Source organism: Chiloscyllium plagiosum, unplaced genomic scaffold (genome assembly GCF_037043375.1).
Source record: "Chiloscyllium plagiosum isolate Xiang-an unplaced genomic scaffold, Cpla_swu_hap1 HiC_scaffold_38, whole genome shotgun sequence".
In the NCBI taxonomy this organism is placed as follows: Eukaryota; Metazoa; Chordata; class Chondrichthyes; order Orectolobiformes; family Hemiscylliidae; genus Chiloscyllium; species Chiloscyllium plagiosum.
The window spans coordinates 40,096,914-40,169,002 of record NW_028270176.1 but is presented as its reverse complement, the minus strand read 5'-3'; the positions used below and the strand labels follow the sequence as shown (position 1 = coordinate 40,169,002).

Genomic DNA, 72,089 nt, shown 5'->3' with positions numbered 1-72,089 from the left:
AGATGGTCAGTCCTACAAACTAATTGGCAGTGGTGTAATGTAAAAAGTAACAGTGACTTAACTTTAGCCAACATTGTTCATTGTGAAGCATTTTAAACTGCTCAAAAACATAACAAGGTACTTCGTTTATGTAAGAGTATACTGTAGTGATTAAATAACTGGAACAGCAATCATGAGGACCAGACAATAGTCCAGTTTGAGAACTTGGATTCAGTTCCCAAAGTGATATCTGAATGAAGTTATTGTGAAGTTGTAAGATTTTCCCAGAAACAGAACTACTTCACTAGTGTCCTCCAAGGAATGAAATCTGTTTCTGACGGATCTGATCTTGATGTGTCTTTCCTTCTTAACTGCCCTTTTATGTCGGATAGCAAGTTGTTGCATGGAAATGGACCTTTAAGGGCAATTAGGGATGTTTAACACCAAGATCTGGTGAACGAGTAAAATAAAACTTCAGTAAGTTACATCTTCTGTTCAAATGCAATGTGTGAGCATTAAAAAAAAACACAAGGTGACCACATGTGGAATGAAAGTACAGCCGAGACATTAATTTGAGTTTGCGTGGGTTTCCTCCGGATGTTCCAGTTTCCACCCACAGTCCAAGGATGTGCAGGTCATGCTAAATTGCCCATAGAGTTAGGTGCATTAGTCAGGAGTAAATATGGGGAATGGGTTTGGGTGTGTTACTCTTCGGAGGGTCTGTGTGGACTAGTTTGGCCGAATGACCTGCTTCCACACTGTAGGGAATCTAATCTAATTTTATATTCTTTTGTGCCTCCTACTTATAACAGGAGCTTATTTATTCAATACTTAACTCGTGACAAAAGTCAATCCAGAAATAAAAGAGTTGTAGTTGTAGGATTGAAAATACTTTTGATGGTTCATGGAAATATTTCTCAACTATTCTTCGGGAGTGAAAATTGCCAACATTTCAAGGTTTCTTTTGTGAAAGGAAACACATCCAAATTTCCATGCCCATCTTTCTCAAAATATTTAAGATCCTCAATTAGATTTTCAGCACCTGTATAACACTGAAATAGTCCATAACAAAGAGTCATAGAGAGCATTATTTTACTTCAGTTCTGCTGTATTATCCAGCCCTTTCTAGTCCCATTACAGCCTTTGAGAATGCTCCAACATACCATCCTCTTCTCTGTTGTTGGGATGGTCACTTACTTATTCTTGGAACAGCAGGATAACTATAAAGATTAATATTTTGTTAAAATTCATAAAACAGTTGTCTGGCTATCCCACAAGATTATGTCTTCTCATACATGCCAACAACCTTGTCCTGTTTCGCATTCGGTGCATCCTCTTCCAGTTAAAGCTACTCATAAATGTGAGTATTTAATGTCCACATTGGCAGATTTAATTAATTCATATTGGAATGTATCTGCCAAATCTTTAGCAAAACTGAACCAGCAAACAGCTTCAAACTGTGCACACGCCCGACACGACATTGCTGCTCCTCATTGACTTTTCAAATGCACTGCTCCATTCCAAATAGCAGACCACCCTTTGCCATTCGTAGAAATTTGTTTCTGATGAATGTAAGTGGTTTTTCTGTACTTCCGTCATTTTTGGTGAACTCATATCAAGTTACACATTGGAATTTGACAGTCAGGCCAAGATTGTTTATCTTGATCCTAATCAATTTTGACCAGTTTTCCAGCCCTTCGTGTTCTTGAAAACTGGAATGGGACTGGGTTCTATCAGCCCTCTACAAGGTCAATAGGTGGATAAAAGGGTGGAAGATGACCAGGGAAGGAAGGAGCTTCAGTGCCTCTCATATTGCCACCTCCGTAATATTTTATTGATCCCAAATTAGGGAAAGGATGATCACTCAGGTGGTCAATGTAGAGTCTGTTCCCGCCAATGCTGGCAGCTTACTTGTAGCAAGTGGGTCTTCCATTGTGTGGGAGACCTCCTCTTGCATCCTAGAGGCACGCCTGCAGGATGCCCCTCCTAAAGAAGTACCTCATGGCTCACAACAGAGTAGCCCATCTGCATACTGGAACAGTCTCCTGTCCATGGTAGCGATCATTACAGGAACTGGAAATCAAAGTAAGTGAGTGAAAGATGCTGTGAGGCCTCGAGTGTACACAACATTCCCAGGACCAGGTTGGCAGGCCCTCCTGAGGCCATTAATGACTCAATAAAATCCCCCAATTGGTTCATGGACAACGGGTTACTCCTACTCCTAGTAAGAGTATTGTGATTACCGCTGTTTCAGTGCAATCAAGTAAAGAGTGAAGAGTGGCCATGTGATAAAATCATTTGCATTCAGTGCTGTACACTGTTGTGCCTTGTTTTGTGAACTACTTTATAATTCCTCTAAATGTTCTTAATGCACTATTTGTTTCATAGAATGGTGATTTTTTACATAGGATGACAGAGGAAATACAGAACAGAAACAGAGCATTTTGCGCAATCAGTTCATGCCAGTGGTTATGCTCCACTCAAGCTGTTTCACATCTTTTGTCATCGAAGTCGCCCATTGCAATTCTCTATTCCCATCCCTTCCAAGTGCTCACCTAGTTTCCTTGCAATACATCCCACAGTCCAAAGATGTGCAGGTCAGGTGAATTGACCATGTTAAATTGTCCATAGTGTTAGGTAATGGGTAAATGTAGGGGTATGGGTGGGTTGCGCTTCGGCGGGTCGATGTGGACTTGTTGGGCCGAAGGGCCTGTTTCCACACTGTAATGTAATGTAATCTAATCTAATCTAATCTAATTAATTTAAACTATTCCGTCTGGTCACATATTCCCCGTTCTCATCATTCATTCAGTGAAGAGGTTTCTTCTGAGGCACTGTCTTATATTTACAGTCTATAATTATGTTCTTCCTCATAGAGAAATGTTTTCTCGGTACCTTCCCTTTTCAAAATCTTTCATAATTTTAGAACTGTCAGCCTTCTATTCAAGAGAGAAGTGAACAGCACGACAATTATTCCCTGATATACACAGCCATAAACTTGTTTATCATCTTATAAATCTTCTCTTCACTCCCTCTCGTACTCTCTATAATGCGTCAACTGGAACTGCAGGCAAAACCCTTAATTGTAGTCAACCAATTTTTATAAGGACCCTCCTTTCAAATCTATCACTTTAGAGATAAAGCTTGAGCCTTGTTTGCATTTTTATGGTCTTCGGAACCTGTGGTGAAATTGTTAGTGACTGATATAATTGTCTGAGATCCCTTTGTTTGTATCACTCACTTCGACGTGCGTATTTGAACAAGATGTAACACCTTACGTTTATGAGTGTGTGGATATTCATTTGCTAATTACTTGGCCATACTAGAAATTAATTATTGACTGCTTGCAACTTCTTGTATTCCTCAGAGTTGACTACCTTTCAACATTCCTCTTCAAATTTGGTGACTTTGAAATGCTAAATATTTTTGTAATAATTATAGACAATATTTAATTTCCAGTTTTACTTAGTTTTGAACTTATGCTTACGTACTTAGAGAGGTGCAGTAATCCACACAGTAACTGTAACAACTAAACGAAGAATGACAGATAGATAAAAATTATTACCACACAGGGCTAATTAATAGTCTCCATTAACTGCAAGAACAAAACAGGGAATTATTTTTACACGAATGAAATGGTGAGATTATCCGTAGTGTAATTATTTTTTGACTATTTCTTTTAGTTACAGTTTATTTCCCCAGGTCTTTTTGTGCTACTGGTATCAAATTGAAAAGGCACCCACCCTCCGTTTTAAAGTAACTGATGGTAAAAAATAATTATATAAAATGCAACATGATTTATGAAGCCATCCCTCCAGGCTAATACACATCCACAGCCACCTAGAGTAATGCAGGGAGTGGCTGAATAGGCTGGGGCTGATTTCACTGGAACGTTGGAGGCTTAGGGTGACTTTATAAAGGTTTATCAAATCATGAGCGGCATGGACATGGTGAATAGAAAACGACTTTTCCCTGGGGTGGGTGGAGTCTCACTTTGAACCTATGCTCGTGAGTATAGGTTTAGAGTGAGAGGGGAAAACGTTGAAAGTACCTAAAGAGTGATTTGTTTCATGCAGAAGATGGTGCGTGTATGGAATGAACTGCCAGAGGAAGTGATGGAGGCTGGTGCAATTTCAACATTTAAAAAGCATCTGAATGTGTATATGAACAGGAAGAGTTAAGAGGGATATGGGTCAAGTACTGGCAAATGGGAATAGATTAGTTGAGGATATCTGGTCAACATGCGTGAGTGAGACCAAAAGTTTGTTTCCAAATTGTACATCTCTATGACTCTATGACTCTATTCCTTTGCTCTTAATGTACTTGGAGGATCTCTTTGGATTATGTTTAACATTATCTACTAAGTCCATCTCATTTTACTTTCTTCCCCTCCTCACCTCCCTGTTTAGAATGTCCCTGCATCTCTAGTACTCTTCGATATTCACTTGATCTCATTTATCTATGTCAATTATAAGATTCGTTCTTCTTCTTAATAAGAGCCTCAATAGCTTTATTCCTCCAGTGTTCCATCCTCTTACCAGTCTTACCTTGACTCTAACAGGAACATCAAGCCACTAAACTCTTATTATCTCACTTCTGAAAGCCTCGCTCTTGCTGGCCATTTCTTTAGCTGCAGAAAGTCTACTCCTAGCCCAATTAAGAACATTAACTTATATATAATGCCAATCCTTTCCATTGGCATTTTACAACTAATTGAATTAATGCTGATACCCCCAAACTGCTCCCCTACTAACCTTTCAGTCACTTGCCCTGCATTATACCACAAGAGTGGGACAGGTTTGCTCATTCTATGGTAGTTTCATCGGCATATTAATGAAGACAAATTCCTTCAACACTTAACGAATTCCTCACCATCCAAGCTCTTAATGCCATGGCTGTCCCATGTTTTTATGTTTGGAAGGTTAAAATTTGCTGTTATTACAATCCTAATATTCTTACGTATAAATGAGATCTGTAAACATATTGGCTACTCAATTTCACTCTGACTACCAGGGGGACTATTACAATAACATCAAAGTAATCATGCTTTTCTTATTTATGAATTTCATCCACATAGCTTTACTGGACCATCCCTCACAAATACGTTCTGTTAAAACAGCACTAATACTTCACAACAATTAAAATTGGCTCAAATCTCCTTCTAGCTCTTCTTACTTCTGCCGTACCTTTGATGGTGTGAGTTGCCCTTGAGGACTTTGAACATAAATTATTCAATTTACTGGTGATGGTTAGTAGCTGAAAATAAAGATACTATGGGTGACTTGGTGATGGGAAATAAAAATGTTACATTGTGTGGAAGGAAGGTTCTGAATATAAACAATATTTTTTTAAAAAACGAACTTCATTCTGTCTGCTCAGTTTTTGCGTACACCGCTTTAACTTCAGCGTATTTTCCTTATATTTTGATTAGTTCAAATTCATCTCATCCGCTGTTTTGTAATTGTCAGTCATTTGTTAACGGGTGTTTGCTGCCTCAGAATGTAGGTCGCCTTATCGTGTACGCTCTCGCAATTCAGTATTTGGAGTGCTTGTTGTTTCAACCTGTGCTTTGGTCTATAAGGAAAAATTACAAAAAAAATATTAATAGCAATATAAGGGAAAATGTTAGGATATTGGAAGAACAGCTAAGAACTTCAAAATTTGACAGAGGGTTTGTGGGAAAGGACATGGAAAGCAGTAGGGTTTCCAGTACTTCTGATCCCTGCCTTCACTGATCGAAATCAACCTGTGATTTATCATTTTTGAGGATTGTTGTTCATTAATATTGGTGCATCAGATAGATCTCAGTCTCGAGCGGGTGTGACATGCCTCTTTGTTTTGTCATGAACTCAGTGGAACATACAATATTAAGGGTGTAAACCGAAAGGGGTGAAGGAGCAGAGGATCCTCCGTTATATGTGCACAACTCAGAGAAGGTACTATGACATGTGGACAGAAGAACAAAAAACCCTACTTCAAGTACGCTGTACCGAACAAACGCGAAGCAATTATGTTAAACTGAAATAAAACAGTCACTTGTCTCACCTGGAATATCGCATCCAGTTTCAAAAGCCACATTTTTGAAAAAAGGCAAAGCTGTGAGACAGGCTGCGTGACTAATTCAAAACACTGTTCATGGGATGATGTACCTCACGGACTCTGAGAAATTGGGACTGTTCTCCTCTGCTGAACATGTGAATAATTGCGATGATTGGTTCTCAATTCCATATTGCGTCATATAGATAGCAACGGTTAAATTTTCCAGTACTTCTTGAGTTCTGCCTTGCCTGATCGACATCGACCTCTGATTTATTATTTTTGAGGGCTTCTTTGCAATGTTAGACAGACCTCAATCTCATTTCCTGGGATTTGACAGGTGTGGTGTTTTAAATAGATCCCGGAAATTGTTCTCCATGACATTTATATGTGAGTAAAACTTCAGTTCTGAGAATCCGCTCTTGGATTGTGCACGTGTTGTGTCTGAATACCTGACTGAACGGTGACATTTTTTGTCTGATGAATGTTTCGTTGGGTGTGTTAAGTAGTGATTTGTGCATCACTAACCCACGCTGTCGCAACATTGGGAGTACTTTTAATTTAGACAGTGTAGAGTAAACTTTCAATCTCCGTTGCCTGCCTTTTATAGGCTTCTGGTGGAGCAACGCTCCAAATTTGTATCATCATGTACATCAAGGCCGTGACCTTTTGTGCATAAGAGGAAATGTTCTCTAATCATTTTGTTTCCGGTGTGTTCCACGAAGCATATCGTGATAAGTGGGCCACATGGTGGCGGAGCATTAACCTAAATGACTGGATGAAACACAACCAAACGGAATAAGTGAAGGTATTTCTCTGGGAAAGGAGTGGGATGTATTATTACTGACTGACCTTGAAGAAAGTGTTAAACAAACTTAAGGTTAGTGCATATTCTTTCGAGATTTATTAACCATTTTAGAAGGCATTTTTATCCAAAAAGTTGATGTAAAAGTTAACAGAAGTGAATACAGTGGCTGGATGCCACATTGAGACGAGAATGCATGCGCTGTGAGCTGTGAACTTTCTGTGCATCTGTCACAGTCACCAGAAAGGGAATACAATGGCTCATCATAAAAGGAAGGCCACCATTTTGAATAATGAACAAATAAAAACAAAACAAATAGGCTTCAAACAAAAGGGAAGCTATAAATTCTTTCAACCACAATCATCACAACGATATCAAAGGATATAGTAGGAAAAGCCATCAATAATCGTCTCAGTTATACGCTGTTAAACTGAAGTGATCTCACTGTTAGAGTCAGCAACAGGACTGATTGTAGATTGGGAGTTCAGAGACCTTGATATGCAGATCAGAAAAACCTACGGGGTCGACAACTCATTCACTTTACCTGGAAAAGAGAGATAAAACAATGATGCAGATGTTTATGGTCAGGAGCATAATATTCAATTTTATTCAATGGCACACTTAGAGATTTCACAAAACTTATTGGGCTGCTTGGCGTGTGAAAGATCTCATTATTCTCACCTTCACCAGAGTGACAGCAGCGCTGTAAAAAATACTCAGGAAGAACAGGGTGATGAATGTGGAAGCAGTTGTACAGATGTTGCTGTTATCATCTTCATAATCTTCAATCCAAGTGTGATCTATGGAACTTACGAATATAAAGCCGAGAAAACGCATTTAAATTGTTTATTGATCCAGCCCGATCTATCTGCATCCAAGTTATGTAATTAGAGACCATTATATTTTCATGAAGCAGTCAGACGTTTATCAAATGTGACTCTCTGAGCTGTATCTATTAGAGCATTATTGACTCTCAGCAGGAACTTGCAAATGCTAACTGCACATGTTCTTTCTTCTCTGACTGTCAGAACACTTTAAATTACTTTTTCTTTTAATCTATTATTGAAGGATATTATTATTTGAGGAATGGATATTAGGAACGATTATCGTAATTATATCATTACATTTTAAATATAGGCTGATCCCCTCATAATACGTGTGAAGAATTTAGATCCATACTTGCAAAGGCAAGACACACAAGGCAATGGATCAAGTGCTGGCACATGAGACTGGAATAGTTAGGTGGCTGTTATTTATAGGTGTGGACTGGATGAACCAAAGAGCCTTTTCCTGTGCTGTATAAGGTGATTCTGTGAAAACTGTTACAAATAATGCCTTATTCATGTTAATCACAGATGTTCTGTTTATCTAACTTCCCACAACACTCACCCTGACATGGCATTTCTTTGCTTTTGTGCGACCCGCTGTATTGAACCAGTAGATTTTGCTGGGGCAATCTACTGCTGACCTGGGCAGGGTTAACTGGCTGCTCTGTGTGTAGGTTCCCTTGTTGTATATCACTGATGGGTAAGTCTTAAATCCAGTCGTGATCAGCTCCCCACCTTTCTTCAAGGTTACCTTGGTTATTTCAGGGAAATAGTCCATCGCCAAACAACCGAAGATCATAGAACCAGTGTTGTTCGTCCTGACAGGAGGAGACCAGGCCATAACGCGTGGGGGGAGACGGCGTCTCTCGGATAGAATGACCAATTGAGCACATTAGGTTCTGTTAATTTGTCCTTATCAGTTACTCAAATGTATCCTCAGCTGGAAACTTTTGCCAGTATGCTCCTGCTGAAGTCTACAGCATAACTGGAGTTTATTTTTGTTACTTGCCAGTTGTTGATCATGCTCTATTGGTTCCCTCTTCCGAAACAAGCCCTCTACCTTGACCATTACCATAAAATTTATGAGGAAGAACATCCTGGTCCAACGGCCAGTAACTATTTGAAAATCTCACCAACTGACACTTTCACTGGGTTGCAAATGAAGAGCGGAGAGGTTTCACAAAATACAAACCAAGGAAATCCGGATTCATTAAAATTCGACAGTGTGTGCAAACAGGCCATTTGACCCAACAAGTCCACAACCACCCTTTGAAAAATAACCCATTCAGACACATTTCACCCTGACTAATGGACCTAACCTCCCAATCCCGGAACACAGCATGACGAATTCACCCAGCTTGCACATGTTTGAACTTTGGGAGGAAACCCACACAGACATGGGGAGAAAGTGCAAACTCTACACAGACAATCAGCCGAGGCTGGAATCGAACAAGAGTCCCTATGACTGCGGGACAGCAATGCTAACCACAGAACCAACCTGCCACCGCACTAGGTACCGTGCTGCTGGAAATCAGAAACAAATTTGCTAGAAATTGCTTGAAAACCCCAAAAGCTGGCAGTATTTGGGCGGCACGGTGGCACAGTGGTTAGCACTGCTACCTCACAGCGCCAGAGACTCGGGTTCAATTCCCGCCTCAGGCGACTGACTGTGTGGAGTCTCCCCGTGTCTGCGTGGGTTTCCTCCGGGTGCTCCGGTTTCCTCCCACTGTCCAAAGATGTTAGGTCAGGTGAATTGGCCATGCGAAATTGCCCGTAGTGTTAGGTAAGGGGTAATGTAGGGGTATGGGTGGGTTACGCTTCGGCGGGTCGGTGTGGACTTGTTGGGCCGAAGGGCCTGTTTCCACACTGTAATGTAATCTAATCTAATCTATTTCTGCAGATAAATCCAAGTGAACGGTTCCGGTCCAGTATTCCTTCCTCACTTATCAATGCAAGGCAGAATGTCCTCTCTGGGAGGAAGGTCACTGCAGCAGCTGCACAGGCAGGAGCTGAGCACTGGGACTGGAGGATGTCTGTCACAGTTGACCACACGCCAATTGTCTGGAAGTTGAAACTTCTAATTTACAATTATCTGAATTCTGGAGGCCTCTGAAAAATGGAGGAACATAAAGGTTCAGAGACTTTAGAGCATTACAGCTAACTGAGCTGACTATGTACGTAAATATGATTTGAAAAATTAACAAGTTCTCTTTAACTTTAATAACTGTCAAACTGACATGCAGTTCACCACCAAGACTCTCATCTGTCACAGACAAACCACTGCTCTCCCTCTCTGTCTAGACATAAATTTCCATACATATTGACAAACCCTAACCCGTTACTCACCAATTCATGCCCGGAATACAGCACCCCTATCACAAGAAACACATCCAAGGCAATCCATATTGGTAGTGTAGATGAACAGAGATATCCTTTGTCCATGTACATAGATCCCTAAAAGTTGCCAGTCGCGTTGATAGGATTGTTAAGAAGGCATACTTTGAGTTGGCTTTCATTGGAAGAAGGACTGAGATTCAAAACCATGAGATCATGCTGCAGCTGTACAAAACTCTGGTGTGGCCGTACTTGGACTATTGTGCACAGTTCTGGTCACCACATTATAGGAAGAATGTGGGAGCTTTGGAAAGAGTTCAGTGGAGGTTTAACAGAATGTTGTCTGGTGTGGCAGGAGGGTTTGATGAGGGACTTGAGGCTGTTTTTGTTTGAGAGAACAAGGTTGAGAGGTGACTTAATTGAGACATATAAGACAATCAAAGGGTTCGATAGGGTGGACAGTGAGACTCTTTTTTCTTGGCTGGTGATGGCTAGCGGGAGAGGACAAAGCTCTAAATTGAAGGCTGAGCGATAGAGGACAGATGTCAGAGGTAGTTTGTTTATTCAGAGAGTACTATGGGCGTGGAACGCACTGCCTGCAACAATAGTATTCTTGCCAATTTTAAGGGCATTTAAAATGTCATTGGATCAGCATATGAATGAAAGTGGAATAGTGCATGATCGATTGGCTTCAGAGTGGTTCCACAGGTCAGTGCAACATCGAGGGTTGAAGGGCCTATACTGCACTATAACATTCTATGATCTATATTCCAGGTGGACATATTATTTCAATTCCTTTCACTCAATTCCACTGCTGCCACCCTGCACCTGGTCCATGTTGAATCTGGCCTTGTCTGGACCTGGCACTATCATTTGCATAACTTCTGACAGAACCCCACTCCCCCAGACATGACTTCAGCCCTTGGTCACTGACCTCTCATTTAACCCAAGTCAACCTGTGCACATTGTATCCTCGCTCCTTTTGCATCTGCCCTTTACCACCTGCCATTTTTCCAGACTCTCAGCTTTGCATTTTGACATCACGTCCACCTGCCACTTCATTACTGTGACCTTCTACCCCTGAAACAGCGTGGCTCACTGCCCACCTCTACACTATCCAGCCTGGCACCCTGCGCACCTCTCCACAAACCAGACTAGCACCTTGCCAACATCTCCACTAGCAAGCTTGGCAAAGAAAGACCTCAGGCATTTCAACTCAAACTATCCCTCACCTACCAAGCACAATTCGACCAAATTATTCTTGTGATCATTACCACTTGCCTGGATGCCACCTTGCAGATGGGGTGCATACAAGCTTAACCCGCAGCTAGCCAACACCTCCCAGCCTACCAGCCCAAACTCTCCCACATTCCCAATCTATCCCCTCACTTGCTCACCAGCTTCCAACTTTGAGTCTACTCCTTCATGAAGTCAAACAGTCATAACGTCATATAGCACAGAAACAGTTCCTTTGGACCAGCCCATCAATGCTGACCAGAGTTTCGAAATTACACTAATTTGTCTGCCTTTAGCACATATCCATCCACAACGATCCTGTTCCTGTACCTGTCCAAATGTCTTCTAAATGTTGTAAATTTCTCTGCATTTACCACTTCCTCTGGCAGTTCATTTCAATGTCTGGTACAGTTACAACATGAAGCCCCAACGCTACATGACCAATGTAGCCACATGTGCCAAACACCTTCAAAATGCTAGCTACTTGAGACAATGCTTTCAAGAATCTATGAGTCTGATTCCCCCTCTTCCCTTTGTTCAAGGTCACTACCCAGTGCCCTACCATTAATTCTGTAAGTTGTGACATGATTTATCTTCTCAAAAAGCAACACGTCGTATCCATTTAAATTAAACTCCATCTGTCACTCCTCAACCCATTGGCCCAGATGATCAAGATCTTTTTGTACATTCAGATAACTTTCACTGCCAATTATAGCACCAATTTCGGTGTCATGTGCAAACTTACAAACCCCATTCAATGTTTTCATGACTTTTAACCAATATTGTACCCTGCTTGCCTTTTTCCCACATACATGTAGCATTTTTTTTAAAGGATTGAAGGAATCTATCTTCTTCTTGAAATCACTTCATGTTTTACCTCAATTAATTTCTGTGGCGGAGAATTCCAAAGGTTCACCATTCTTTCGTTGAACAGTTAACAATCGTATTCAATTTTATCGGGTGTTGGAAAGGCTGGTGAGCAGCATGATTTATGATGATCCCATGAATGGAATACCATTCTAGAGGGGTTGAGGTGCCTTCTTCCGATTGTAATTTGCATGCTGACATGTCCCTTCGTCAGCATGTTCCAAAACTGTGATCTTTGAGGATAAGGGCGTGTACGCATGCAAATGCTTCACCTGAAAGCTTTCCTCCAAATTAGTCTCCATCTTACAGTCATAGAGATGTACAGCATGGAAACAGACCCTTTGGTCCAACACGTTCATGCCGACCAGATATCCCAACCCAATCTAATCCCACCTGCCAGCACCCAGCCCATATCCCTCCAAACATTTCCGATTCATATACCCATCCAAAACCCTCTTAAATGTTGCATTTGTAGCAGCATCCACCACTTCCTCTCACAGCTCATTTCATACCCGTACCACGCTCTGTGTGAAAAGGTTGCCCCTTTGGTCGCTTTTATATATTTACCCTCTCACCTTAAACCCTCTAATTCTGGACGCCCTGAGGCCAGGAAAAATTTTGCCTATTTACGCTATCCATGCCCCTCATAATTTTGTAAACCTCTATAAGGTCATCCCTCAGCCTCCGACACTCCAGGGAAAACAACTCCAGCCTGTTCAGCCTCTCCATATAACTCAAATCCTCCAACCCTGGCAACATCCTTGTAAATCTTTTCTGAAACTTTTCTCGTTTCACAACATATTTCCGATAGGAAGGAGACCAGAACTGCACGCAATATTCCAACAGTGACCGAACCAATGTCCTGTACAGCCGTAACATGACCTTGCAACTCCTGTACTCAATACTCTGACCAATAAAATAAAGCATACCAAACGCCTTGTTCACTATTCTACTCCACTTACAAGAAGCTATGAACCTGCATTCAATGTCTCTTTCTTAACTTAAAAAAGGGGTTCCTGGAAAAGCACAGCAGGTCAGGCAGCATCAAAGGAACAGGAGAATCAACGTTTCGGGCATAAGGCCTTCTTCAGGAATCATGCCCAAAACGTCGATTCTCCTGTTCCTTTGATGCTGCCTGACCTGATGCGCTTTTCCAGCAACACATTTTTAAGCTCTGATCTCTAGCATCTGCAGTCCTCACTTTCTCCTCCTCAATGTCTCGTTGTACAGCAACACTCGCTATGACCTTACCTTGAAGTATTTTCCCAAAATGCAGCATCTCACGTTTATCTGAATTAAACTCCATCTGCCACTTCACGGCCCATTGGCCCATCTGGTCAGGATCTCGCTGTAATCTGAGGAAACCCTCTTTGCTGTATCCTACCCATCCAAATTTGGTGTCATCTGCAAACTTACTAACTCTACCTATTATGCTCGCATCCAAATCATTTATGTAAATTGTAAAAAGTAAAGGGCTCAGCACCGATTCTTATGGCACTCCACTGGTCACAGGCCTCCGGTCTAAAAACAACCCTCCACCACCACCCTCTGTCTTCTACCTTTGAGCCAGTTCAATATCCAAATATCGAGTTCTCCCAGTATTTCGTGAGAGCTAACCTTGCTAATCAGTCTCTCATGGGGAACCTTGTCGAACGCCTTGATGAAGTCCATATAGCTCACATCTAATGCTCTGCCCTCATCAATCCTCTTTGTTATTTCTTCAAAAAAATAAATCAAGTTTGTGAGACATAATTTCCCCGCACAAATCCATGTTGACTATCCCTAATCAGTCCTTGCCTTTCCAAATATATGTAGGTCCTGTCCCTCAGGATTCCCTCCATCGAGTTGCCCACCACCGCCGACAGGCTTATTGGTCTATAGTTCCCTGGCTAGTCCTGACCACACGTCTGAAACAGTGACACCACGTTTCCCAACCTCCAGTCTTCCGGCACCTCACCTGTGACTATCAATGACACAAATATCTCAGAAAGAGGCCCAGCAATCACTTCTGTTGGTTCCCACAGAGTTCTCGGGTACACCTGATCAGGTCCTGGGGACATATCCACCTTTAACCGTTTGAAGACATCCAGCACTTTCTCCTCTGTAATCTGGACATTTTGCAAGATGTCACCATCTATTTCCCTCCAGTCTTTATCTTTCATATTCTTTTCCACACTAAGTATTGATGCAAGATACTCATTAAGTATCTCTCCCATTTTCTGCATCTCCACACAAAGGCAACCTTGCTGATCTTTGAGGGGCCCTATTTTCTCCCTAGTTACCCTCTTGTCCTTAATGTATTTGTAAAAACCCTTTGGATTCTCATTAATTCAATTTGCCAAAGCTATCTCATGTCGCCTTTTTTCCCTCCTGTTTTCCCTCTTAATTATACTGCTACTTCCTTTATACTCTTCTCAGGATTCGCTCGATCTATCATGTCTATATCTGACATATGTTTCCTTCTTTTTCTGAACCAAACCCTTAATTTATTTAGTCATAGAGCATTCCCTATACCTACTAGCCTTTCCTTTTACGCTAACAGGAATAAGCTTTCTCTGGATTCTCGTTATCTCATTTCTGAAAACTTCCCATTTTTCAGCTGTCACTTAACCCGCGAACACCTTCCCCCAATCAGCTTTCGAAAGTTCTTGTCAAACACCGTCAAAAATGTTCTTTCTCCAATTTAGAACTTCAACTTTTAATCTTGGTCTATCCTTTTCCATCACTATTTTAAATCTAAGAGAATTATGGTCCCTGGCATCAAAGTACCGCCCCACCCCCCCCCCCCCCCCCCCCCGACTCCTCAGTCAGCTGCCCTGCCTTATTTCCCAAGAGTAAGTCCGGTTTGGAACCTTCTCTTGTAGGTATATCCACATACTGAATCAGAAAATTGTCTTGTACGCACTTTACAAATTCCTCTCCATCTAACCCTTTAACACTATGGCATTCCCAGTCTATGTTTACAGAGTTAAAATCGCCTACCATAACCACCATATTATTCTTACATATAGCTGAGATCTCCTTACACGTTTTTTTCTCAATTTCCCTCTAACTATTAGGGGGTCTATAATACAATCCCAATAAGGTAATCATCCATTTCTTATTTCTCAGTTCCACCCAAATAACCTCCCTGGATGTATTTCCGGGAATATCCACCCTCAGCACAGCTGTACTGTTATCCCTTATCAAAAATGCCAATCCCCCTCCTCTCTTGCCTCCCTTTCTCTCCTTCCTGTAGCATTCGTATCCTGGAACATTAATCTGCCAATCCTGCTCATCCCTTAGCCATGTATCTGTAATTTCTATGATATTCCAGTCCCATGCTCCTAACCATGCCCTGATTTCACCTGCCTCCCTTGTCACGCCCCTTGCATTGAAATAAACGGAGTTTAATTTATTAGTACTTCCTTGTCCCTGCCTGCTCTGACTGTTTGACTCGCTTCTGTTCTCAACTCTACTAGTGCCAGATTGACCTCTTTCCTCACAATCTCCATGAGTCCCACCCCCTCCCCACCCCCATATTACTAGTTTAAATCCTTCCGATCAGCTCTACAAATTTCCCTGCCAGTATATTGGTCCCCTTCCAATTTAGGTGCAATCCGTCCATCTTGTACAGATCATTTATAACCGAAAAGAGATTCCAATGATCCAAAAATGTGAATCCTTCTCCCATACACCAGCTCCTCAGCCACGCATTCATCTGCTCTATCCTCTTATTCCTGCCCTCAGTAGCTCGTAGCACTGGGAGCAATCCAGATATTACTACTTTCAAGGACCTCATTTTTAAATTTCTGCCTAACTCTATGTAATCTCCCTTCATAATCTCAACCTTTTCCCTTCCTATGTCCTTGGTTCCAATGTGGACAATGTCCTCTTGCCGTCCCCTTTCCCCTGTGAGAACATTCTGCACTCTCTTTGAGACATCCTTGATCCTGGCACCGGGGAAACAACACACCATTCTGCTTTTTCGCTGCTGGCCACAGAAAGGTCTGTCTGCACCTCGGATTGCAGAATCTCGGAACACAATTGATCTCTTGGAAGCTGACGTACCCCTCGTTGCATTAGAGCCAGTCTCAATACCAGAAACGTGGCTGTTCGTGCTATGTTCCCTTGAGATTCCATCACCCCCTACATTTTCCAAAAGAGCATACCTGATTGAAAAGGGTATATCCACAAAAGACTCCTGCACTAGGTGCCTACCTATCTTAACTTTCCTGGAGTTAACCCATCTATGTGGCAGTATCCGAGACTTCTCCCCTTCCTATAACTGGCAACCTTAATATACTGTTGCTGTTGCAATTTCCTCATTGCTTCTAACTGTCTCTCCAACTGATCCATTCGATCTGATAAGATTCGCATCCAACAGCACTTATGACAGATATAATCCGCAATAATGCTTAATCTCTCTTTAAACTCCCACATCTGACAAGAAGCACATATCACTCTATTAAAGGCAACTTTTGCTCCTTCATAATTTACAGACCCAGAGATTAACACCGTCTTATTCATCGACAAAACACTGCCACACACAAACTTTAGCAATTCAAGTACGTTGATGATGATTGGTTTCTCAAGGAAAAGTCTGACACTTCCACACCGATCTAGAGATGCAGATAATCACTGGAAGCATTGAAAAGTATTTACAGCAATTGTGAATGGTTTCCTTCTGTGTGGTTTGGCTTCTTTTTGTCTGAACAAACAGTGCTACTTCTTAATCATATAATGGGAATGAAGATTTCCTCATTTTTAGCGCAGCAATCACACATTATACTTCTCTGGAATAAAGAAATATAATTTTAAATTAATGTAATGTGGTGATTGGGATGTTTGAATTGGAAGTTATCAAAGATTTAAAGCTTATTTTCATGACCAATTAAATCCAGCCTCATTGGGTCACTTTAACTTCTACCAGAAGTGTCTTTAAACAACGGTTTCTCCCTTTGTTCAGGGAAGTAAAATCATTGAACCAGGGATGGTTTTTGCTTGTTCGTCAAAGATGGTAACGAGTTTTAGCCAAAGAGAGGCCTGAGAAATTAGCGCGCAGATGCACCATGATCTAAGTAAGTGGTGGAACAGTTCGAGGGGCTGAGTGCCCTCCTCCTGCACCTTCCTATAACTGTGTCCTTCATTAGACTAGCACTGACACTGAACACGTTTTATTAAAATATTTTAACAAATTAATTGTTTCACACATTCTTCAAAAAATCTGTTGATTATTTGGAACGGAGCATTGACATTCCCTATTTGAGTGACCAAAACAACTGCCACCCAATTACTGCAGTCACTGCATTCTGGAGTGTGTTGTTACTTCACGAAATAGTTTCTTGTGAAAATACAGTTTGAAATCATGGCACTCACATTCAATGATTTTCTGATATTAAATATCTCTGAACATTCTCAATTTTTTCAAATGCATCTTCTCTCTGAACAATTTGTTTAATCGAACAGAACTTCTTTTTAATGAAACAACAAACTTTGATTGCTCGCAAACCAAAATAAAGACAGAAGTTTCTGAAGAGTCGCAGTAGGTCTGGTGGTTCCTGTGGAGAGAAAGCTAGGTTAACATTTCACGTTCCGAGACCCCCTCTTCAGAAAATTGTTTTCATGTTTTTGGCACAAAAACTCACACCTGCTGAATTAGACAGCGATTACGTTTGCTTGACTGCTGTTGGAAAAGGATTCTTAGCATAGGTACTGGATGATGTGAGATAGCAACTGAAGATTAGTTGAAAGGCTATCACCATCTGCTGCAAGTGTTGGATTCAGCGGAACCCCTACTGTACTGAACAATTAAATTCAGCCACAGCACTGGTTTAATATAAAATATAATTCATTCTGGATTAATTATACATTATATTGTTAGAATAGTAATTTAAAAGCTGGAATTTATTTGAGGAGTTACTCCATTAACCCCAGCTAGTGGTGTCCAAAAGCTTGTGAACAAATATTGATTTGGAAAAAGCTGCTAACCGCCAAAAGTTTCTTTAATATCTCAGAGACACAAATCATGACTGCGATCGAATGGATTTCACCGGCCTCTGTGAATAGAATTCCAACAAACACCCAAACAACTCGATCTGCTTTTTTGCCCCGAATTAAACTGATTAGAGATGATGTTACATACGTCTCTAACAGGTTGGAGGTGAACACAGGCCACGTGGCATGGAGTCAGGGTCACTACTACAATATCACAGCAGACCTGAACACAATGACCTGGACACTATACCGGAGAACAAAGCCCATCTGTTTGACAGTATAAACCATGTTAACTATTAACGCGTTCCAACAAACAAGGATTGTTCCAGAATGTTTACACAATGAAAGTAACATTGCAACAATTCTCCAGGAATACTTTGACTGCAGTTCTGAATTGTCCAAAGTCTATGGGAACTACAAAGGAATAAAACTAGGAATTGCACTGCCATAAATTCACTGTCACTGGACTTCAACGTTGAACTCCCTTCCTCTTACTCCTTCATGTTGCTGCACCAGATGGTCTACTTAGTTTGAAATAGATTAAAATATTTTGAAGTGTATTATGACAATTGCCAGTGACATTAAAAGCTGACAGAAGATTTTCAAATAATATGATGCAAAATAATTTCTGATCCTACATTGTTCCGTTAAACACGTCCCGGACAACCGAGGCACAAAGAAAATAAGGAGCATATTTTCCTCTGCCTCGCTTAATCATATATCCCTTGTTGCCAACAACCAATTTCAAAACACTTGCAATCTCCCTTTTGTTACTGAAGTGTTCGTTCTGATAGAACAACATGGCCAGGGCTCTCAATTCTGAGGCACCGAGTCAAGTATTGCATTTCTGGCAGATAAGTGTGGTTTTGAAGCGCGAGATGAAATTGAACTGTCGGAGATTCAGGTATCAGAACCAGACAACTTACAAATGGTCAGGGCCAGTTGACAAGTTAGTCGGAGATAACACTGAAACATACTATACAATAGTCTTGATCTTTGCAGATATATCTGCTCAATTCCTCACGTCCAATATATTCACTGTAATTGAACATTAAACGTAGAAATGAACCAGAGGATACCCATTAATGTGAACAAGAATGTGTTCACAATGAACATAGAAAATCACCAGTTTAATCAACTTAATAAGTCATTGTAATTAACAAAATTATTGAGGTGGGATATATTGCAAATTTATGCACAGGTCTGGAGGAAATGGATTCTTCTCTAAATTATTTTTCCATATTCTTAAAACATTTCTTGTACTTGAAGATTTTGCATGTTCTGGACAAAGCCAATACTGCATTCCAGTGTGGACATGCGTTTCTGTTGAAACAATTAGGGCAAGTATTTACTGTCAGGTTTTCTTTACAATGGGAGGTTCAGTTTCTTGTTAGCGTACGTTTTGTAACGTACGAAAATGTTTTAACGAGGTATGAATTGAAAACATGCTTCTGTCTGGAGTTGCCCACTTTAACTGATGTCTAAGTAAATGTGGGCGGCCAAGTGAATTGGTAATGCTGAATCATCCATAGTGTTAGGTGCATTACTCTGGGGTATATATAGGGTAGGGTAATAGGTCTGTGTGAGTTAGCCTTCAGAGGATTGGTATGTAATTGTTGGGACAACGGCCCGTTTCCATAGTGTAGGAAATCGAATCGAAATGATCGCCACACTTACCTAATGTTAGGTACATTGCAATAATTGGTCAAGTATATTAATTAAAAAAATACTCTATTTTCAGTTTGAATAAACAACGTGTTCTGCTATCGTCTCGTTCATGTCTTCTGCAAATTTATGAACTCTGCATATGTCTGCACACGTCGATGTAAAATACATTCTCTGCGTTCGCAACAAGCATTCCGACTGTTTTACAGTAGATTTCCAACAGTATGGAAAAAGGCCATTACGCCCAACAATTCCACACTGACCCTCCGAACAGTAAGTAACCCATTTGGCCTACCCTATATTTACTCCTGACTAATGCATTTGACCTACACATCCCTGAACTCTATGTTCAACTTAGCACAGCCAGTTCACCGAGACTGAACATCTTTGTGACTTTGGGGTGGGTAGGAAAAACTGGAGCACACAGAAGAATCCCGGACATGGGGAGAATGTGCAAACTTTACACAGGCAGTCACCCGAGGATGGAATCGAAATGCGGTCCCTGGTGCTGTGAGGCAGCAATGGTAACCACTGAGCCAGCAAGCCGTCCTATGAGTTAATGCGTGAATTATTTTAACTAATTAAAAATTTGGTCTTGGTCACGTAATTCCATTGTTTCCGAAAGAATGACTCTTCAGTTGATATTTTGTTGTAAAATGTAACTATTCATTTAAAACGCATGGATTGGGAACACCTGTGCAGATTAAATCATTCAGTCACTGTTTTATTTTTTTCCTGCAATTCAAGTTTCATCAGGGACATAACAATTAATTAACTCAGGTTACGTGTGAAACTGATCAAAGCAGTGAAACTGATCTGTTCTTCATCGAATTGAGCAGAATTTCCAAATGGTCTTTGCCAATGATCTTTTCCAGCCAGAAAACTTGTGTGTAGTGTACAGCCGAATTGAAAAGTGATTCTTGACTAATTATAACATAGTCATGGCATCTTTGCTCAAGAGCAAGAACTATTAGAACAACATACTTTTGAAATTGTATTTATATTTCTCTATGACTTGTAAACTTTTGGAAGACAGACCTTGTGATTGAACTGGATAGTTGAGTTGACTTTGGATTGTCAAGAGTGGATTAGATGAATCCTTAATTATTACTTCTCATTACATTTAAGTCATCATTGGACAAGCATATATTCGTACATGGAATAGTGCAGGTTAGATGGGCTTCAGCTTGGTGTGACAGGCCGGTGCAACATCGAGGGCCGAAGGGTCTGAACTGTGCTGTAATGTTCTATGTTCTCCGTAGAAATCCGTAAGATATCTGTTTTTCCTTCATTTCCAAAAACTTTTCGATTTACCTTTCACGTAATACTCGGCTTTATGAAGTTTCAATTGGCATACTGATTACATTTAATGAGATAACTGGAGCAGTTCACTATCACCAACCATGTTAACAGTGCAACAACAATGTAGAAACGAGAAACAGTTTCCCAATTACAACAAATTTAATGTTACCCAAGCACAGTCCCTCCTCAATAGAGCAAAGATCAACAAATGACAACACTGAGGAAACCAATGTGTTTGCAGCAGAACTGGCTCTGCAAATATTTTCAACCAAGAACATGATGTAACCTCACAAAAACAAATAGAAATTTAAACAAAACTGTTTATATTCAAGAAACATAATGATTAAATTGAATAGAAATAACAAATCTTAACAGCAGCCTTGTTTGTGAGGTGATTTGCCTAATACTTTAAGCTGTTACGTTTCCGACAACAGTTCAATTTATTTCCAACCTGTACACCTTTTCTGGTCATGCCATTCTTGTGCTGTGCACAGTGCAGCAGTTGAATTCATATAATGATTAATCACTTTCCGGTCAAAATAAAGTTAGTTCAATGGGCAAACATTATAACATTATAATTTTAAGATATAGCAAGTTCGTTTCAATTACGTAACCTGATCAATTCTGCAGTTTCAGATTTTAATCCCAAATTTTATTTTGAAAGATGCTACTCGAAACAAACTTGACTTAGTTTACAATTAGAACTGAGGTTATTTTTTAAAAGAAAGTCAATACACTAAAATGCTTTTTTTTCTCATTTCTTTCACTTCCGTGTTTCTGCCTTAAATTGGTTTTCAGACAGTTACAAACAGACGTAATGTTTTTAGTCAAGCAGCAAAAAATTGCCATATGAGTTTAATAAATGCCGCAACGGTTCAGCAAAAACAAAGAACCTCACAAAAATTCGAAATTAAAGTAATCCAGAGAGACCATCTCCTCACCAGAAAGAAAACATTAATTACTGGAAGTATGAAAACGCAGATCAATTCCACAAAATGAATTAGAATCCAATCAACTCAATGCAACGGTATCATGGAAAATAAACTCATAATCCAATCAACTGAAAACAACAGATTTAATTGAAAGATAATCAGAATCCAACCAATTCAATTCAACAGAATCTAATAAAACAATTTCAAAAGGTAATCAATGTGATTCAACAAAACCAAGTAAAAACAAAGTCAGAATCCAAATCAACTCAATTCAACAGAATCAACCAAGACAAATCAGAATCTATCCAACAGAATATAACATAGCACCGCAAAAAAATGACATTTTCTAACCTGCTTGTCATCAACAAAATTAACAAAATAAAGGAGAAAATATAATCATGGTAAGAACATTATTTACACAGGAAATATATTCAAGAAATGAATAATGATATTTTAGCATGTTATAATCATGTTTGTTAATATTTCGAAAATCTTTTAATTCTGAGCATTTACTGTCGATAATAAAACTCACAGTTAAGGTGTCACTGACATTAAACATTATTTATACCTGACTGATCAAGGAAAATTAGGTGTTTCACACAGAATGCCCACCTGATTAAAAAAAATACACCGAGCAACTGACTCTGTCATCACCATTTTTACTATTTGCTGAACCTTAACTGAAGTCTATAATCAGCCTGAAAAAAAATCAATCCGAACCAAACCAACTCAGCACAGAATGTGAGATTCACTTAATTCAGAAATTAGTCACATGAATAGAAAGTTTAAAAAAAGTCACTAAGAAAGTTCAAAGTTCTTACCTGAAGTCACTGTCACCATGGTCCCTTGGCCCCAGTAATCAAGATAGTCACAGTGTTACAGTCTCTGGACTGGTCACACTATAACTAGCTTTGCATAATAAAAAAACAAAAATCTACCATTATTTTAAATATTCGGAATCACAGGCAAAATAAAGTCACGATATATCTTAATCACATAATTGCGCTAGTGGATTCTAATCATTCTTGACAAGTTTTTATGTTGTTTTATACTTCACAGAGTAACACGGTGGCACAGTGGTTAGCACTGCTGCCTCACAGCGCCAGAGACCCGGGTTCAATTCCTGCCTCAGGCGACTGACTGTGTGGAGTTTGCACGTTCTCCCCGTGTCTGCGTGGGTTTCCTCCGGGTGCTCCGGTTTCCTCCCACACTCCAAAAGATGTGCAAGTCAGGTGAATTGGCTGTGCTAAATTGCCCGTAGTGTTAGGTAAGGGGTAAATGTAGGGGTATTTTTGGGTTACGCTTCGGCGGGTCGGTGTGGACTTGTTGAGCCGAAGGGCCTGTTTCCACACTGTAAGTAATCTAATCTAATCTAATATGAGATGATTCTCAAAATCACCAAATGGTCTATCAATACTTATCAGCACTTATACAAATTAAACAGTGATACTTGCATAAAACCCCACAGAACTAATACTGCACTGCAAGTTAAGACGATTTGTAGAAGTAATCACTTAATAAATGCAGAAATAATGGAGGCGGAATAAGTTTCTGTATTGATCATAATTGCTGTGTACCAACAGCACCGTAATAGATGGCGGTGTCTTCGGTCTTCAGGTTAATCATGTCCAACGCAAAAATGTTGTTTGAAGTTTTTATGGAAGCAGTAAATCGACCCTTAAGCGCTGGTGCACAGTTATTGTTGGGTGAAGTTTGGTAGCAAAGCAGCCACTCCAGGCGCTGCTTGGGAACTTGTCGGACCCAGTGCATGTTGCTGCTGCCAAGATTGAACTCGCTGGTTTTACAGGTCAGTCTCAGGGTGCCTCCGGAACGGCCAGTCCCTGCCTCTGGCTGAGTCAAAATAACCGTCTACTGGACACCTTTAAAAAAGAAAATAAATGAACCTTGAGCATTAATGCTGATGAAATGATGGTTGAGTCGTTTACATTCCTGCAGCAGACTAACATTGAGACAGACACAAAGAGAGACTTGAACCAAAAACATTGACATGTTAAGACAGTCAGTAACGAACTGAGAAAACTTTTCGACATAATCGTTGTGATAACTTGTGGAAAACGGTTCTGTCAAGATCTTTCGAAACAAAGCCGATACAGGAGTGTTGAATTACGGTCCAGTGCCCAGGATTAATATGGCCATCGGAAGGCTCAGGCTTACAGCTTCCACCTGTTGTTTTCCTGCTGGAGGCTTAGAGCGGATCCTGGTATCAGCTTCCACAGCCCGAACAGATGGACTCATGTATTTACATGAGGTTATGCCTAAACATGGAGATATACACGTCTTGGGATATACACATTTGTTTTGCTGAATAGCTTCTTTGGAATTTTTTTTTAAATGGTGGAAGTAAATTTGAGGAGCTTCAGGTCTGTTTCAGATATGGTTGCGAGTATTTTGTTTAAAAAAACAAAACGAATTAAATTGGAATTTAGCACCCTTCATTTCGACATTCAACCACAAGCAGATAAAAGTAAAATCAAAGTTCAAAGATTTTACCAGCTAATTAAATAGTTGAGTTTTTTTTTCCTAGACACTGCAATTCTCTGTCGCACTACAAAATAACATGTAATTAATGCTAAACATTTCGAAATTCAATTTAGGCAACTGAATACAGAGCGTGTCCAAAGTGATTATATTTAGAATATTCAATTAGAAGTTAACTCCCTTTAATTCTGCATTCAACCACAAGTAGATAAAGCTAAAAAGAACTTCAATAATACTGTTAGCCAACAAAGTTAGTGACTTTATTTTTACTGTCCCTCAAAGTCTCTCTGACATTACAAATTAACATTTCATTTCCAATCAGCATTCTAAATTCAATTTAGGCAACCTAATATGGAGCATGTCTGAAGTGATTATGTTCAGAATGTGAGTGTATGTCACTAAACAGTTTGGACCCTGAGATTAGAAGCACCTCCTTAAATTGCAGAATGTCTCTCCCTGCATCTTTTATTTTCTAATTGCTACGACCCTAAAATGCATCGAAAGGAAAGCTGTGTGCCTGAGAACCAAAAAGTGATTTGGCAGTGATACAAAACACCCAGGTAACCTTTTGAAAGAGCATCTAATGAACTGGAACAGGCCAGTCCATTAGTTAAAAGTAAATCATCAACATGTAAACCATTGTCGGTAACTGTCTTGTACATCAGGACTGTTTGGTTAATTTAGATAGTATTACAATAATAATTACCACGAATGTAGGTTATAAACAGTACATTACTCTGTTCCATGGTGACTCTGACAGGGGCAGTTAACTCGTAAAAATCAGCAATAACTCGGCGTTACACTACACTAGTATTAACCATGTATAAATGGCCCTCTCAGTTTTAATGAGATGCATGAATCAGAGAATGGTGCAACGAGTGGTGTGAGTTTGAACCAATTCGTGTTTGTTAATTTATTTTGAAAAAATAACAAATGTTACTGCAATGTGGCATTTTGGCTCCATTAACTTCATATTCAGGAGCTTTACCGACACTCAATAGACAGGCTGTACTAACTAGAACGTCATTGCTTTCAATTTCCTGTTTTCTGATAGTCTTACAGTGAATACTGTATTCAGTGACTTTCCTTTTTAAAGAAGAAATGCCACGTGAAATGTGTCCATTGTGAGTAAACGGGTAAATATAGTTTGTTCGGTAGAATTTTATCTTGGTTGATTCATTTTCCCTTTAATCTGCCAGATACAATAGTTGACAGCAATTAAGCTTAAGCAGAAAAGGTCCTTGAGTTCCCAGTTTCATTTACAGGAAGCATCTGGAATTTTTGCAGTGGATCAAAGATATTTTTGTCTCACTATTGACCAGTTGGTGGAAAGCCAACTGCGAACTATAACCACTGCCTTCGCAGTAACAAATCTACACAGGAACCATGCTGGAGAAAATTTTCTTTTTCAGTTTTGTATCTTGGAGAACTCGTCCCTCCTCTCATTGAAAGAGATATTCGCAGAGTCTCAGACACAATCTAAACATCAACAGTTCATTCGAGGATCACTACAGCACTGTTTAATATTGAGAAAATTGTTAAATAGTCTCAGATTCATGGAGTGATACAGCATGGAAACAGACACTTCGGTCCAACCAGTCCATGTCAGTGATAATCCCAGACTAACTGATCCCACCTATGTGTACTTGGCTCATCTCCTTCCAAACATTTGATACTGGTTTACTTATCCAAACGTCTTCTAACAGTTGTAACAATACCCACCACCAAATCATCCCACACACAAACCATTCTCTGTGAAAAAAGTTGTCTCCGTTATCTTTTTAAAACTTTTTCTCCTCTCATTGTAAAAACATGCCCCGTACTGTTAAATCCCCCACCATAGGGAAATAACGCCAATATCTCAGTCAAAAATTGAAAACAATCCCAGCTCCAACCATTTACAAAATATCACTGTGGATCTTCCTTGAGTCCAAAAAAGATTGTTCCCTTTGATCAATAATTTCTAAAATTTGCTTGCATATCTGTTGTGAAGGACGTTTTCAAATAACATCTAAAGTGCAAATTGTTCACATCAATCGGATTAAAGTAACATTTCGTGTGTTACCCCACACAAAAAAAATCAAGGAAGTTTGTTGACACGAGTTGCTCTGAGGAAGGTTATGATGGATTCTTTTATACCACAAAATCCTTTCCAATGTTGTGAGGGTTCGTCTATCATCTGTGCAATGGTCTGAATTTTAACTTGTATCTGACTGCAGATGAAACTGACTGATCTGTGTAAAAGTACAGTTTGTGCTTTTACATTGTCAATATTTATTTCTGACTTTAGTTGAATAAAGGGATGTTGTCCCTGGCATCGTCTGGCACCATTAATTACACCAGTAATTTCCACATTGCTAGCTGGAATGTCAGGTGGAGTTTATTGATATGTGATATTTTTGAAATGAAAGCTTCAAAGATTTCCGGTGTGAATCATGTCAAGTAGAGCCATTTAACTTTCCACTCATGGCTTTATAAACTTATATGAGGTCACCGCCCGATCTCCCACCTCCAGTGAAAAATGTTCCAGTCTATCTGGATTTCCAACGTTGACTCTGTTCCCTCACATTCTGCTGTTAAAGATCCTCCTGCCACGCCAGGTCCATAGAGAGCGTCCCTTGATACTAGTTCAAAGAAAAGAAAGGAAGTTGTCCCACCATATTGTTCAACTTTATTTGGCTTCAAACACCATCAAAAATAAATGTTCATGTTATTGCTAATTTATGGGAGAATGCCATGTACACAGTATCTGCTGAAATATCTGCAGCACCATCCTGAATCTGGTTCGCAGATTCACCTGTTGCTCACAAACGCAAGTAGACATCAGGGAACAGCGAACATCGTCCACCATCCACACACGCCCCGCCCCTCCTCCCCGACCTGTACTTTGCACTTTGTGAAATCCGTATTGTCAATAATCAGTTAAAAGAAGTGTTTTTATTAAAAAAAACTTGCTTAATTCATGTTGCTGATCTTGGCTGAATGTTGCTGTCAGCATTTCTGGGGAACTTATCTGCATTTTTTCATGTCAGTTTACATTGATGTTAAGTAACGAATCGTCAAAATGTCTTGAGAAACAATGTTTAGAAATGGGGCCCATCTGCTCCTTAGGGCTGCACCAACTGTTTGAATATTGATACAGTTTTGCCCCTACTTTTTCTCCATAAAACAGGACTTACAGCATTTGAGATCATATCTATGTTGAGAATGGATTAGACCCTACGCAATGATCCCGAATATTTGATTCAAGTGCTATCACCTGCAGGGGTTACAGACAACATGCTATAAAGTGGGTGTCGTCGTCCTCGGCGCTGTCACCCCGGGCAGGTACCGGGGCGGGCTGCCCCAGAGGTGGTCGAAAGGTGCTGAGGGCGGTTAGTGAAGCCGGAAGGTGGGTAGGCCGTCCTGACTGCTGTCACCCTGGGCGGGTACCGGGGCGGGCTGTCCTAGAGGTGGTCGAAAGGTGTGTCAGGGCGGACCGAGAACTGGAAGGGACATTGGGTGGACCGAGAACCGGAAGGTGGGTAGGGGCGGGCTGCCTTAGAGTGGTTGGAAGGTGGGAGGGGCGGGGGCTTGTTGGGTCTGTATTGTCTGCACTTTTGTATGTAATGGTATTGTCTAATGTACAAATGTCATTGTCACTGTCTTGTCATATGTGGAACTGGGATTTGAGGTTTGTCCTCCTCTCCCTGTAAAATGGTTGAATGGTAGGGTTCGGGGCCTAGCTTTGCTGCTCCTCTCCCTTGTAAAACTGCTATCTTTTGTGTACAGCTGTCAATGTTTTTTGTAAACTGTTTTGTAATTTGTTTAATAAAATAAAAAAATATATAAAAAAAAAAAAAAAAAAAATAAAGTGGGTGTCGGCTGGAAGGGTCTGTTTTCAGGTGGCACAGGTGCGATGGGCGAAGTGTCGTGAAAACTTTCTACAACTCTAAATTCATCTTTCCTACTTTGTCTAATTAAGATGATCTAATTCACATGGTTTATACCGGAAACATTCCAAGCCTTCGTTTGAATGATATCACAAATCAATAAACACCACCTGATACTCCGGCTAGCGATGTGGATATTAATGGTCTAATTAATGCTGACAGATGATGCTTGGGACAACGTCCCTTTATTCAACCAAAGGCAGAATTATAAATTAACAAGGTGAAAAGCACAAACTGTAATTTTACCCAGTTTCACCTGCAGTCAGACACAAAATTCAGATCATTGCACTGAAGGTCGATGAGCCCTCACAACATTGGAAATGATTTTGTTTGATAAAAGAATCCATCGTAGACTTCCTCAAAGCAACTCATGTCAACAAAGTTGCTTGATTCTTTTTGTGTGTGGTAACATACGAAATGTTACTTTATTCTGATTGATGTGAACCATTTACACTTCAAGGTATTTGAAAATATTCTTCACAGCAGATACGTGAGCAAATTTTATAAATCATTGATCTAAGGGGACATTTTTTCTTTGGACTCAAGGAAGATCCATAGTGATATTTTGTAAATGTTTTGAACTGTGATTGCTTTAAATGTTTGAGTAAGACATTGGCGTACAGTACACAACTTCACAATTTGCTGTAACATGAAACTAGCAACCACTGTGAACCAGGGAGACGATGGTTCAGAACTTAACAAGGACCTAGCAAAGTTCGTGTAATGGACCGACGAGTTATACATGGCATTTAACAAAGGTATTTATGAAATGATTAATTTTGCTAGGAAGAATGCAAAAACACAAATACACGCCTCTGGCTGCATTTCAATATACTATAAGTTACTTTTCTACTACAATTTAAAATAATTGTGTCTTTGTTTATACTTAATACACCCTATCTTGTGCCGGGGCTAAGATAGTTTCTTTATTTATTTCATTCAAGACTAGCTATTATATGCTGCATTTTGCCTCTGTTTTGACCAAACTTGGTTTGGTGTCAGTTTATATCACTCGAGCTGCTTTTTCAGGAAGTGAATCTCTCCACCTGTTATGTCAATATACTCTGTTCCCTCTTTGATCGAAATAAATCCTGTTCATATCGTTTAAATTCAGGATCAGTTATCTTGTATGTATTCATTGGAAATGAACAGAATATGACCGGCCTGTTATTGATGGAGTGGGAGAGGGAGTTAAAGTGTCCAGACAAGGGACCGTGGGTTGGTTGGCGCAGGTGTCTCAGAGATGTTCTCTGAAATGATCCGCAAGTTGGCATCCTGTCTCCCTGATGTAGAGGACACCACATCTGGTGGTACAGACTCAGTAGATGACATTTATGGAAGTATAGGTAAATTTCTGTGGGATGTGGAAGGATCATTTGGGGCCTTGACGGAGGTGAGAGGGAGGTGTGGGCGCAGGTTTTGCACTTCCTGCGGTGGCAGGGGAAGTTGACAGGGGTGGGGAGTGGGCTGGTGGCGGGCGTAGACCTGCCGAGGGAGTCGTGGAGTGAATGGTGTCTCCAGAATGGAGATAGTGGTAGGGAGGGAAATATACACCGAGTGATGGGGTCTGCTTGCAGGTGGTGGAAGTGGCAGAGGATGATATGATATATGCAAGGTCAGTGCGGTGGAAGGTAAGGACCAAGAGGGCTCCCTGTTGCGATTGGAGGAGTGGGTTTCAAGGGCATTGTCGACCAGGTGGGAGGGGAAATTGCAGTCTTTGGAAAATGAGGTTGTCTAGTACATTCTATGGTGGAACTGGTCCTCCTGGGAGCAGATGCGGTGGAGGCAGAGGAATTGAGAAGAAGGGATGGCTTTTTTACAGAAGGTAGGGTGGGAGGAGATGTAGTCCAGGTAGCTGTGGGAGTCAGTCAGCTTGTAGTAAACATTTAGTCGGTCACTGGAGATGGAGATGGAGAGGTCTAGGAAAGGGAAGGGGTGTCCGAGATGGTCCCTGTGAAGTTGAGGTAAGGATGGAAGGTTATAGTGAAGTTGATGAACTGTTCAAACTCCGAGATGAAATGGCGCTGATACAGTCATCAATGTAGCGGAGTTAAAGGTGGGCAACGGCACCCGTGTAGCTGTGGAAGATTGACTGTTCCACATATCCGCCGAAGAGGCAGGCATAGCTTAGGCCCATATGGGTGCCCATGGCTACCCCTTTGGTTTGGAGGTAATGAGAGGATTGGAAGTAAAAGTAGTTGACGGTTGAGCTGTTCAGCCAAGTGAATGACAGTGTGAGTGGCAGGGTACTGCTTGGTTGGTGTGACAGGAAAAAACGGAGGGCTTCAAGGCCTTCGTCATGGTGTTTGGATGTGTACAGGGCCTGGGCATTCGGTTCATTCTGGGGCTTATCAATAGCTTGCAGTTTTTATGGAACTGCAAGGGCAATGGCTGGGAACTCAGAAAAAAACAATGTTTCAGTCTTCTGCTTGAAGCAAATTTTGACCAGAACATTTAAACACCACAAAGCTCACTGTGGGAAATGCCAGTGACACAAACTTTAATAATATTTGAAATACTGTAAAAAATAGGCATTTTCAGTCGTAGTTTCTGAAAGAATCGAGAAAATACTTAGCCATTAGAAATAGCTCTTTCAAAGAAGATTTGCAAAGTTTGAAGCTATACAGTGCTGTGCTTTATTTCAATTCAATGTCGGTCAGCGTTAGACACAGACAAGGTGATCTCTCCAGTTATGGATTCTGTCAATCTGACACACCGACATTCCTGTCTGTACAAAACTTTATTGTTTGTTTAATTGATTAAAACCTATTAATAGATCAACCAGAATGTATTCAGCTGGGGAGGTGATAGATACAGAAGACAGAATCTAAAACTGGGAACATTAAATCTGAAGAGAGAGTAACAAGAAGTTACTCAAAGAGATGAATCAGTGCAGTCGATGTGTTCCAGACGTTGGTGATTCGAATGAGCTTGTTACATGGTCGAGAGACTGGTCCAATGGCGTCCTGGAATCGGACCATGAAACAGAGATCGAAAGGTCGATTTGCAAATGTCACTTCAATGCGATCGTTTCACACTTTGTGCCCTGATATAGGCCACATTGGCAGATGTTTCCGCCAGATTGTGTCCCCTTAGTTTATTTTCTGCTGAGAAGTGAGATGTGTGGCTTGCTGCTGGCACATACAAACAGGAAGTTGTGTGCCAGCTGAGAATGATGCACCAGGCACTACATTCCGTATTATTAGCACAAACAGTCATCCTGCCTCTGAGGGTGAACACACACTGACAGTATCAAGAACAAACAGACAGATTATTATTGGCCTCAAAATTATATTCAATTCGATTCCCATTTTCCAGAATTAAAAAGTGTCAAAAGATTATTTAAGCCATAATAAATTACCTGTCAGAGAGATACGAAGAGTTACCATCGGGCCAAAGGAGGTAAATGACAATACATAGTTTCGCTCATAAATCTACGTTTAGAAGTAGAAAGCTTGAGGTAAGTTAATAAATAAATCTAAGAGACCGCATTCATTAACAGTTGGAATTGTAAGATTTAAACAATAAAATTCAGCATGGCTTTGGTGGAAGTGATATCATATCGGACATGGTTGATAGTGTTTTCCGAAGATGTAATGAGGTGTGTCACCGAGTGTAAAAAACTGGATGAAATGCTTCTTGACTTCAATTAGGTGTTTGACAAGATCTTGCATCTTCAATAAGGTAAGAGTTCGTGGGATCTGTTGCACTTTGGCAAATGCATCGAAGGTTTATTTGGTGGCAGAAGGTAGAGGGTAATGGTCGAAGGTAATCTTTATGAAGACATCTTTTGTCCAGTGACTTATTATAAGATTTGGTGCTGGATTCTTGGCTGTTTGCAGTGTATATGAATGATCTAGTCAGGAATGTAGCAATTTTGATCAGTAAGGTCAAAGATGAGGTGAAAAGCGTTTGGATTTGCAATTGATGAGGAGGAAAGCCTTGGAATACAGTATGACCTGCCTGTCGAACAGAAGAATGAATTGAAAACAGAACATTATATCCTGAAGTCTGTGAAGTAAAGCATTTTCTAGACTTACAATTTAAGCAAATATACGATGCACGGTTGGAACCTGCAAAACACAAAGGGTAAGCGATCTCTTGTTGTGCATATCCACATCATGTGATGCGTTAGGGGTGGGCGATAGTCTCCAGATATTGTGGTTAGACTATTAATTCAGGAAACTCGGTTCTCAGCCCGCAGTGCTGCCACATCATGTCGTGAATTATGGTTGGTAATTAAACAATTCATTCGAGGAATAGGCTCCACAGATATTCCCATGCTCCGTGATGCAGAGCACAACATATCAGCGCAAACATTAAGGCTGTAGCATTCACAAAAATCTTTCGCATGAAGCGCCAATTGTATGACCCATCTTGGCATCTTCCAATGATCACCAATATTACAAATACCTGTCTTCAGGGAATTTGCTTCTTTCCATGTGATATCAAGACATTGTTGGGACGCTCGTTACTGCAAATGTTATGGAGCCTGACAAAATTCTGGCAATAATACTGTTGACTTCTGCTATCCAAGCACTCACAGTACAGCTACTACACTGGCATCGACCCGACAACGTGGAAAATAGGCCAGGCATGTCCTGTGCTCAGAAAATAGGACGAACCATCCTGATGAATTACTGCCCCATCAGTTCATGCTCAATCATGAGTTAGGTGGAGGAAAGTATTATCAACAGTGCTATCAAGCAACACTGGCCCAGCAATAACCTGCTCTGTGATGCACAATGTGGATTAGAAACGCCAACTCAGCTCATGACTGAATTACAGACTTGATGTAAACATGGACAAAGAACTGAATTCCAGAAATGAAGGGAGAGTGACAGCCTTTGACATTAAAGTCAAGTTTGACAGAGTACAGAATCAATGTTGGAAATCCAGATAGACTGGAACATTTTTCACTGGAGGTTGAGAGTTCGGGGTGCGGGGGAGGGGGGGGGGGGGAGGGGGTGGGGGGGAGGGGGGTGACCTCATGTAACTTTATAAAGCCATGAGTGGAATGGCAAATAGCTCTAATTGACGTGATTCATGCCGGAAATTTTCGAAGCTTTCGTTTCAAAAATATCACATATAAATACACTCCACGTGACACCAGCGATGTGGAAATTATGGTGTAAATGATGGTGCCAAACGATGCCTGGCACAATATCCCTTTAATCAAATAAAGTCAGCAATAAATATTAACAATGTGAAAGACACAAACTGTACTTTTACACAAATCAGTCAGTTTCTTCTGCAGTCAGATACAACTTAAAATTTAGACCATTTCACAGAAGATAGACGAGGCCTCAAAACATTGGAAATGATTTAGTTTGATAAATGAATCCATCGTAGACTTCCTCAGAGCAAATCATTTTAACAAATTTGCTTAATTTTTTTTGTGGGTTAATACTTTAAGCCGATTGATGTGAACAATTTGCACTTCAGAAATTTTTGAAAACGTCCTTCACAACAGATACGCAAGTAGATTTTAGAAACCATGGATCAAAGGGATAGTGATATTTTGTAAATGTTTGGAGCTGGGATTGTTTTCAATTTTTGACCTAGACATTGGCGTAGTTTCCTGATGTTGGGGGATTTCAATAGTAGGTGACATGTTTTTATAATGAGAGGAGAAAAAATGTAAAAAAAAAGATAACGGAGACAACTTTTTTCACAGAGAATGATTTGTGTGTGGGATGAGTTGGTGGTGGGTACTGTTAAAACTTTCAAAAGATATTTGGATAAGTAAATGCATATCAAATATTTGGAAGGATATGGGCCAAGTACACACAGGTGGGATCAGTTTAGTTTGGGATAATGACTGGCATGGACTGGCTATACCAAAGTATCTGTTTCCATGCTGTATCACTCCATGACTCTGCGACTGTTTATCAATTTTTCTCAATATTAAACAGTGTTGTAGCGATCCTCTGATGAACTGTTGATGTTTAGATTGTGTCTGAGTCTCTGCGAATACTTGTTTCAATGAGAGGAGGTGTGAGTTCCCCAAGGTACATAACTGAGAAAGAAAATGTTCACCAGCATTGTTGCTGTGTCGATTTGATTCTGCGGAAGCAGTGGTTATAGTTTGCAATTGGCTTTCCATCACCTGGTCAACAGTGAGACAAAATATCTTTGGTCCACTGCAGAAACTCCAGATATTTCCAGTAAATGAAACTGGGAACTCAAGGACGTTTTCTGCAGTTAGCTTAATTGCTGTCACCTATTGTATCTGGCAGATTAAAGGGAAAATGAATCAGCCAAGATAAAATCCTACCAAACAAACTATATTTTCCATTTTCTCACAATGGACACATTCCACTTGGCATTTCTTCTTTAAAAAGCAAAGTCACTGAATACAGTATTCACTGTTTGACTATGAGAAAACAGGAAATTGAATGCAATGACGTTCTGGTTAGTTCAGACTGTTTATTCAGTATCTTTAAAGCTTCTGAATATGAAATGAATTGATCCAAAATCCCACATTGCAGTAACATTTGTTATTTTTTCAAAATAAATTAACAAACACGAATTGATTCAAACTCACATCACTTAATGCACGATTCTCTGATTCATGCATCTCATTAAAACTGAATGGGCCCTTTATTCATGGTTAATACTTGTGTAATGTAACGGCGAATGTTTGCTGATTGTTACGAGTTAACTGTCCCTGTCAGAGCTATCAGTCATCAGAGAAATGTACTGTTTATGACCTACATTCGTGGTAATTATTATTATAATACTCGAATATAACTAAACACTCTGATGTACCCAGACAGTTACCTGCAATGGTTTAGATTTTGAGGATTTTGCTTTAACTTATGGACTGGCTTGTTCTAGTTTATTAGATGCTCTTTCAAAAGGTTACCTGGGTGTTGTATATCACTGCCAACTCACTTTTTGTTTCTCAGGCAAACAGTTTTCCTTTGCTATGCATCTTAGAGTCGGAGCAATTCGAAAAAAGAAAGATGCAAGGAGAGACATTCTGCTTCTAATCTCAGGGTCCAAACTATTTCGTGACATACACTCACATTCTGAACATAATCACTTCAGACATGATTCATATTAGGTTGCCTAGATTGAATTGAGAAACGCAGATTGGAAATGATATGTTCTTTTGTAATGTCAGAGAGACTTTGAGGGACAGTAAAAATAACGCCTCTAATTTTGTTGGCTAATAATATTATTGAAGTTCTATTTCGCTTTATCTGCTTGTGGTTGAATGTAGAATTAAATTCTAATTGAATATTCTAAATATAATCACGTTGGGCACGCTCTGTATTCAGTTGCCTAAATTGTTCTTCGAAATGTTTCGTATGAATTACATGCTATTTTGTAGTGCGACAGAGAATTGCAGTGTCCAGGAAAAAAATGCTCAATTGTTTTATTAGCTGGTAATATCTTTGAACTTTGATTTTAGTTTTATCTGCTTGTGAATGAATTTAGAAAAAAATGGGAGCTAAATTCCAATTTAATTCGTTTTGTATTTTTTAAAACAAAATACTTGCAACTATCATTTGAAACAGACATGAAGCTACTAAAATTTAATTCCACCATTAAAAAAATACTTCCAAAGAAGCTATTCAGCAAAACAAATATCCCAAGATGTGTATATCTCCATGTTTAAGCGTAACCTCATGTAAATACATGAGCCCATCTGTTCGGGCTGTGCAAGCTGATACCAGGATCTGGTCTCAGACTCCAGCAGGACACCAACAGGCGGAAGCTGTCAGCCTGCCCCTTCCGATGGCCATATAAATCCTGGGCACTGGACCGTAATTCAACACTCCTGGATCGGCTTTGTTTAGAAAGATCTTGACAGAATCTTTTCCCCAAAGTTATCAGAATGATTGTATCGACAATTTTTCTCAGTTTGTTACTGACCTTCTTCTCATGTGAGTGTTTTTTGTTCAAGTCTTTCTTTGTTACTGTCTCAACGTTCGTCTACCCCCGGAATGTCAAATACTCAGCCATCATTTCATCAGCATTAATGCTCAATGTTTATTTGTTTTCTTTTTAAAGGTGTCCAGTCGGAGGTTGTTTTGACTCAGCCAGAAGCAGAGACTGGACGTCCCGCTGGCAGTCTGCGACTGACCTGTAAAACCAGCGGGTTCAATCTTGGCAGCAACTACATGCACTGGGTCCGACAAGTACCTGGCAAGGGCCTGGAATGGCTGCTGTACTACTATCGTTCATCCGACAATAGCTATGCACCAGCGATTATGGGCCGATTTACTGCGTCCAAAGAGATTTCAAGCAACATTTTTGCGTTGAACATGAAAGACCTGAAGATCGAAGACACCGCCATCTATTACTGTGCAAGAGCAGTGGGGAGCTGGATTCACACTGCAATTAGGATCAATACAAAAACCTTTCAGCCAGTATTGTTTGAAACAAGTCAGTGATTATTTCTACAAACCGTCTTAACTTGCAGTGCAGTATTAGTTCTGTGGGTTTTTGTGCAAGTTTAATTTGTAAAAGTGGTGATAATTATTGATACACCAATTGGTGATTTTGAGAATCAGCTCAAGTGTAACTCTGTGAAGTATAAAACAATACACTTCAATTTATCAAGAATGATCAGAATTCACTCGCACATGTGATGAAGATTTATCGTGACTTTATTTTGCCTGTGGTTCCGAAATTTTAATGGTAGATTTTTGGTTTGTTTTATGCAGAGCTAGTTATTGTGTGGCCCAGTGCAGATAATGTAACACTGTGTCTATCTTGATGACTGGGGCCAAGGGACCATGGTGACAGTGACTTCAGGTGAGAACTTTAACCTTTTTTGTGACTTTTTAAAAACTTTCCATTCATGTGACTAATTTCTGAATTAAATGAAACTCAGATTCTGTCTTGAGTTTGGTTTGGTTCGGAATGATTTTTGTTCAGGCTGATTATAGACTTCAGTTAAGGCTCAGCAAATAGTTATAATGGTTATGACGGAGTCAGTTGCTCTGAATATCTCTTTGTTTTGATTCGATAGGCTTTCGGTGCGGCTGGGTTACTTAAAACACCTAATGCATCTTAATCAGTCAGGTATAAATAATGTTTAATGTCAGTGACACTGGGACTAGGAGTTGCATTATCGACAACAAATGCTAAGAAGTTAAAGATGTTCAAAATATTTCCAAACATGATTAAATATGCTAAAATATCATTATCGACTTCTTGAATATATTTCCTGTATACATTATGTTCTTACCATAATTATATTTTCTCCTTTATTTTGTTAATTTTGTTGATGACAAGCAGGTTAAAAACTGTCATATTTTTTTTTTTTGCAGTGCTATATTTCATTCTGTTGATTTAGATTCTAAGATCGTTTTACTTGATTCTGTTGAGTTGTTCGGATTTAAAATTTGTTTTAGTTGATTGGGTTGAAATGAGTTGATTGGATTCTGACTTTGTTCTTACTTGATTTTGTTGAATTGCATTGATTGAATTTTGAAATTGTTTTATTTGGTTCTGATGAATTGAATTGGTTAGATTCTGATTATGTTTCATTTAAATCTGTTGTTTTGAGTTGATTGGATTCTGGTTTTATTTTCTTTGATTCTGTTGAATTGAGTTGATTGGATTCTTATACAGTTTGTGGAATTGATCTGTGTTTTCATGCTTTCAGTAACTGGTGTTTTCTTTCTGGTGAGGAGATGGTCTCTCTGGATTACTTTTAATTACCAATATTTGTGAAGTTCTTTGATTTTCCTGAATCGTTTCGGCATTTGTTAAACTCGTATGACATTTTTAATTCTGCTTGATTGAAAAATTTGCATCTGTTGTAACTGTCTGAAAACCAACTTAAGGCAGAAATAAAGAAGTGTGAGGAATGAAAAACTCGATTTTTAATGCAGTGACGATTTTTAAAAATCTAGTTTCTAATTGTAAACTAACCGAACTTTGTTTTGAGTCGGCTCATTCAAAATAAAATTTGGGACTAAATTCTGCAACTGCAGAATTGCTCAGTTCACGTAATTGAAACTAACTTACGACAATATAAAATTATAATGTGCTAATATTTGTCCATTTGAGTAATTTTGTTTTGTCCTTAAATGGATTAATCATTATATGCCTTCAAATGCTCTATTGTGCCCTGCACAAGATTGTCATGATCAGGAAGGGTGTACAGTTTGGAAATAAATCGAACTTTTGCCGGAAATGTTACAGCTTTAAATGTTACGTCCCCTCACAAACAAGGCTGATGTTTTGACTTGTTACTTCTTGTTCAATTTAATTCTTAGTTTGCTTGATTCTGAGCAGTTCTGTTAGACTTCAATTTGGATTTACTTGAGAGGTTACATCATGTTCTTGGTTCTAGAACATAGAACATAGAACATAGAAGAATACAGCGCAGTACAGGCCCTTTGGCCCTCGATGTTGCGCCGATCCAAGCCCACCTAACCTACACTCGCCCACTATCCTCCATATGCCTATCCAATGCACGTTTAAATGCCCATAATGAAGGAGAGTCCACCACTGCTACTGGCAGGGCATTCCATGAACTCACGACTCGCTGAGTAAAGAATCTACCCCTAACATCTGTCCTATACCTACCCCCCCTTAATTTAAAGCTATGCCCCCTTGTAATAGCTGACTCCATACGTGGAAAAAGATTCTCACTGTCGACCCTATCTAAACCCCTAATCATCTTGTACACCCCTATCAAGTCACCCCTAAACCTTCTTTTCTACAATGAAAACAGCCCCAAGTGCCTCAGCCTTTCCTCACACGATCTTCCTACCATACCAGGCAACATCCTGGTAAACCTCCTCTGCACCCGTTCCAGTGCCTCCACATTCTTCCGAGAGTATGGGGACCAAAACTGCACACAATACTCCAGATGCGGCCGCACCAGAGTCTTATACAACTGCAACATTACCTCAGTACTCCGGAACTCAATTCCTCTACCAATAAAAGCCAGTACGCCATATGCCTTCTTCACCGCACTATTTACCTGGGTGGCAACTTTCAAAGATTTGTGTACATGGACACCAAGATCTTTCTGCTCATCCACACTACCAAGTATCCGACCGTTAGCCCAGTACCCTATCTTTTTATTACTCTTACCAAAATGAATCACCTCACACTTAGCTACATTGAACTCCATTTGCCACCTTTCTGCCCAGTTCTGCAGCTTATCAATATCCCGCTGTAACCTGCCACATCCTTCCTCACTGTCTACCACTCCTCCGACTTTCGTATCATCCGCAAACTTGCTCACCCAACCTTCTAACCCCTCCTCCAGGTCATTTATAAAAATGACAAACAGCAATGGTCCCAAAACAGATCCTTGCGGAACACCGCTAGTGACAGCACTCCAAGATGAACCTTTGCTATCAACTACTACCCTCTGTCTTCTTCCAGCCAGCCAACTCCTAATCCAAACCTCCAACTCACCCTCAATGCCATACCTCCGTATTTTTTGCATTAGTCTACCATGGGGAACCTTATCAAACGCCTTACTAAAATCCATATACACCACATCTACTGCTTTCCCCTCGTCCACCTCCTTAGTCACCTTCTCAAAGAATTCAATAAGGTTTGTGAGGCACGACCTGCCCTTCACAAAAGGGCAGGTCTGTTGAAAGTGTTTGCAGAGCTACCTCTGCTGCAAATACATCGTGTTGTGATTTGTTGATCTTTGCTCTGTTGAGGTTTTTACATTGTTATTGCACTGTTAACATGATTTGTGACAGTGAACCTCTCCAGTTTCCTCTTACTCATTCAATGCAATCAGCATGCCAATTGAAACTTCATAAAGCCTAATATTCAGTGAAAGGTAAATCGCAAAGTTTTTGGAAATGAAGGGAAAAGATACCTTCAGGTGCGATTTTTACTGAGAAGTAATAATTAAAGATTAACCTAATCCACTCTTCGCAATCCAAATTCAGAACTCAACTATCTAGTTCAATCACAAGGTCTGTCTTTAAACAGTTTAACAAGTCATAGAGAAATATAAATTGAATTTCAAAAGTATAATGTTCCAGAAGTTCTTGCCTTGACCAAAAATGTCATGACTGTGGTTATAATTAATCAAGAAACGCTTTTCCATTCCGCTGTACACTACACGCAAGTTTTCTGTTTGGAAAATATCATTGGCAAAGACCATTTGGAAATTCTGCTCCATTCGATGAACAACAGATCAGTTTCATTGCTTTGATCAGTTTCACAAGTAAATTGTTCTATCCTTGATTAAACTGAATTTGCTGTGAAAAAAAAATAACTGAATGATTTAATCTGCACAGTGCTTTAGGTGTCCCCAATCCCTACGGTTAAAATAAATAGTTACATTTTACAGCACCACATCAACTGAAGAGTCATTCTTTTGGAAACAACTGCTATAGTGAATTATGTGACCAAGGCTAAATTTCGAATTAATTGAAATAATCCACTTATGCACTCGCAGGGCAGCATGGTGGCTCAGTAGTTAGCATCGATGCTTCACAGCGCCAGGATCCCAGGTTCGATTCTACCCTCGGGTAACTATCTGCATGGAGTTTGCACATTCGCCCAGTGTCTGCCTGGGCTTTCTCCTAAAGATATGCAGGTTAGGTGAATTGGCAGTTCTAAATTGCACATAGTGTTCAGGGATGTGTAGATTACGATGCATTTGGTAGGGGTGAATATAGGTTGGGTAAATGGGTCTGCGTGGGCTCCGTTCTGCTCGGGGGATCAGTGTGGAAGTGTTAGGCCAAATGGCCTGTTTCCATCCTGTAGGAAATGTACTCTAAAATCATGGAAGTACTTGCTGCAAGAACCGACAATGTATTTTACATCGATGTGTTCAGACATATGCAGAGTTCACAAATTTTCAGAAGACATGAACTAGAGGATAACAGAGCACGTTGTTTATTCAAACACTGAAAATAGAGTAATATTTATTTTAATTAATATACTTGACCGATTATTGCAATGTAGCAATCTGAAGGAGACTGCTCACATTAGATAAGTGTGATGGTTATTTAGATTTGATTTCCTGTAGTATGCCTTGGGCTATTTGGCCGAACAAGTCCACACCGATCCACTGAAGAGTAACCCACCCAGACCCATTCCCCTACCCTATATTTACCCCTGAGTAGTGCACCTAACACCATGGACAATATAGCACGACCAGTTCACCTGACGTGCACATCCTTGGATTGTGGGAGGATTCCCACGCAAAGTAGAGAATGCGTAAACTTCACAGAGACAGTCAAGCGAGGCTGGAACCGAGCCCGGGTACCTGGATCTGTGAGGCAGCAGTGCTCACCACTAATCCACCGCTCCGCCCACATTTGCTTAGTCATCAATTAACGCGGGCCACTGCAGTCAGAAGCATGTTTTCAATTAATACTTTTTAAAAAACATTTTCGTAAATTAAATGCTGCTAACAAGAAAATGAATTTGCCCTAATTTCTTCAACAGCCATGCATTTCCACACTGTAGTGCAGGACTAACATCATGCAGTGCATGTAAAATCTCCACAGTTCAAGAAATGCTTTCAGAATATGTAAAAATAATTTAGAGTATAATCTCTTTCCTCTGGAGCTGTGCTTTAATTGGTGACATACCTAATTACAACGACTTATTAAGTTTATTAACTCAGTGATTATCTATGTTCATTGTGAACACGTTTTCGTTCGCATTAATCCTCTGGTTAGTTCCTCTGGTGAATGTTCAATTACAGTGAATATATTGGATGTGAGTAATTGAGCAGATATATCCGCTAGCATATAGATTGTTGTACATTTCGTTTCAATGTTATCTCCGACTAACTTGTCAACCGGTCCTGACCATTTGTAAATTGTCTGGTTTGGGTACCTAAATCTTCGACAGTTCAATTTTATCTTGCTCTTCAAATCTACTCTTTTCTGCCAGAAATGCAATATTTGATTGGGTGTCTCAGAACTGAGTGCCGTGACTAAGTTGTTCCAATCAGAACGAATACCACAGTAACAAAAGGCAGGCAGATTCCAAGTGTTTTGAAATTGGTTGTTGGCAACAAGGGATATTTGATTGAGCGAGGCAGAGGGAAACATGCTGCTTATGTCCTTTGTGCCTCAGTTGGTCCAGGACATGTAGCACAATGTAGAATCAGAAATTATTTCGAATCTTACTATTTGAAAAGCTATTAACGTTTAATATTACTGGCAACGGTCATAACGCACTTCAAAACATTTTCATCTATCTCAAACTAAGTAGAACACCTGGGGCAGCAACATTAATCGTGGTTCTAGGGAAGGGAGTTCGAGGTTGAAATTCAGTGACAGTGAATTGATGGTAATGCAATTCCATGTTTTATTCCTCTGTAGTTCCCAGAGAGTTTGAACAATTCGGAGCTGCTGTCAAAGTATTCTTGGATAATTGTTGCAATGTTACTTTTATTGTACATACGTTCTGGAACAACCCCTTGTTGTTGGAAGGTGTCAATAATTAACATGGTTTATGCACTGTCAAACAGGTGGGCTGTGTTCTCTGAGATAGTGTAAAGCTCATTGTGTTCAGGTCTGCTGTGATATTGTAGTAGTGTGCCTGACTCCATGCCAGGCCTTGTGTTCACTTATAGCCTGTTAGAGAGGTATGTAATACCAACTCTTATTCGGGTCAGAAAAGCAGATTCAGTTGTTAGGATGTTTGTTGGAATTCCACTCACAGAGGCAGGTGAAATCTATTTCATCTCTGTCCTGACTTTTGTCTCTTAGATATTAAACAAAATTTTGGCGTTTAGCAGCTTTTTCGAGATCAATATTTGTTCACAAGCTTTTGGGCACCTCTAGCTAGGGTTAATCGAGTAAGTCCTCAAATAATTCCCAGGTTTAAATTGGTGTTCTAATAATATCACGTATAACTTATCCATAATGAATTGTTTTGAAGCATATTTGATGAGATTATGCCTAGGTTGTTTTACTTTATATTAAACCAGTGCTGTGGCTGAATTTGTTTTGTTCAGTCAGTGGGGGTTCCGCTGATTCCAACACTTGCAGCAGATGGTTATAGCTTTTCAACTGGTCTTCAATTGTTATCTCGGCTCATCCACTACCTCTGCTAAGAATGCTTTTCTAACAGCAGTCAAGCAAACGTAACCGCTGTCTAACTCAACAGGTGTGAGTTCTTGTGCCAAAAGCATGAAAACAATTTGCTGAAGGCGTGGGTGGGGGGCGGGTGGTCTCTCGACGTCAAACGTTATCCTTGTTTTCTCTCCACAGGAGCTGCCAGATCTGCTGAGTTTCTTCAGAAATTTCTGTCTTTATTTTAGTTTTCTAGAATTCCAAGTTTTTTGATTCATTTAAAAATATGTTCTGTTCCACGAAACAAGTTGTTCAGAGAGAAAATGCATTTGAACAAAATGAGAATGTTTAGAGATATGTTGTTTCAGAGAATCATTGAGTGTTAATGCTCTGATCTCAAATTGTTGTTTTACAAGAAACTATCATGAAGTAACAACACACTCCAGAGTGCAGTGCCTGCTGTAATTGGGTGGGAGTTATTATGATCACTCAAGTAGTGAATGTCAATGCTCCCATTCCAAATACCTGTAATCAACAGAATTCTTTTTTAAAGAATGTGTGAGACAATTAATTTGCTAAAATATTTTAATCCAAACTGTTCACCGCCAGTGCTAGCCTAACGACTGACACAATGATAGGGATGGGGAAGAGGAGAGCACTCAGCCCTCGAGCTGCTCCACCACTTACTTAAATCATGGTGCATCTGCGCACTAACTGCACAGGCCTCCCTTTGGCTAAAACTCTTTACCACTGTTGTTTAGCAAGCAAATACTATTCCCACATTTAATAGTTCAACTGCCCATAACAAAGGGAGACACCGTTTTTGAAAGACATTTCTGTGATTATTAAAAGTGACACAATGAGGCTGTAACATCCCAGTCTCGTATTCCACTAATTTAACATGGTATTTCTTTATTCCAAGGAAGCATAATGTGTGATTGTCGTGCTAAAAATGAGGGAAGCTTCATTCACATTATATGATTAAGAAATATCTCTGTTAGTTCAGTGAAAACGCAGTCAAACCACACAGAATGAAACCATTCAACATGTCATCTTGTGTGGGCACACAAGTGCCTCAAATACTTTTTTAATTCTTCCGGCTATTATTTGCATCTCAAGACAGGTGTGGAAGTGTCAAACTTTTATATCACATTGAAAAACCAGTTGTCCTCAGCTTACTTGAATAGCTGAAGTTTGTGTGGTATTAGCACATTCACAGCACTGTTAGAAAGTGAGTCCCATGGCTTTGATTGAGGAAGAGTAAAATGGCAGGGAAATAGTTGCGATTCAAGGTGGAGTCTAATTTGGAGGAAATCTTTCAGATGAAGTATTATCATGCATGTACACCCTTATCCTCAAAGATCACAGTTTTGGAATATATTGCCAAAGGGACATGTTAAAATACAAATTAGAAGCTGAAGTAGCCACTTAGGTCCCTTTACAATGCTATTCCATTCATGGGATCATCATAAATCCTGCTGCTCACCATCCTTTCCAACACCCGATAAAATTGAACCCGATTGTTTACTGTTCAACAAAAGAATGGTGAACCTTTGGAATTCTCCGCCACAGGTCAAAACATGAAGTGATTTCAAGAAGGAGATAGATTCCTTCAATTCTTAAAGAAATACTACAGATATGTGGTAAAAAGGCAAGCAGGGTAAAATATTGGTTTAAAGCCATGAGAACATCGAATGGGGCAAGGTTTGTAAGTTTGCACATGACACCAAAATTGGTGCTATAATTGGCAGTGAACGTGATTTAAAAGAGATCTTGATCAGCTGGGCCAATGGGATGAGGAGTTGCTGTTGGAGTTTAGAATAAATGAATACGACGTGTTACTTTTTGAGAAGATAAATCAGGTCCCAACTTACAGAGTTAATGGTAGGGCACTGGGTCGTGTCGTCGAACAGAGAGACCTGGGAGCTCAGATACACAGATTCTTACAGCGTCATAGAGTCTTAGAGATGTACAGCATGGAAATAGACCCTTCATTCCAACCATCCATGCCAACCAGACATCCCACCCCAATCTAGTCCCACCTGCCAGCACACGGCTCATATCCCTCCAAACCCTTCCTATTCATATACCCCTCCAAATGCCTCTTAAATGTTGCAATTGTACCAGTTTCCACCACTTCCTCTGGCAGCTCATTCCAAACACGTACTACCTTCTGTGTGAAAGAGTTGCCCCTTAGGTTTCTTTTGTATCTTTCCCCTCTCACCCTAAACCTATTCCCTCTAGTTCTGGACTCCCCGAACCCAGGGAAAAGACATTGCCTATTTACTCTTACCGTGTCCCTCATAATTTTTTAAACCTGTATAAGGTTACCCACTAAGCCTCCGACGCTCCAGGGAAAACAGCCCCAGCCTGTCCAGGTTCACCCTCGAGCTCAAATCCTCCAATTCTAGCGACATGCTTGTAAATCTTTTCTGAACCCTTTCAAGTTCCACATCATCTTTCCGATAGTAAGGAGACCAGAATTGCACGCAATGTTCCAACAGTGGACAAAACAATGTCCTGTACAGCCACAACATGTCATCCCACCTCCTGCATTCAATACTCTGACCAATAGAGGAAAGCATACCAAACGCCTTCTTCACTATCCAATCTACCTGCGACTCGACTTTCAAGGAGATATGAATGTTCACTCCAAGGTCTCTATGTTCAGCAACACTCCCTAGGACCTTACCATTAAGTGTAGAAGTCCTGCTAAGAATTGCTTTCCCAAAATGCAGCACCTCGCATTTATCTGAATTAAACTCTATCTGCCACTTCTCAGCCCATTTGGCCCATCTGGTCAACGTCCTGTTGTAATCTGAGGTAACCCTCTTCCATGTCCACTACACTTCCAATTTTGGTGTCATCTACAAACTTACTAACTGTACCTCTTATTATCGCATCCAAACAAATTATGTAAATGACAAAAAGTAGAGGCCCCAGCACCGATCCTTGTGGCACTCGACTGGGCACAGGTCTCCAGTCGGAAAAACAACTCTCCACCAAGACCCTCTGTCTTCTACCTATGATAAGTTCTGTATCCAAATGGTTAGTTCTCCCTGTATTCCGTGAGATCTAACCTTGCTAATCAGTCTCCCATGGGGAACTTTGTCGAACGCCTTACTGAAGTCCATATAGATCACATCTACCACTCAGCCCTCATCAATCCTTTTCGTTACTTCCACAAAAAATCTCAGTCAAGTTTGTGAGACATGCTTTCCCATTCACAACGCCATGTTGACTATCCCTAATCATTCCTTGCCTTTCCAAATCAAAGGACATCCTGTCCCTCATGATTCCCTCCAGCAACTTACCCACCACCTACGTCAGACTCACTGGTCTATAGTTCTATGGTTTGTCCTTACCAGCCTTCGTAAACTGTGGCAACACGTTAGCCAACCTCCAGTCTTCCGGCTCTTCACCTGTGACTACCGATGATACAAATATCTCATCAAGGGGCCCACCAATCACTTCTCTAGATTCCCACAGAGTTGTAAGCTACACCTGATGAGGTCCTGTGGATTTATCCATCTTTATCCGCTTCAAGTCATCCAGCAATTTCTTTTATAACATGGATATTTTACAAGATGTCACTATGCATTTCCCTAAATCTTTATCTTCCATATACTTTTTCACAGTAAATACTGACGCAAAATACTCTCGCCATTTTCTGCGGCTCTACGCAAAAGCCGCCTTTCTGATCTTTGAAGGGCCCTATTCTCTCCCTCGTTACCTTTTTGTCCGTAATGTATTTTTAAAAACTCTTCTGATTCTCCTTAATTCTATTTGGCAAAGCTGTCTCATGTCCCCATTCTTCACTCCTGATTTCCCTCTTAAGTACTTCCTTTATACTCTTACTGGGTAGTAATGTTGAATACAGGGACCTGGGAGTTCAGGTACATAAATTCATGAAAACATTGTCTCAAGTAGCCAGTGTGTTGAAGCTTTGGCACATGGGCCTTCATTGGTCAGAGCATTGAGTGCAGGAGTTGAATCTTCCTTCTGTAACTGCAGCAGACATAGGAATGAAGTGCCAGAGGAAGTGGTAAATGCAGAGATAGGTACAACACTTAGAAGACAATTGGGCAGGTACAGGAATTGAATAGGTCCGGATGGATGTTTGCTAAAAGCAGACAAATGGAATTAGTTTAATTTGTGAACTCTGGTCAGCATAGATAACCTGTACCAAAGGAATTGTTATGTGCTATATGGCTTTATAACTCTCTGGCTTTATGGTGCAGTTGGCTCAACGTTGCAAGCTGGTAAGCAAGTGAGGGGTTAGCTTGGGAATGTGGGAGAGTTTGAGCTGGTAGGCTTTGAGGTATTGGCTGGCTGATGGGTAGACTTGCATTCACCCCATCTGGCAGGGTGGCATCAACATAAATGGTAATGGTCACAAGGAGAATTTGGTCGAATTGTGCTTGGTAAATGAGGGACCGTTTGAGTTGAAATACAGGAGGTCTGTCTTTGCCAAGCTTGTGAGTGGAGAGGTCGACAGGGTGCCACGCTGCTGAGTGGAGAGGTGTGCAGGGCGCCAGGCTGTTTCCAGAGCAGAAGGTCACTGTAATGAAGTGGCAGGTGGACATGATGTCAAACTGCAAAGTTCAGAGTCTGGCAAAATGGCAGGTGGTAAAGGACAGATGCGAATGGAGCTAGGATACAATGTGAACAGGTTGACTTGGGTAAGATGAGAGATCAGTGACCAAGGGCTGAAGTCATGCCTTGTGTAGTGGGGTTCTGACAGAGGTTGTGAAAATGATGGTGCCAGGTCCAGTCAGGGCCAGGTTCAGCATGGACCAGATGCAGGGTGGCAGCAGTGGAATTATAGAGTCATACAGATGCTCAGCATGGAAACAGACCCTTTGGTCCAACCCAACCATGCCGACCAGATATCCCAACCCAATTTAGTCCCACATTCCAGCACCCGACCCATATCCCTCTAAACTCTTCCTATTCATATACGCATCCAAATTTCTCTTAAATATTGAAATTGTAACTGCCTCCACAAATTCCTCTGGCAGCTCATTCCATACACGGATCACCCTCTCTGTGAAAAAGTCGCCCCTTTAGGTCTCTTTTACATCTTTTCCCTCTCACGCTAAACCTATGCACTCTAGTTCTGGATTTCCCCGAACCAAAGGAAACTACTTTGTCTATTTACCCTATCGATGCCCCTCATAATTTTGTAAACCTCTGGGATTGACATTATGTATCAATCTGAAATAGAGAAAATGGAACATTAGACTGCAGTACAGTCCCTTCAAGCCTTTATGTTGTGCCAATCTGTGGAACCAGTCTGAAGCCTATCTATCACATACTATTTCATTTTCATCCATATGTTCATCCAATTACATTTTAAATGTCCTTAAATTTGACAAGTATACTATTGTTGCAGACAGTGCCGTCCGCGCCCCTACTACAGTCTGAGTAAAGAACCTACTTCTGACATCTGTCCTCTCTCTATCAGCCTTCAATCTAGGGCTATGTCCCCTCCTGCCAGCCATCACCATCCAATGAAAAATACTCTCTCTGCCTGCCCTATCTAACCCACTGATTCTCTTATATGTCTGAATTAAGTTACCTCTCAACCTTCTTCTCTCAAACAAAAACAGCCTCAAGAACCTTATCCTTTCTTCATGAAACCTTCCCACATACCAGGCAACATCCTGGTAAATCTGCTCCGAACTCTTTCCAAAGTTTCCACATTCTTCCTATAATATGGTGACCAGAACTATGTTGAAACTTTATTGCTGGAACAGCACAGCAGGTCAGGCAGCATCCAGGGAACAGGAGAATCGACGTTTCGGGCATAGGCCCTTCTTCATTCGCCTCCGTGCCTTCTTCTTCAATCAAGACTCTCGCCCACCCTCTGACGACCCCTTCTCCCACCTCCAACACACCCCGTCCACCTGGACACCCCGTGCTGGCCTCCTACCTGCCCTCGACCTCTTCATAGCAAACTGCCGCCGCGATATTAACCGCTACCTGAACTCCCACACTCCCCCCACCCACTCCAACCTCTCACCCTCGGAACGCGCAGCCCTCCACTCCCTCCGTTCCAACCCCAACCTCACCATCAAACCAGCTGACAAGGGAGGCGCAGTAGTAGTTTGGCGCACTGACCTTTACACCGCTGAGGCCAAACGCCAGCTCGCAGATACCTCCTCCTACCGTCCCCTTGACCATGACCCCACCCCCCACCACCAAACCATCATCTCCCAGACCGTCCATAACCTCATCACCTCAGGGGACCTCCCATCCACCGCCTCCAATCTCATAGTCCCACAACCCCGAACCGCCCGTTTCTACCTCCTGCCTAAAATCCACAAACCTGACTGCCCCGGACGACCCATCGTCTCAGCCTGCTCCTGCCCAACCGAACTCATCTCGGCATACCTCGACACGGTCCTGTCCCCATTAGTCCAAGAACTCCCCACCTACGTTCGTGACACCACCCACGCCCTCCACCTCCTCCAGGATTTCCGCTTCCCCGGTCCCCAACGCCTCATCTTCACCATGGACATCCAGTCCCTGTACACCTCCATCCCCCATCACGAAGGACTCAAAGCACTCCGCTTCTTCCTTTCCCGCCGTACCACCCAGTACCCTTCCACCGACACCCTCCTTCGACTGACCGAACTGGTCCTCACCCTGAACAACTTTTCTTTCCAATCCTCCCACTTTCTCCAAACAAAAGGAGTAGCCATGGGCACCCGCATGGGCCCCAGCTATGCCTGCCTCTTCGTAGGGTATGTGGAACAATCCATCTTCCGCAACTACACTGGCCCCACCCCCCATCTTTTTCTTCGCTACATTGATGACTGTATCGGCGCTACCTCGTGCTCCCACGAGGAGGTTGAACAGTTCATCCACTACACCAACACCTTCCACCCCGACCTCAAATTCACCTGGACAGTCTCGGACTCCTCCCTCCCCTTCCTAGACCTTTCTGTTTCTATCTCAGGCGACCGAATCAACACGGACATCTACTACAAACCTACCGACTCCCACAGCTACCTGGACTACACCTCCTCCCATCCTGCCCCCTGTAAAAACGCCATCCCATTCTCCCAATTCCTTCGTCTCCGCCGTATCTGCTCCCAGGAGGACCAGTTCAAAATACGTACAACACAGATGGCCTCCTTCTTCAAGGACCGCAATTTCCCCCCCGACGTGGTCGACGGTGCCCTCCACCGCATCTCCTCCACTTCCCGCTCCTCCGCCCTTGAGCCCCGCCCCTCCAACCGCCACCAGGACAGAACCCCACTGGTCCTCACCTACCACCCCACCAATCTCCATGTACAGCGCATCATCCGCCGTCACTTCCGCCACCTCCAAACAGACCCCAGCACCAAGGATATATTTCCCTCCCCTCCCCTATCAGCTTTCCGTAGAGACCACTCCCTCCGCGACTCCCTTGTCAGATCCACACCCCCCACCGACCCAACCACCACTCCCGGCACCTTCCCTTGCAACCGCAGGAGGTGCAACACTTGCGCCCACACCTCCCCCCTCACTTCTCTCCAAGGCCCCAAGGGAAACTTCCATATCCGCCACAGATTCACCTGCACCTCCACCCACATCATCTACTGCATCCGCTGCAGCCGGTGTGGCCTCCTCTATATTGGGGAGACAGGCCGCCTACTTGCGGAGCGGTTCAGGGAGCACCTCTGGGCCACCCGGACGAACCAACCCAACCAACCTGTGGCACAGCATTTCAACTCCCCCTCCCACTCCACCGAGGATATGCAGGTCATTGGACTCATCCACCGCCAAACCACAACAACCCGACGGTCGGAGGAGGAGCGTCTTATCTTCCGACTGGGAACCCTCCAACCGCAGGGGATGAACTTGGACTTCACCAGTTTCTTCATCCCCCCTCCCCCCACCTTGTCTCAGCCGGATCCTTCCAGCCCGGCACCGCCTTCCTGACCTGCAGTCTTCTTCTTGACCTCTCCGCCTCCACCCTACTCCGACCTATCACCCTCACCTTGACCTCTTTCCACCTATCACATTTCCAACTCCCCTCCTCCAAGTCCCTCCTCCCTACCTTTTATCTTCTCCTGCTGAACACTCTCTGCTCATTCCTGAAGAAGGGCCTATGCCAGAAACGTCGAATCTCCTGTTCCCTGGATGCTGCCTGACCTGCTGTGCTGTTCCAGCAATAAAGTTTCAACTTTGATCTCCAGCATCTGCAGACCTCACTTTCTCCCTGACCAGAACTATGCACAATACTCCAAGTGCAGGCACACCAGAGTTTTGTACAGCTGCAGCATGACTTCAAGGTTTTGAAACGCAGTCCCTCTACTAATGAAAGCCAACTCAATGTATGCCTTCTTAACAATCCTATCAACTTGACTAGCAACGTTTAGGTATCTATGTACATGGACACCGAGATGTCTCTGCTCATCTACATTACCAATATGGATTGCGTTGGATGTGTTTCTTGTGATAGGGGTGGTGTAATCCGGGCATGAATGGGTGAGTAACCGGGAAGGGTTTGTCAACATGAGTGGAAATTTAGGTCTAGACAGCGAGGGAGAGCAGTGCTTAGTCTGAGAGATGATGGTTTTGGTGGTGAACTGCGAGTCAGTTTGATAGTTATTAAAGTTATAGAGTACTTGCTAATTTTTCACATCATATTTACGTAAATAGTCAAGTCAGTTAGCTGTAACCCTTCAACGCCTCTGAAACCTAATGCTCCTCCATTTTTCAGAGGTCTCCAGAATTCAGATAATTTTAAATTAGAAGTTTCAACTTCCAGACAATTGACATGAGTCCAACCGTGACAGCCATCCTCCTAGTCCCAGTGCTCAGCTCCTGCCTGTGCTGCTGCTGCAGTGACCATCTTCCCAGAGAGAACATTCTGCCTTGTATTGATAAATGAAGAAGAGTCACTGGACCTGAACTATTCACTCTGATTTCTTTCCAGAAATACTGCCAGCTGTTGGGTTTTTCCAGCAATATCTGATTTTGTTTCTGATTTCATGCAGCACGGTACCTAGTCGGGCGGCACACTGTTTCCGTGGTTAGCATTGCTACCTCATAGCATTAGGGACTCGAGTTCGATTCCATCCTCGTGTGACTGTCTGTGTGGAGTTTTCACATTCTCTCTGTGTCGGTGTGGGTTTCTTCCCAAGGTCCAAAGATGTGCAAGCTGGGTAAATTAGCCATGTTGTATTCAGGGATTGGCATGTTAGGTCCATTAGTCAGAGTTAAATGGAGAGTAATAGGGTAGGGCAATGGGTCTGGATAGGTTACTTTTCAGAGGGTTGGTGTGGATATGTTGGGCCAAATGGCCTGTTTGCCCACACTGTAGAATTTTGATGAATCCGTATTTCCTTGGTTTGTATTTTGTGAAAACTCTCTGCTCTTCACTTGCAATCCAGTGAAAGTGTCAGTTGGTGAGATTTTGAAACAGTTACTGGGGTGGGATCAGCATGTTCTTCTTCCTAAATTATATGGTAATGGTCAAGGTAGAGGCCATGTTTATGAAGAGGGAACCAATAGATCATGATCAACATCTGGTAAGAAACAAAAACAACTTCCAGTTATACTGTAGACTTCAGCAGGAGCATGCTGGAAAACGTTTACAGCTGAGGATATATTTGAGTAACTGATAAGGACAAATTAACAGAAACTAATGTGCTCAATTGGTCATTCTATCCTAGAGACACCGTCTCCCCCCACGCTTTATGGCCTGGTCTCCTCCTGTCAGGACCACAACACCGGTTCTCTGATCTTTGGTTGTTTGGCAATGGACTATTACCCTGACGTAATCAAGATAACCTGGAAGAAAGGTGGGGAGTTAATCACGACTGGATTTAAGACTTACCGATCAGTGAGAAACAAGAATGGAACCTATACCCAGAGCAGCCAGTTAACCCTGCCAGAATCAGCAGTAGATTGCCCCAGCAAAATCTACTGTGACGTTCAACACAGCGGGTCACACAAGAGCAAAGAAATGCTATGTCCGGGTAAGTGTTGTGGGAACTGAGATCAACAGAACATCTGTGATTAAGCCGAATAAGGCATTATTTATAACCTTTTCACAGAATCATTTTATACAGCACAGGAAAAGGCCCTTCGGTCCATCCAGTCCACACCTAAAAATAACTGCCGCCTCACTATTCCAGTCTTATGTGCCAGCACTTGATCCATTGCCTTGTGTGACTTGCCTTTGCAAGTATGCATCTAAATATTTCATACTTATTATGAGGGGCTCAATCTCTACATAACTTGTCGGCACCGAGCTCCAGACTCACACCACCCTCTGTTTGATTTCGTTTTGACTTGAGATCCACCCTAAACCTCCTGGCCTTGCCTTCACCCTGTGCCCCTGAGGCATTGATCTCTCCCTCAAGGGAATTGTTTTTGTCCAGTTCCACCTGCCTGGAATTATTTGAGGTATAGACATCGCTACCATCTTCTCCCTAATTCTCCTCTTCTCCAAGGAAAACCCCCGTCTATCTAATATTTTCATAACTAAAATACTCCAACCCAGGCAAAATCCTTGCAAAGCTCATTAATGCTGCTTTCAGCGTAATCACATTCTTTCGATAACATGCACACAATGCTTCAGTGTGGCCTAAGCAGTGTTTTATTAAGTTCCAGTATTATCTCCCTACTCTTCATTGTCAATGTCTCGGCTCATAAAAACAAATATCCTCCCCACCTTCTTCGCTGTCTTTATCCAGATGACACAGTAATATATGGGACCAGTGGGTGTGCACACCAATGACCCTCAGCCATTTCCAGGTTTCCACCATTCAAAACGAAATACCTCACAGTTTCTTCTGCCGAAGTGCATCACCTTACTCTTATCCTGAATGATTTCTATTTGCAACTTCTCTTCACGTATAATCATTTCTTGTATATCCTCCTGCAATCTAAAGCTATCATGCTCATGAATTACCAACATGACAATTTTGCTTTCATCTGTGAACTTGCTGGTTAACCTTCCTACATTCCAGTCTCAATCACTGGTATATAAGAGAAACAGCAAGAAAATCAGCACTGATCCCTGCAGAACAACATGAGACATAGATTTCCAGTCACGCAGACACCTCATGACCATTATCCCCTGCTCCCCTCCACTCAGCAAATTCTCGATCCAATTTGGCAATTTAAATATGATCCTAATGGCTCTGATTATTGCTGTCATCTGGTCATTGAGTTATCTATCTAAAGACTACCACCAAATTGTTAAGACATGACTTCCTCTCTATAAAACCATGCTGAAAGTTTTTGATTGATCTTGCAAATGAAGACTAATTCCGCTCCTCAATAGTTCCAATAGTTTCCCTACTACTGAGACTAGCTTGACAGATCTGTGTTTTCCTTATGTTTCCCTTCCTTCGTCCTGCATAACAATGCAACGTTGGCTGATCTGCACTCACATGTCACAACTCCTGTTGTCAGACAGTAATTCTAAATTATTGCCAGCGACACAACTATTGCATCATTTGCATCACTCAACAGCTTGTTATATATTGCATCTGCCCTGGAAATATAACCACTTTTCATCCAGCAAGACAACAAAGAACATCACATCATCTGACCTAACTTCTGAAGGTACATCACAACACTCCTCCATGATTTCTAGCCCCACATTGTTCCTCTTACTAGTGAAAACTGACACAGCACATTTGTTTCGACCGCAACTTAATCCTCTGGCTCACACCAATAATAACATTTAATGGACATTACTGTTCCCTGAATTATTCGTTTATGAATGAGCCCATAACTTATTAAAATAATTTCCTTTATTTTGACTGCTATTATTTTCTCATGGTCCCTTTTCCTCTTCTAATTCCTTTTTCTTGCAAATACCCACTTGCACGTTCTGTACTTCATTCTAGTTTCTATTGTTTTGAGATTTCGGGGTAGAAATGAAGCCACCCTTATTTCCCTTCATCTCACCCGCCATGCCCTTTTATGTTCCAGGTTCGCTGCATTCTTGGTCCCACACTGTGGCTTCATGGGAAATGTTCTGCCTGTGCTTTTCCTATTTCTTTTTTTTTAAATGTGTCACACTGCTCTGATTTAGATTTACCAGCAAGTTTCAGATTCCAGTCCACTTTAGTCAAACCATTACCTTATCTTATTAACATTGACCTTCCCCTTTCAGAACTTTGGGCCCATTTCTATCCCTTTCCAGAACAATCTGGATTTCAACAGATTTATGATCACCGTCTGCAAAGTGCTCCAACATTGATTTTTACCCACTCAATCGATTTCATCCCCTAAAGTTAAGTCCAGGTTCACCCCTCTCTTGCAAAGTCTGGATTAAAATGTTCTGTGTTAAACACAAACTTTGTTAAAATATTCTCCTGGGGGCATTTTCAGAATTCTGCTTCCTTGAAATTTTTGACAAAATGAATATCCAAGCCTACGCTGAGGAAGATAAAATCCTCTTTTCTCATTTAATTTACGTTTAAGTTAATTTAAGTTGCTCTGAAATTTGCCCATGTCTCTGCACTTCTCAGTCTTTTGGACAAACAGTAAGGTTTATCGTAGTTATGTTTGCTGTATTTTGGTTTTGAAGTACTGTTCATTTGCCTTTGTTCAAGGAGGTATCCATCATTTCATTTCTCTTTCCAACCTAAAATACTCTTGTCAGAATTACTACAGAATGGACATTTTCGACCACACACCCACTCCCCCCATCCTTTTCCATCTTACCCTGTCTCGCCTTAGGGCACTAAATTTTGGAATATTGAATAGCCACTTCTGCCCCTCTCTCAACATGTCTCCGTGAGAGCAACGGCATCGTTTCCTCGTTTACGCCGTTAATTCATCCGCCTTGTTCATCAAACTCTTTCATTAAAACGAATACCATCAAAAGTTGTTACCTCCCTTCTAATTTAACCAGCCTATCATTTCTATGCCTCCTAGATTCCCTTGCAGTGTCCTCTAATTTTAGCCCTTCACATTGTCCTGCTGATCTTTCTGTGTGGATCTCAGCTTCTCTAGCACCTTGCACAATTATGATTCTAGTAATATCGGGGTTAGTATGATATATAAGAACTGATTGCATTTGTTATTAAATTCGTCAAATAATATATATATATATATATATATATATAATATATATGTGTGTGTGTTTCCTAAAGGTCGAGATGTTCTCCCTCCAACACTTCTCCTAACTGTGAGCTCCAGTGAAGAAATCGCAAGCAGCAAGTTTGCAACTCTCGTCTGTTCAATCATTGATTTTCATCCAAAGTCAATCTCCGTGAGTTGGTTGAAAAATGGCCGACCTTTGGATTCTGGCTTCTTCACGTCTCCCGTGTGTGAGGCGAGCGGGAACTTCTCGGTGACGAGTCGCCTGATGGTCCGTTATAGTGAATGGTTCAACTGCGCAGTCTATACCTGCCAGGTCACTCATGGAGAGAACACTCAAAGTAAAAACATCACCGCACTCCAGGGTAAGAGACACAGACTGAGAGAGCTACAAATCATTTTGAACTCGCATGTGAATCAAACACACACTTTTATTAGGCTTAGTAAACAGCACGGTACAGCTTCTCATTTCCCTAAATGCCATGTGTCTCTTATTTCTGTTTGAGTGTCGCATTAGCATTGCTCATAATTCATTATTTTAGCTAATCAGAAAAGCATGTTTCCTATTTGTTGAAGACGAATAGACAGTGAACTTTGTTAAATAGTTTGTTGGCTGACCATGCTGGGAGAGGCATTCAGAGTGCCGAGTCCTTGCCTGGTAGTGGCCGCAAGGATAATTTGGGGTCAGGGGTGTCTGAGAGGTATCTGATAGAAATCTAGAAAATACTGACAGACCGAGTTAGAGTAAACGTGGAGTAGATGTTTTGACCAGTAGGCGATAATAGGACCCACGGGTACAGTCTCAGAGTCAAAGGGAGCACCATCTGGAACTAAGATGGGGAGGAATTTCTTCTTCCAGAGGGTGATGAATCTATGGAGCGCATTGCTGCAGAGGGCTGTGGAGCCCAGGCTATTGTCTGTATTCAAGACAGAGATGGATCGGCTCTTGCTTAATTCAGGGAGAAGGCGGGAGAATGGGGTTGAGAAACATATCAGCCATAATCGAACGGCGGAGAAGATTTGATTGAGCGAATAGCCTCATTCTGATCCTCTATCTTATAGTTTTGTGATCTCAAAATGACATGGTAAAAATATGCAGTAACCCTTAATTGAAAATAAATGAAAATACGTGCAATACTTCATTCCCTGCTCAGTAATGACCTGTTGGCCTTGGGCATTGTAATACACAGACTTTTTTAATATCTGGTATTGAGCTCTTCCACTTCATTTATGGGATGTGACCACAGACCAAGTGGGTTTCACATTTGATTAACTAGGATAAACGTAATCTCACTGAGCTTCTTTCAGACGTTCCCTGTCATTAGCGAATGAGGCAGGTGAATAAATTCTGGTGGGAATGCGACAATAGGGATGAATGAACTAGGAATGAATGCCAGGCTAATTCAGCCTGATTTGGGATGGAGATGTTTACATAGTGATTGGTAGACATCTGAATAAAACTAGTGCAAATTTCCATCGAGTTTGTAGATTAATTTAAGATGTTTCTGCTTTTTTTTCAATGAAAGTAAAAAATGCAGCCTGATAAATAAAGTGAATCTACAGACCAGTCACGAACTCTTTGAATGGAAGGAAAGACTTGAGGGGATGGGTGTTCTTCACGATGTCTAATGCTGTACTCAGTGCCTTTTTTTCAGGTCAACTCCAAATTCAGCCCACAAGGAATAATGACATAAATTAGAGAATGCTCTCACACCAATAATGCCAAGTATTTTCGATCACGTTAAATATAATGAATATAATTTCCATGGCCATTCACCGCTCCTGTAACACTTTAAATCCTCTGCAAATGCATGAAGACTAAGAGAATAATTATGACTAATTACAATTTTCTGAAATTCGGTATCTGATTTGGCACTTAGTGTGACCAGCAACGTAACGTTCATGGACATAGAAATGAACTCATTATATACAGATTACTCTTGCCCCAAGTATCAATAGATGGTCTTAAGTAAGAGACCAACTCTGAAAGAAATATGACTCCGTGAATTACATTATGGTATCTTCGATGATTTTACTTTTTTCACAGGTTTCACTTTTTACAAAAACAGTGTTCTTTAGGAATAATTACACAGGCTACGTTATAGGTAATCACGAATTATTTCACAGATCAAAATATATGAACAATAGTTAGTATCGTTTCAGCAAGAGTTAGAAGTTGCCATTTCGAAGGTGGTTTCTTCACCCTGTGAGGAAATAACCTGAAGAGTGGGTGTACTGATCCTAAAGAGGCATTTTACATTGATTTTGATTGCTGTTTCATAGGAGATACTGTGCTCCACGATTACACGGTTAAAATCCTCCCGCCACCAGTAGAACAGGTCTTGCTGGAGGCGACGGTGACGTTAAACTGTGTTGTGTCCAATCTTCCTTCTGGAGTCAACGTCACCTGGATAAAAGAAAAGAAGCCTCTGAAATCAGAGATTGCTGAGCAGCCTGGACAGAATCCCGACAGTGTGATCAGCAAATTAGATATTTCGACTGAAGCCTGGCTGAGTGGCGTTACTTTTGAATGTGTGGTGTACCATCAGAATCTACCGACTCCGCTGAGAGACTCCATCCACAAGAAGAAAGGTGAGCGGTGAGATTAAAGCACAAAGAATCCCATGTGTAATTGAAATCCAGGTACATCAATGGCAAGCTTTGATTGGTAATGAGCAAACACTGCTGGGAGCATAAATGATGCATTTGATGGCAGAAAAGCTAAGTATCTGATTAAGAAAGAGACAGACCAATGGCTATTCTATTCCGATTAAATCAGATAAGGTGGGAAGGAACCTGGGTTGTGACGTCACCATCAGCAATGACACATGGACAGAATGTCCTCGTTGTGGGCTGGAAACATGGATGCGACTTTCAAATTAAACTTTTTACATCTTTTATTGAACATAGTGTCTACCACTCTGCTCCTATCAGAAAATGAATGTGAAAAAATCCCAAATTTAAAATGGCATATTTTAATATTTAGTGAAATCGTGATATTGATTCTGGATTTTTATACTTGATTTATATTTGTCTCAAATATTTTGCAGTGATTAATGCACTGGAGCCATCAGTGTCTGTGCTCCTGCCACCAACAGAAGAAATCTCCGCTAAGCGGTTTCTCTCCCTCATCTGTTTAGTGAGAGGTTTCTTCCCCCAAGAGATCTTCGTCAAGTGGACAAACAATGACAAGCTAGTGAATCCCAGTAACTACAAGAACACCGAGGTGATGGTGGAGAGCAACAACACCTCCTTCTTCATGTACAGCCTGTTATCTATTACAGCGGAGGAGTGGGCCAGCGGTGCTTCTTACTCCTGTGTGGTGGGACATGAAGCGATTCCATTGAAGATCATCAACAGAACTGTCGATAAATCCAGCGGTAAACCAAGTTTTGTAAACATTTCACTTGCACTGATGGACACTGTTAATTCATGTCAATAAAAATCTCAAAGCTGATTTAATAATTCAACAAAAGTTATAAAGTATTTTTTTGTTCCTCCAGTTATGAGCTAAATACACAGCTGCTGAATTAATTGATTCTCATTCTTACTTCTATTCAATCTGTGCAGTTTAGATGAAATTAAATTTCCTTCAATGTGGGAATAGGCCCTTCGGCCCAACAAGTCCACTCCAAAGAGCAACCCACCCAGATCCATTCCCCTTCATTTACCCCTGACTAATGAAACCAACACTACGGGCAATTTAGCATGGCCAATTCACCTAACCTGCACATCTTTGGACTGTGGGAGGAAACTGGAGCACCTGAAGGAAACCCACGCAGATGCGCAGAGAATGCGCAAACTCCACAATGTTAAATTGGACCATTAACAGATCTGGGAAGCGTGTCTTGTGCAGTTAATGTTCCCTGCTCCGATACACCCTGGGTGAGAGACAGAGTAAAGCTCATTCATTGCAGGATTCCGCCAAGTACCTCATCCATCCTAAATCCCACTGTGATGGAATCTGACAATGTCCATTCTACATCAAGGGGAGAACACAAGTTTTGATCTTGGTGTTCCTGATTTCCCGATTGGCCATTCTTCCAAGATTCACGCCATTTTAAACTGTCACAATTCACCAATTAGAAACGTAAACTAAGAGATTTTTAAAATTAGTTTTGATTAGACATACCAATAGTAAAGTGTGGAGATCAATTTGAATTTAACATTTGTTTCTGGAGAAATGCAAGGGATCTTGCACCAACTCATGAGTTGACAGAATGCTTCTTTAGTTTCACACCAAAGAAAGCTGACAGATAAGTTGTTGAGGAGCACAGGGATGAGGAGAGGAGGGCGATGAAAGGTCAGTACTCTTACTCCCAGTGCAGAGTTTTCTCGGTGGCGGCCCTCTATAATGTAACCCAGTTACTAACAGGAGCATTCAGCTTCTTGAATACTGTTTGAAAATGTAACATTTCCGTGCAAAATAATAATTTTGAAGCATGTTGGACATGACTGGCCCTGTTAACAAATGATTAACAGTGACTCTCATAATCCTGAACTGATGTGTGTCCCGGTGTGAATTTCATAGTCTTGTCTCAGTTTTCTGGAACACATAGGATCAATTATGGCATTCTAACAACTGCTATGCCATTGTTTCAAATACAGAACACAAGTAACTATTTTGATTAGATTAGATTAGATTATATTACATTACAGTGTAGAAACAGGCCCTTCGGCCCAACAAGTCCACACCGACCCGCCGAAGCGAAACCCACCCATACCCCTACATTTACCCCTTACCTAACACTACGGGCAATTTAGCATGGCCAATTCACCTGTCCCTGCACATCTTTTGGACTGTGGGAGGAAACCGGAGCACCCGGAGGAAACCCACGCAGACACGGGGAGAACGTGCAAACTCCACACAGTCAGTCGCCTGAGGCGGGAATTGAACCCGGGTCTCAGGCGCTGTGAGGCAGCAGTGCTAACCACCGTGCCACCGTGCCGCCCACAAATTTCGAATAAACATATTCAGAAATGTTACTAAACATCTCTGGGGCAGTCGGGAATTGAACTCAGGCCTTTTGTCTCAGAGACAGAAATTCTATCACTGCAACAGAAGAATCGCACATAAAACGCTTATCTCTTCATGATGACGGGAAATGTTTCCTACAACGCCAAGGTCGACGTAATTGTGGGCAATCAATTAAAATTAGAACAATAAACTTAGAATAATAAAAATTGCAGTTTGGTATAAGAGCAGAAGCACACACAGATACAGACAGATACCCACAAGTACACGTAAAGACACATATACAGGCTCTCACATAAAGACACATAGTTATGCACATTCACTCAGATGTGCATATAGATAAGACGTCACATACGCATACACGCACAGAGCCACACATGCAAATGGCACTTGAACATGCATCTAAGCATTTACAAAAACTCACATACACCGAAAGAAAAGCTCTTACAGAAATAAACAGGGGTACTCATACATAACCATGAAAAACATAGACACACGGTAACACACAAATGGTCACAAATACATATGCATTCATACAGCACAATGCATTCCTGAAGAAGGGCCTGTGCCCGAAACGTCGATTATCCTGCTCCTTGGATGCTGCCTGACCTGCTGCACTTTTCCAGCAACACATTTTTCAGCTCTGATCTCCAGCATTTGCAGTCCTCACTTTTTACTAGCACCAATGCTTACAGGCATATATGCATGAACATAGATACAACATGCCAAAAATGCCCTCCTGCATGTCGATACACACAGGCACATAAGTGCACAGAGAAAACGTTAATTTCATTATTTTCCCATTTTTATAATCACAAACATATGATGACAGAGGCAGCTTATTTTTTATTTTTAAATCACGTTGATCAGCACATATACGCGGTCACACATACACACAAATTCAGAGTCTCACATGCAGACACGCAAGTGCACTGATCAACAAAACGTGGGGCATTTATTAAACAAGGATATTGGCACAAGCATCAACAAGCATCCACACACAGTAACACAAACAAGCTTATCAGGGCATGGTTTAGGATAGATTGCCACACAAGCAGACATCGTCACATAAGTATAAACATCATCAAAACATGATGTTGCATGCTAACACTTGTTAAGCACAAACATGAAAATAACCTAGTGTAGCTAGAATCTGAAATTGACACATGAACACACATTTTAGACAGCACTAACGAAAAACGAACAGTCACAAAGACATTACGAGATAAACGTCGGCATCAATGACGTGCCATATTAGCATAATGATGCTTATACATTGTGAATTGAACAAAACTTACGTGCACAAATACATGAGCACACCAGCAATAAAGGAGCATTAATATGTTTATTCATGCACAGACTCAAACATGGGCAAGAGTGAAGTCAGAGTAAATCATGACCACATGCACAAACATTAAAGGAAAACCATGCACATCAAGCAGTCGATCAAGTAAATTAAGGGACACATGCACAAAAACGTATTCCTTAACATACAGACCCTACAAACAAAAATATGAAGCAAAGTTCTTATTGAGAATGCAACTTATATTCATAATCTGCCAAGCAATTTCTCACCAATAATAAAGATGAGAATCACATTTGAACTTTTATCTAATGATGGCCACGATTTTCAACTAAACTGCTGTCACAGCTTATATTTAAAATATAATGATATAATTAAAATAATCGTGCCTAGTAAGCATTCCTCAAATAATAATATCCTTCAATAATAGATTAAAAGAAAAAGTAATGTAAAATGTTGTTACAGACAGTGAAGAAGGAACATGTGCATTTATTATTTGCAAGTTCTTGCCGAGAGTCAATAATGCACTAAGAAATACAAATAGTTGCAATTGAGAAACATCTGCCTGCTTTATGAAGATGCAATGGTCTCTAGTTATATGACGTGGATGCAGATAGATCGGACTGGATCAATAAACATTTTAAATGCGTTCTCTCGGATTTATATTCATAGATTCAATGAACCACACTTGGATTGAAGACTATGAGGATGATAGTGGCAACATCTGGACAACTGCTTCCACGTTCACCACCTTGTTCTTCCTGAGTATTTTCTACAGCGCTGCTGTCACACTGGTGAAGGTGAGAATAATCACATCTTTCACACGCCAAACAGCCCAATACGTTTTGTAAAATCTCTTAGTGTACCATTGAATAAAAATTAAATCTGAATGTCCCTGATCATAAATATCTGCGTCATTGCTTTATTTCTCTTTTCCAGGTTAAGTGAATGAGTTGTGGACCCCTTTGATTTTGCTGATCTGCTTATCAAGGTCTCTGAATTCCCAATCTACAATCTGTCCTGTTGCCGACTCTCACAGTGAAATCATTTTTGCTTCTCAGCGTGTAACTGGGATAATTAATCATGGATTTTCGTTTTTACTTTGATATCGTCGAGTTGATTGTCGTTGAAAAAAAGTGTAGCTGCCCAGTTGTTTAAAACCCATTTGTTTTTCTTTTAATTTGTTCCTTATTCAGTATGGTTGCCTACCCTTTATGATGAGCTATTGTATTCCTTTTCTGTTGATGGTTACGATGGGTAGAAACTCACAGCTCCGAGTGCACACGATCTCGTCTCAATGTGGCATCCAGCCATTGTATTCACGTCTGTTAACTTTAACATAAACGTTTGGATAAATTGCTTACTTAAATGGTTAATAAATCTCGAATGAATATGCACTAACCTTGGGTTTGCTTAATTCTTTCTTCAAGTCCAGTGAGTAATAAGGGCGGATTCTCAGAACTGGAGTTTTTCTCGCAAATAAATCTCATGGAGCATAAGTCTTGGGATCTATTTGACACACGCCTGTCAAATCCCACGAAATCAGACTGAGATCTATCAGACGCAGGGATATTACTGAACAGCAACCCTCAAAAATAATAAATCAGAGGTCGATGTTGATCAGGCAAGGCAGCGCTCAGAAGTACTGGAAATATTCAGCCATTTGGATCTATGTGACGCAAGATGGAATTGAGAACCAATCATAGCAACTGTTCACAGCGTCTGGAAACTATCAGCAGAGGGGAACAGTCCCAATTTCTCAGTGTCGGCGCGGTACATCATCCCGGGAACAGTGTTGTGAATCAGTTACGCATCCCATCTCATAACTTTGCATTTTTCCAAAAATGTGGCTTCTGAAACTGGACGCAATATTCCAGGTCAGACAAGCGACTGTTTTATTTCAGTTTAACATAATTGCTTTGCGTTTGTTCGGTACAGCGTACTTGAAGTAAGGTTTATTTGCTCTTCTGTCCACATGTCATGGTACATTCTCTCATTTAAGCACATATACATGGAGGACCCTCTGCTCCTGCACCCCTTTGGATTTACACCCTTGTTATTGTATGTTCCCCTGAGTTCATCACAAAATAAAGAGGCAAGTCACACACTCCTGACACTGAGATCTATCTGACACACCAATATTAATGAATATGAATCCTCAAAATTATAAATCACAGATTGATTTCGATCAGGGATGGCAAAGATCAGAAGCACTGGAAACCCTGCTGCTTTCCGTGTCCTTTCCCACAAACTCTCTGCAAAACATTGAAGCTCTTAGCTTGTCTTCCAATACCCTAACATTTTACCTTAAATTGCTATTAATATGTTTCTGTAATTTGCCTTATAGACCAAAGCACAGGTTGAAACAACAAGCACTCCAAATACTGAATTCCGAGAGTGTACACGATAAGGCGACCTACATTCTGAAACGGCAAATACCCATTAACAAATGGCTGACAAGTACAAAACAGCGGGTGAGATGAATTTGAAATAATCAAAATATATGGAAAATATCCTGAAGCTACAACGGTGTAAGCAAGACCTGAGCAGACAGAATGGATTTCGTTTTTTTTAAATTGTTATTTATATCCAGAATTTTCCTTTCAATATATAACTTTTTATTTCCCATCACCAAGTCACCCATAGCATCTTTATTTTCAGCTACTAACCATCACCAGTAAATTGAATAATTTATGTTCAAAGCCCCTCAAGGACAACCGACACTATCAAAGGTACGGCAGAAGTAGGAAGACCCAAAAGGAGATTGGAGTCAATTTTTCTAGTGGTGAAATATTAGTGCTGTTCTGACAGAAGGTATTTCTGAGGGGTGGTCCAGTAAAGCTATGTGGGTGGAACTCAGAAATAAGAAGAGCATGATTATTTTGAGGCAATTGTAATAGTCTCCCCAGTAGTCAGAGTGAAATTAGATAGTAAATATTTTGAGAGATCTAATTTGTGCGTAAGAGTAATAGGAGTGTAATAATAGAAAATTTTAACCTTCCAAACATAAAGTGGGACAGTCATGGTCTTAAGAGTTTGGATGGTGAGGAATTTGTTAAGTGTTGAAGAAATTTTTCTTCATTAATATGCAGATGAAACTACCACAGAAGGAGCAAACCTGTTCTACTCTTGTGAAATAAGGCAGGGAAAGTGACTGAATGGTTAGTAGGAGAGCAGTTTGGGTCAGGGGTCATAATTCGATTAGTTGCAAAATACCTATGGAAAGGATTGGCATTATATATAAGTTAAAGTTCTGAATTAGACGAGGGAAAATATTGACAGTATAAGACAAAAACTTTCAAAGATTGATTGGAGTAGACTGTATGCGGCGAAAGGGACAGCCAGCAAGAGAGGGGCTTTCAGAAGTGAGATAACGAGAGTTCAGAGGCGTGATATTCCTGTTAGAGTGAAGGTAAGGCTGGTAAGAGGAGGGAACACTGGAGGAATAAAGATGTTGAGGCTCTTGTTAAGAATAAGAACAAATCATATATTAGATATAGACAAATGAGATCAATTGAATCTCGAAGAGTACACGAGGTGCACGGACATTCTAAAGAGGGGAATGAGGAGTGCACGAAAGGAAAATGAGATAGCCTTGGTTGATAATGTTAAAGACAATCCAAAGAGATTCTACTCGTACATTAAGAGCAAAGGAGTAGAGATGTACAACATGGGAACAGTCCTTTCGGTCTCATTTTCCCATGCTGACCAGATATCCTAATCTAATCCCATTTGCCAGTACTTGGCCCATATCCCTCTCAACCCTTCGTATTCATATACATACTAAGATGCCTTTTAAATGTTGAAATTGCACTAGCCTTAACCACTTTCTCTGGCAGTTCATTCCATACACACACCATCCTCTGCATGAAAAAAGTTACTCCTTAGATACTTACAATTTTTCCCCCTCTCACTCTAAACCAAGACTCACGAGTATAGGTTTAGAGTGAGACTCTACACACCACAAGGAAAAGGCCTTGTCTATTCACTGTATCCATGCCTCTCATGATTTTACAATCATTTATAAATTCACCCCTCAGCCTCCAACGGTCCAGGGAAGTCAGCCACAGCTCATTCAGCCGCTGCCTATATTACTCTACATGGCTGTGAATATGTACAGCCTCGAGGGATGGCTTCTTAAATCATGTTGCATTTTATATATTTTTTTACTATTAGTTACTTTAAAATGGAGGATGTGTGCCTTTTAAATTTGATACCAGTAGCACAGACCTGGGGAAATAAACTGCAACCAAAAGAAATGGAAAAACGTAATTGCAGTCCGGATAATCTCACCATATCATTCGTGTAAAAAGTAGTTCCCTGCTTTGACCTTGCAGTTAATAGAGCCTATTAATTAGTCCTGTGTTTGTAATAATTCTCATTTATCTGTCATTCTACATTTAGTTGTTATAGTTATCATGTGGATTACTGCACCTCTCTAAGTGTTTTAGCAAAAATTCAAACCAAACAAAATAAAACTGCAAATTAAATATTTTCTCTAATTATTACAAAAAAGCTATTCAATGACACCAAATTGGAAGAGGAATGTTGAAATATAGTCAACTCTGAGAACCAGAAGACGTTGCAAGAGATTATTAATTAATTTACGGTACGGTCAAAAAATTAGCAAATGAAGATCCACACAGATAAACGTAAGGTGTTACACCTTGGTAGGAATAATGTGCAGGTCACGTATTCAAAGATGCGTATTTAAGTGTGGGAGACAAACAAAGGGATCTCAGACAATTACATCAGTCATTAACCATTTCACCACAGATTCCGAAGGCTATAAAAATGCAAACAAAGCTCTGAGCCTTATCTCTAAAGGGATAGATTTGAAAGTAGGGTCCCTATAAATATTTGATTGACTATAATTATGAGTATCGCCTGTAGCTCCAATTGACATATTATAGAATGTACGAGAGAGAGTGAAGAGAAGATTTACAAGAATGATAAACAAATTTCTGACTGTGTATATCAGGGAAGAATTGTCGTGCTGTTCACTTCTCTCTTGAAAATAAGGTTGACAGTTCTGAAATTATGAAAGGTTTTGAAAAGAGAAGGTACAGATAAAACATTTCTCAATGGGGTGGAACATAACTAGAGGCTGTCAATGGAAGACAGTACCTCTAGAAATCCAAAAGGGAATTCAGCGGAAACTTCTTCACTGAAAGAATGATGAGAACGGGGGATATGTGATCAGCCAGAATAGTTGAAATTAATAGTTTAGATGTATTTCAAGGAAACCAGGTGAGCACTTGGAATGGATGAGAATAGAGAATTACAAAGGGCGACTTACATGAGGAATGATGTGAAACAGCTTGTGTGGAACATAAACACTGGCATGAGCTGATTGCGCAAAATGGTCTGTATTTCCTCTGTCAACCTATGTAGAAAATCACCGTTGTATGAAACAATCAGTGCATTAAGATCATGTAGAGGAATTATAAAGTTTCTCACAAAAAAAGTCTCAAGCATTCAGCACTGAATGTAAATGATTTTATCACATGCCCACTCTTTACTATTTGCTTGCTCTCACTGAAACAGCAGCAATCACAATACTCTTACTCGGATTAGGAGTAACCCTTTGTCCATGCACCAATTGGGGGATTTTAATGACTCATTAATGGCCTCAATAGGATGTGCCAACCTGGTTCTGGGAATGTTGTGTACATTCTAGCACTTACGACTTCTTTCACTCACTTACTTTGATTTACAGTTCCTGTATTGATCGCCACCATGGACAGGAGACTGTTCCAGTATGCAGGTGGGATACCCTGTTGTGAGCCATGAGGTACTTCTTTGGGAGGGACATCGAGCAAGCGTGTCTCTAGGACGCAGGAGGAGGTCTCCCACATAATGGAGGACCCGTCTGCTGCTAATAAACTGCCAGAATTGGCGGGAATAGACTCAATATGGACCACCTGAGTAGCCATCCATTCCCTTTTTTGGGATCAATAAAATACTACGGAGGTGGAAATATGAGAGGCACTGAAACTTCTTCCTTCCCTGGTCATCTTCCACCGTATTATCCACCTATCCAGCTTGCAGCCTGTCCCTAAAGGGCTGATAGAACCCAGTCCAATTCCAATATTCCAGCACAAGAAGGGCTGGCAAACTGGTCAAAATTGATAAAGCTCAACATAGAACAATCTTGACCTGACTGTCAAATTCCAAAATGTTACTTGAGATGAGTTCACCAAAAATGACAGAAGTACAGAAACAGGAGAAGGTTTATTTTATGTCTCAGAAGAGTTAGGAATGATGACCAGAAACACGAAACAGACATTTCCGCCACATCCCATTGGACCCCACTACCAGGGACATATTTCCCTCCCCACCCCTTTCTGCCTTCCGCAAAGACCATTTCCTCCGTGACTCTCTGGTCAGGTCCACGACCCCCAACAACCCACCCTCCCGTCCTGGCACCTTCCCTTGACACCGCAGGAATTGCAAAACCTCCTCCCTCACCTCCATCCAAGACCCCAAAGGAGCCTTCCACATCCATCAAAGTTTTACCTGCACATCCACCAATATCATTTGCACCCGATGCGGTCTCCTTTACATCAGGGAGACTGGACGCCTCTGAGCAGAGAGCTTTAGGGAACATCTCTGGGAGATCAGCACCAATCAACCACACCGCCCTGTGGCCCAACTTTTCAACTCCCTCTCCCACTCAGCCGTGGACATGGAGGCCCTGGGCCTCCTTTACCGTCGCTCCCTCACCACCAAACGCCTGAAGGAAGAACGCCTCATCTTCCGCCTCGGAACACTTCAACCCCAGGGCGTCAATGTGAACTGCACCAGTTTCCCCATTTCCCCTTCCCCACCTCACCCCTGTCCCAAACTTCCAGTTCAACACTGTCCCCATAACATTCCCATCTTCCTTTCCACCTATCCACTCCACCCTCCTCTCTGACCTATCACCTTCATCCCCAGCCCTATTCGCCGATTGTACACTTTGCTACCTTCTCCTATCCTCCTCCCTGACCTATCATCTCCATCCCAACCTCCAATTATCTATTGTACTCCATGCTACTTTCTCCCTACCCCCACCCTCCTCTCTTTATCTCTCCACCCTGCAGGCCCTCTGCCTCTATTCCTGATGAAGGGCTTTTGCCTGAATCTTCGATTTTCCTGCTCCTCTGATGCTGCCTGAACTGCTGCGCTTTACCAGCACCATCTAATCTAGAATCTGGTTTCCAGCACGTGCAGTCCTTGTTTTTACCTAGTTGTTTTTCACATTTTTCTTGAATGCCCGATCTGTGAAAGTGCAATTGATCAATAACCACAAAATTAAAATCAAGTTAAAATGGTCGCTGGGTCTTCAACTTAATGCCAGACATTAAAATAACAGAAGTCTCACAATATTGCATTTCAAGCACTGATCAGCTAATTTAATGAAACAAGGTCATACTTCAAATTAAAAACGGCACACGATGGTGAGTACTTCTTTAAAATTCCTCAATACATTTACAAGAAATGACACTGAGGGCCAAAGCAAATTGCCAACTGTGGTGGCAGCAGGTGCCAACAGAGAAAAGGAGTAGGCGCAAGGAGTGAAACCACTTCTTCAACACTTTGCATTTGCCACATAGTCTAGAAATTTCAGTCTGAGATAAACTCAACACTTTAACGCTCTACTGCTGCTTGTCCTCCACTAAGTACTCAGCATTTCTTGTTCAAGGGAGTAGGGAGAAAATGTGTCAATAATTGAGAAGCCATTTTTCATGAATGTACTATGATCGGGAGTTGTGTCCATGTCATTGTTTCTGTGATATGTCTTATCGAGTAGCATACAGCACTGAAACATTTACATCTTCATGAAACGATTTCTGATGGTCAAACATATGGCCACCAGCTCTACAGAAATTCCTTTGTCACCTTGCTGTTTTGCAAATGAAGCATAACATGGTCATACATTGGATCAAACTTACTTTTTGACTGTCATTTTCTTTTCTTTTGAACTTAAATTGTCAACTTCCTCAGAACTTAGACAGAGTTTGGACTCCATGTTTGTTTCACAGCTTCAATTGAACGCAAGAACAAATTTAGGAACTTCAAGAAAGCACTTTCAACTACAATTAAAGAGGCGACTTGATATAGCACTTGTGGAAAATGGGATCGAATATTATGGGGAGAAAGGTATTGAGTTGGACAATCAACCATGATGGTGATGAATGGCACAGCAGACTCGAAGGATTGCATGGCCTCCTCCTGCTCCTATTTTCTATGTTTCTAAACTGGTTTAAATACTCAAGAAAATCCTGAAGTTTCAGAATTATAAGCCTTCATCACATGATTTAGGTGAACGGGTTACACACTAGATTATTTATTTAGCATATAAAGTTAGTCCATATGATCTCTCAGTATTGTTGCTTGAGGCTGAGATTACAGTACATTAGAAGCTTTCCCACCACTGAGATGAATCTGTTTGCTGGACTCATCCAGACAATTTTGAAGAAAAATATTTTAACGAAAAATATTTTAACTGTTGTGATTCTCCAGTCTCTGATTCCATACCTGTATTTGAACAGGATTAGGTTGTTGTGGACATTACCGCTGCAGCTTCAATATTACTTTTCTCTATATCCGAAGTTGTCTCCAATTCAGTTGTTATCAGTTACCAACACTCTATGAAAATCAGCCTTTCTAATTGAAGCAGAAATTGCAGCAGAATTCTACTTTCCTGCCACAGATGCTGCCAGACCTGCGGAGATTTTCCAGCAGTTCCATTTTTGTTTCAGATTTCCAACATCTGCAATTTTGTTTTTTTTAGCCTTTCTAAAATTCTGTCAAACTTCATCTCATCCAAGTATCAAGTACATTTTTTCACCATGAACTGGACATCAATTTCCTCTTCATAATGCCTCAGCCAGATCCCTGCCCCTATGAAGTATAAACAGGGGATGGATGATAATTGGCCCCAATCATTCTTTTGCTTCGCTTTCACTTTTTGTGACTAAGGATGACTTTTGGATTCCCTTTTAATGTTAGTTGCCAGTCTCCTTTACTCTTCATGTCCCCTCTGAACTGTGTATATTTAGCACGGTTCTCACTGGGGTTATCAATAATCCGTATCCTTTGCAAAATCATCCAGGCAATTTTTGTTTTTGTCTTTGCCAACATTTCCTGCTTGTGGAAACGATAAGCTGCACTGTACAGCTGAAGTTGAACATTGCCCAAATTTGTGCTTAAATGTCCTTGTTCAAATGCCCTCTTGCCCCATTGAAATCAGACCTCCTCCAACTCAGAATTATTCTGGATTGTTCTTTGTTCATTTTATACACAAGCTAACATCTTTTGCTACAATGATCAATGCTTCCTTAAGTGATCCCAGTCTAATATTTAATGCAGTTTATGAATGTTTTG

The 72,089-nt window shown here is 41.0% G+C and overlaps 1 gene segment (V, D, J or C); it reads left to right on the top strand.

The window, feature by feature from the left end:
• Nucleotides 1-37,090: 37,090 nt before the first annotated feature.
• Nucleotides 37,091-59,903, top strand: LOC148139443 (Ig heavy chain C region-like). The segment is given in 5 exon segments: nucleotides 37,091-37,159; nucleotides 53,049-53,354; nucleotides 56,493-56,804; nucleotides 58,723-59,031; nucleotides 59,490-59,903. Coding segments are annotated over 5 exon segments (1,338 nt in total).
• Nucleotides 59,904-72,089: the final 12,186 nt, after the last annotated feature.